A 72,089-nucleotide genomic window follows, 5' to 3' on the forward strand; every position below is an offset into this window, starting at 1 on the left:
ATTTTAACATTGAAACCTGATGTAAGTAAAGGTTGCATTCGAGTTTTCATTAACAAAACGAAGAGAAGAGATAGAAACAAGACAACTTAGTGTTCACAAATGCAGTTGGAGGCATCAAATACACATCACCAACAAAACNCAGTCCAGAAGCAGTTCTCCAGGTGGTGAACAGTTTCGGAGTTTTCAGTTCCCCCTGTCTGCTGCTGCAACTGGTTTCGAGTCTTGATCCTGAAGACGGAACGACATTGTGGCGTTTTCGTACAAGCCTTTCAACACTTCGATGTATCGATATAGTCAATTTGACACCGTTGGAGAAACTGTAGTAGGTACTGCCCAGGTCTCGATCGAAGCTTTCTCATAGTCCACAAACGCCAGGCAAAGTGACTGACTATACTCCTCGGTCTTCTGTATAATCTGCCGTGGCGTATGTATGTGGTGTACTAAAGCCTTTTCGGAAACCGGCTTGTTTGAGAGGCTGGAAGTCATCGAGCTTACGAGCGAGACGATTCGTAATGACTCTCGAAAACAGCTTGTAGACATGGCTCAGAAGTGAGATGGGTCTATAATTCTTCAACAAGGTTTTGTCGCCTTTTTTGAAGAAGAGTATCACCACACTTCTGTGCCATACCGTAGGCGTTTTTCCTTCGAGGATGACGGAATTGAACAGCTTCTGAAGAGCCTTCAGCCCCTCGGTCAAAAACCCAACTGCGTAAAAATGAACAGAAAAAAGATAGAGACAAGACAACTTAGTGTTCATAAGTGTAGTAGGAGTGGGAGGCATTAAATGCATATCACCACCAAAAAAAGTAATTGATATCCTATAAGCATATTAACGTAAGGGCCTAATTATGATAAATCAAAAAGTTTAAAATGAAGTAAGGTTCAATGAGTTCAAAAGTTAAAACCAACAGTTTAGGGTAAGGGCTGAATTGTATTATTAAAAGGAATTTACGTCCTTTAAATCATTTATTTCCCCAAAAGTCGTATTCAGACGACTAAAAATGTTTAAGGTAAGGGACATTTTTTTTAAAGATATCAACATTTCAAGTATACCAATCGATAGAGCCGAAAATTCTGAATCCGTTGGTATATATAACTCATTTTGGCCAAAATGTCCCTTACATTAATTGATACTTCCACCATCGTTATAATCTATTTCCAATTGCATTTCCAACTCTTAAAAACACTTATAAATTGACTAATGTACTAAATGCTAAGTTTGATAATCCTAAAATATCATACATTTTATATTTTACTAGCAGACACGGCGAACTTCATATCACGTGTTCATCAGGTATAATGTAGAAATGTAATAGTGAAACAATTTTTGAAATTGGTCCAGTAGTTTTGGAGCCTTAACAGACAAACAAATCTTTCTTCTTTATAATATTAGTGTAGATGAACAATCTTGTAGTTATAATATTATTAGAGACGTGTATCGTATGACGTTAACATGCAGAACTAATTAAACACTTGGCTTTGAAATAATACGGTTTTGCTGGAGAACGGTTAACGTTAATTGTAGAGTAGCCCGTATGCTTGTGGAAATACGGCCGCTATTTGGTTCAAACTAATATTTAGCTTTATCAAGTCTATCTGAATTGAAAGTAAAGTAAAATTTTGTGATACCAAGATGGAGGCCACGTACCGGAAAGCGCAGCGTAGAACGTCCACAATATTACAATTAAAATTCACCAAACCAAACAAAATTCAGCTGTAAACAAAAGTTTTTTTATCAATTAACGTTTTATTATTTCAATAAATACATAAAACCACCTCAATTTTCCGCCATAATACCGATACTGTAAATATTTCCTTTAACCAGTTCACCAACATTAAGCAATTTAATAATGAAAAGTAAACAAGGAAAGGCACTTTTACGTTGTTTTAATTCAATATTTCAACAAGAAATACCGCGAAGATTAATAATATAATAGATTAATAATAATAATTTCTTTCTTTCTTTCTTTCTTTCTTTCTTTCTATACTTCTACAACCCTGCGTGAAATATTTAGGGTTACCTCTATTTATATTGGGTAGAGGAGTCACCAAATGCAGGTTTGCACTCGTTAAAGTAATCCTGTTTTGTCACAAAAGTATTTTTTTGTGGTTTATTATAATACCTACCATTCGACGAGAATCGCGACTAAAAGATAAATAATTGGGTTGGGTTGGTACCTATAGTATGAATGTGTCAGTTATAAAAACTTTTTATTTGCAATTTATTTGTAGATGTAGGTATTCCCTTTTTTCCGCGTTTTAGCATGATCATTTTTAAATTAGCCCCACCAGAGCTTACTCAATAATGTGGGCCATCAGTTCCGAAACAGATTCCAAGAATATTTAATTGCGCTCGTCGGCAGCCCTGAGTTAAATATTCAACGCTAGGGTTGTCACTATTTATAGACGGATCAATACGTGTGATGTGGGACAAGTTACCTTTAAATTGAAAGCATTTATAGGAAGTTTGTGTGGGACTTGTATGAAACTTTTGGTAAATAGCAACCACTTTACCATAACTAACTTATAAGGCGAAAGTTTTAGGAATTAATGTTTATTGTTACTTCTTGATGGGAAAACTACCTTCAAGGCACAAAAAATTGACATCTTCTGTTCAATATTATCAAGAATCAGCTGACTGCGCAAGGAAAGTTGTGTTTTTTATTGAAAGTATTGCGAGAAGTTGTATGTACAGTCGCGGAATGAAAAGGTTCGTCACCTTAGTGTCGGTTTTCGCTTGCACTAGGTACTGTAAGAGTCAAACCTGCCAACATAACAGAGCAAGAAACAGTGCTGCTAACATTTAAATAAATATGACGTTTGCTAACGAATAAGGTTTTGCTTGTTTATTTTTCTATCCCATCAGTGCAATGCAATGATGCAACCAGGTACAAAGTATTTCCTTGTATGTTAGTCTGCCACTCTTTAGTAAGTCCCGAAATCCCCGCTTCGGCTCCCCTACTAACCATTCTAACCATTGTACACAGATAATATCTTACATGCAGCTTTTCATGTTACTACGTCACATTTTCAAAATCCGCGCGGAAAATCGCTCCTAGCGGAAGAGCGCACTTTGAACTTGAATATTTCAGTCATTTTTAAAGATATCAAAAAAGTAAAAATACAGTATTCATTCTAATTTTTTGTAGTATTTTTTGGCATCTTCAACAAAAATTGTGCGCCATGTCCATTGACAACAGTTTTTTTTTATTTTAATAAAAATAATAATGGCAGGTTGAACCAACAAGAAGGTTTTTAGTTTCTCAATCATAATAATCTTCTTGACAAGATAAATCGTCAAACAACTTTGATCTGAATAATTTTGAACTTTACTGACGAACAGTTAAAGATTATTTTCTCTAACTCGAGATCATTCTGTAACATAGTTTCAAAAGGTAATATGTGCTCGCGATTCGTTGAAGGAATCAATTTGAAAACTGACGAACCTTTTCATTCCGTGACTGTACTAGAGGCGCTCAAAATGATTCCAGTTGTCGTTATCATGATAATAATTTCTCGTGGTTCTTTGACCAAGGCAAATATGCATGCAACATTATTGAGTTCTAACTCAATGTTATGATAAGATAAGATAAGATAAATATATTGAATAAAAACTTAGCCTAAATACAAGAAACTTAAATGCCACTATGAAAGGTCGGTGGCAGCCCTGCGTTAAATATTTAGCGTTAGGGTTGTCTCTATTTATAGCGCGATCGATTGGCGCATCCGCTATGTGTGACAGTTACCGCTTCTTTGAAGGCTTTGAAGAGATTAAAGGCTTCCACTGTATTGTAGAGGAATGTAAAGTTTCTGTTCAAATACATACTGACCTATTGCGTTATAGTGATACATACTCGTAAGCATTATAATAATACCGATGAATTTATGTATGAATTCAAAAGAACAATGATAAACAACATCTACTACTTTACTACTTTGCCTGGCCCATTCCCATTTTATTTGGGGTCGGCCCTCCGCGTCATGCGTCTCCAGGCGGCTCGGTCCTGGGTTGCCTTACTGTTAACTTGGGCTTCTTTAAGGTCGTTATTGATTACGGACATCCATGTAATTCGGGGTCTTCCTCGTCCGCGGGGCTTAGTTTGGATGATAAACAACATCGTTGTTTTTTATTTTCCTTGCATTTTATTTTGGTCTAAAAACTAGACTATTTATACATATGCGTTCTCTTGAATCAAGCATGCAATAGAATAAATCATGTCTTAGGCTTGATTGCACCATCTCACTTTAACTTTGACAAGTGTCAAAAATCTGCCAAACTCCATACAAAAAACACCGGTTATCGTTAAGTTACGGTCAAAGTTAGGTGGTTATACTCCTCAGCGTTTATACTCGTAGGTCGCGCAGCAAAAGTTGAGGTAATCAACGCAAATATGAAACGCTTGTCGTGCTAACATCTTGCGTATTCTGACTGATTTGTGTGTTCTGAATTACTGTTTAACATCACTGAGAGTAGCTGTGTTTGTCTCAAGTTTCGTTGCGTGAACTATACTTATTTTATCAGCCATACCATCACACAAAACCCATTCACCTCTTCCTCCCATGCATCCGTCTCATGAACCGTGTACCTGCGTTAAACGGGGTTATTCTTCATGGCTATAAATTCTGCCCAAAAGGTCCCAGTATCTCTTGTCCGGCCTTCATTCATTCTATTCGCTACCTTTCTTACATTATGTCCCTGTATCGATACCCGACGTCCGTAACAGTGGCCGTCTATTTTGTTACCACAGTAAAAGCAGGCAGGATGTGAAGTGGCATAACACATCGATCTGTATGTAAGATAGTGCAAGTAGCACTGTGTCATAATTTTTAGCTGTAAAAAAATAAGAGAGACTGCAAAAATACTGTATAGTCTGATGTGTTTTTGTCTGTATAAACAGAATGATAATGAGCACATAAGTTGTTTTGTTATTTAGTTTTAACCATTAGTTTAGTTCCTGTGATTATGACGCATTTTTACCCAATTTCAAAGAGGAGGTACTTACTCAATTCGGTTTGTCAAGTCCTTGTTGTCTGAACTACGAATATTTATGTTGAATAACTGTATTTATTTATGGTGATAAAATAAATTCTATGAAATATATCGCTAAGACGAGTACCACGTACTCCTTGACATAAAAACTTATTCTAATATTTGTTTATTTGTTTAATTATCCTTTTAAACCGATGCTAGAAACTTGTTTTCTTTAGTAAAGAAAGAATGACTATTTAATCCCAACTAATATTATAAATGCGAAAGTAACTCTGTCTGTCTGTCTGTCTGTCTGTCTGTCTGTCTGTCTGTCTGTCTGTTACGCTTTCCCGCTTAAACCTCGCAACCGATTTTGATGAAATTTGGCATAGAGATAGTTTGAGTCCCGGGAAAGAACATAGGATAGTTTTTATCCCGGTTTTTGAAACAGGGACGCGCGCGATAAAGTTTTTCTGTGACAGACAAAATTCCACGCGGGCGAAGCCGCGGGCGGAAAGCTAGTTAGTTAATAATGTGTTGGGCATATTACTAAAGTAGGTTTATTGAAACTTACTGCACCTTTCTGCGCTATATCAAAACACCGCAAAAGATCTCAAGATTTAAAGCTCGGAAGTTGGCTGTTCAGTTGTTCCGTTGATTTGTTGTTATGGCTGCGAAGGCCTGCGCAAAGTTTTTTAATAGCTCCTACTTTACTAGCTCCGCAGGGTCATTAGGAAGTGGGTATAATTTACCAAACGCTGCGCTTGTGTGAATATTATCGGGGAAAATCACAAGGAAATTATGTTTTAAGACTTAATATAATACTCTTCATAATAATAAAATTTACACAAACTGGGATAAATCTCACAAAATTATTTTCCAATTTAGTTTGCCCCAGAGCTGCAGAGATAGAATCATACTCTGGACCCCCGGATCGAGAGAGTAAAACTTTAACCACTAGCCTACTGTGTAGCTTTACCATGAGTTAACATTAAACGTCATCTCTAACGAGTGTGTCAAAAAATCTATGATTAGTTATTGAAAGTATCTGCCAACGCTGTATGTTTACTCTGTCATACATTTCTAGCCATTATTTTACGCAGTCGCTAGCGGGCATACCTAATAAACTCTTGGTGAGTACACTGAGGGTAAAATATGACGACGTACATTAACAAAGTTCGATATTGCCAACAACGGCTGGTCGACACTAGCTTGCTCTCATTCTCCGGTTGTACCCGTAAATTGTTATCGCAGCATGTTTGCGAAGGATGGGGTGCTTACAACACAGACATTTGCATAAAGCACTCAGCTGATTTGCATAATTCCCGTTGTACAGGCTTATGTGCTTGTAATAGGTGCGATTTTTCAATAAACATGTAGAGCTTGATGTGCTACCGACTGTGCTCTCGGTCCGGAGTAATGTATGGAGAGACATGGACCCTTTTTGTGTTTAAACCCCAGATAACTTTAAAAAAAAATAAAACCGACTTCAAATGCGTGAACACAAAAAAAAAACTAAAAATTAAAAACATTGCGTATAAAAAAGTTCATCCCCAATTTTCCACCCTTGGGGGTGAAATATTTTCTTCAAATTCGCATGAAACCACCCTTTTGATAATACCTATTCAACAAAACAATAATCGTTCAAATTGATTTATAATCGGCGGAGATATTGCGTATAAAAAAGTTCATCCCCAATTTTCCACACTTGGGGGTTGTTTTTTCTATTATTAAATTTAAATGGGACCACCCTTGAGGTATTACCTATACGCCGAAAAAAGATTTGTTCAAATCGGTTTATAATTGGCGGAGTTATCGCGTAACAAACATAGAAAAAAAAAAACATACGGGTCGAATTGAGAACCTCCTCCTTTTTTGAAGTCGGTTGAAAATGCTTCGAAAGCGCGAAAAGTATTTGGATTGCTATTTTGAACGGCAATTTGGTGTTAGTAAAATTAGTTAGGTATTAGCTATCTGTGTCTGGGATTTCGTACGCGTGAAAATAGCTTGAATAATTTTACCGTTTGCAACATTTTCTATTGATGGTCCTGTAAGTCATAACGTGATGGTATAATAGGTATACTTTTTAAAGCCTTTATTTGTTAAATGAGCTATCCAACACAAAAATAATTTTACAAATCGGACCAGTCGTTTCTGATAATATTAGCGCGTTCAATCAAACAAATCCTTTAGCTTTTTAATATAAAGTAGATAGATGAATCTTTGTTGTCATGAAAAATACTTATTGAATAACTTTTGTTTATTATAGCTACTTACTATAATACTTTCTCTTATAACTTGTCCATCAAGTGATACTTAAGTTCGCGCGAGCAAACTTTACCAATTTCGCAAATAAGATAAAATATATTGAAACAGTCACTGACCTGTCTGAGTGATCTCTAGATTGTTTTGCGATCGTAGTCAAAGATATCAAACTTATATACTTTTAAAGATATTTACATATTTGTTACCTAAAACAATTTTAAGAAACATATAAACAAAATGCAAGCAACTGGATGAGGGCAGCGCAGGACCGGTCCTTGTGAAAATCCTTGAAGGAGGCCTTTGTCCAGCAGTGGACGGCATTTGGCCGAAACAAACGAAACAAAATACGTACGTAAATAATGAACATCAAGCTGTAAGCTAATATACTGAACTGTCCTATCCATGACATTGACAGCGGGGTGCCACCGTATATACCGGATCGCTGGTTCCGAGTTTTGCCATGTTGGAAACCATATAGTTGAACTATGGTAGCGCCCCCCTGTCATTGAGTTTGGTGGGACAGTTAAGCGTGGGTCACCTATACTATTCGTTTGCTAGATTAATAAAGGTAATTTAGGGCATAAGTATGTACTTAATTAACTTTAAAAAAAAATAAAACCGACTTCAAATACGTGAACACAAAAAAAACTAAAAATTGAAAATATTGGGTATAAAAAAGTTCATCCCCAATTTTCCACCCTTGGGGGTGAAATATTTTCTTCAAATTCGCATGAAACCACCCTTTTGATAATACCTATTCAACAAAAAAATAATCGTTCAAATTGATTTATAATCGGCGGAGATATTGCGTATAAAAAAGTTCATCCCCAATTTTCCACNTTTTTTAAAATGTATTTTTTTTTTTTGATAATTTACATTGTAAAAAAATATTTAAAATTAAGAACCAAAGTTAATAAAGAGAATAATAATAAATACACTTTATTGCACACCAAACAAATAACATAACAGAAAGAAAAGGTAACTTATAACAGGAATTTTGTTTTCATAGGGGTCACTTAAAATTAGGGATTGATGGTGAAAACGGGCATGTATCTATCAAAAGTCTGACAAATTCCATACATAAAACACCGGTTATAGTTATAGTCACGGTTAAAATAAGGTGGTGCAACTTAGCCTAAATGTCCAAACTGATATGCATGCGGGCGAAGCGAAGAGAGTTATTATACGAGTAAGCTTTTGGAATATCATTGTCTTAAACGATCTCCATTTATGTCGTTATTTTAATAATTAAAGTATATAGAATTATAGATCGTTAGGATTTCTACTCAAGGCTCCTTTAAACGTTAGTTTTTCCCCACAATGTCAAGTGCTCGCAATAATTAAAGTGCAGCAATGCCACTAACCTAGGGCACGATTGGCGTTCACCAGCCCAACAACAGCCGGCGATTTGAATTATCGACCCGGCGGCGTGGCGACGGCCGTCAGTGTTAGGGTTGACAAAATGGAATCATTATCAGCCGGGCTAGGATGCGCGCCGTGATATACTCTTATCGACACAAAATGCAAAATCGATAAAATGTCGTGATAACTGCTTATCGCGGCGCGCATCCTAGGCCTACAGATTATTATTACTGACGGGATTGCTACCATGTACCTACCTTAATTTTGAGTTTCCGATATTTCGGCACTGTTGCAAGTACAAGTCACGGAGTAACTGAAAAACGTGTGGGTGAGATCATGTCAGTAATAATAATTTTGTTAGTGACCATGAAAGTTTAAAACAATATATCATTATCAGACATTTTTACATTGTTAGAATTTAGAGGTGTCAATAGCTCGATGGTGTCGACATCGGGCTGCTAACTTGAGAGTAGACCGCAATTGATCCCCGTGCTTAACTAAATTTACGAGAGTATTCTTAGCTCTGATTCAATAAAATCTGTTCTGCCGTTTGAAGATCATCTGCTTTACTTTATGTACTTGTTGGCACTTTAGAACTTTTGTAAGCCTTTCAAGCAGCTTATCTATACTAATATTATAAATGCGAAAGTAACTCTCTCTCTGTCTGTCTGTCTGCTTTCACGCCTAAACCACTGAAACAATTTTGATTAAATTTGGCATAGAGAAAGTTTTTCTGTGACAGACAAAATTCCACGCGGGCGAGGCCGCGGGCGGAAAGCTAGTTATAAATAAATGAATGTAGTCTTTCAAGTCCTGCAAATCGAGACAAAAGATAATAATCATCTGTGGAGTCATATTATGAGACCGGTTGGGGATTGATGGGTTATGATCAAAGATACCTGTGAAGATCCGAATATCTAACACTGAAAGTAATACTCTGTGTCAGATCTACTCAACATTGACAAGCCCATTGTTGTCTAAGTGCTAGCCCTATTCTTAGTCAACAAGACGTGTCGCGCCGGAGCGGCGCCGCCAGTCTGCAACCTGCTTGNATGTATGTTTATATCGTACCCTACCAACCGTCAATCTAGAAGTCATTGGAGGAGGCATATGTTCAGCAGTTGAGGTCCTACGGCTAAAATGATGATGATATCGTACCCATAGCATATGCTTTGTTTAGTTTATGACTGGATACCGCAGTATGTAATGTCCAAGGATATTTATCTCGTTTTATGAAGCCCTAGCCACTGCCTTTGGAGTGGCCATGGGGAAAAATTGCGCACGAAACTCGTACACCTTCGTCAGCCTTTATAACAGGAAATACAATTCACAGGATACGTTACTCTCATAAGTGCCAGCTGTAAGCCATAAAGTCCATGTGCTCTTGTCATTTATTTTGTTTATGTAGGTATCCTTTAGTCATAAGGATATTCATGTGCAATCTTATATCTTTTATTATTATTTACGTAAAAGTTACACGCCCGTATTCACAAACATTACTATGAGGTCTCACTGTGCGCGTGGAAGCACAGGGTGACACACGAACCAATCACAGAGCTCTATTTAACGATGTGCGTTCGATTTGCTGCTTCACATATGCAAGGATTGTTTGTTAATACGGGCGACAGTGTTGTGCCACGAATGGTGAGAAGTTTTTGCGACTGTATCGATGCAGCATCGCGATTCCGCGACTTCATGCGTTCGGACGCGGTATCGGAATCGCACGTTTTGGCGACTGCTATCGCTGCGTCGAGCTTCCGAAAAGCGTCTAAAACCACGTTTGGCGTTTTAAATGTGTGGTTCCTGCATTCAGCTTCTAAAAAGCAGCTAAATCGCCGATCGCCGATGATTTAAGTAGCATGTGTGCTGTGGCTCCTAATCATAATTTGAATAGAAATATAAGGTACTGTTTTTATAGAACTTCTTCTATGAAATACCAACATCCATTTTATTTTAAATCAACCCTGTTGGTAGTTTATTGAGTTAGTGGAATCAAATTCACACGCGCGGGTTTTAATATTGCCGTTAATTGAATTACAGTTTTGGGTCAACGTTATTATTCGGCCCGGGATAGTTGCGAAGTTTGGTTTGTTTTCGGTTTTCAGTTTTGATTTGCTTTCAGTTGTCTTTTTGTTCACGTTAAAGAGTATTGCAGGAATAACTCCTGAATTAACTATCGTGCTTGATGTGAATTTGTGATTAATGGTATTATTGTTTATGAATTATACTATAAAACTTTATAGTTTACACTTTTTATTATAAAAGTGCCTAAATTTTAAGTGAGCCATTTGAAAACAAAATTCCTGTTATGTTTTAAGTTTCCACTTCAAAATTAGGGATTGATGGTGAAAACAGGCATGAATCTGTTTCTCTATTACCTAAACATGTTAAAACCACGGAAAAGTAAATTATTAATTTGAGACCTTAACAGCAAAGAGTTATTTTCTCTATGGGACAAGGGGCGTGAAAGTTTATGGGGTCTCTCTCATTTCTCAAGTTTCCGATGTGAAAAGTCATTGTTTTGCTTTTGACAATATTAAGTGTCTGTATCTATCAAAAGTCTATTAAACTCCATACATAAAACGCCGGTTATGGTTATAATCACGGTTGAAATAATGTGGTGCAACTTAGCCTAAGTGAAGAGAGTTATTATACGAGTAAGCTTTTCGAATATCATTGTCTTAAACGATCTCCATTTATGTCGTCATTATAATTAAAGTATTTAGAGCGGTTGGAACTCTACTCAAGGCTCCTTTAAACGTTAGTTTTTCCCCACAATGTCAAGTGCTCGCAATAATTAAAGTGCAGCAATGCCACTAACCTAGGGCACGATTGGCGTTCACCAGTCTAACAACAGCCGGCGATTTGAATTATCGACCCGGCGGCGTGGCGACGGCCGTCAGTGTTAGGGTTGACGACATGGAATCATTATCAGCCGGGCTAGGATGCGCGCCGTGATATACTCTTATCGACACAAAATGCAAAATCGATAAAATGTCGTGATAACTGCTTATCGCGGCGCGCATCCTAGGCCTACAGATTATTATTACTGACGGGATTGCTACCATGTACCTACCTTAATTTTGTGTTTCCGATATTTCGGCACTGTTGCAAGTACAAGTCACGGAGTAACTGAGAAAACGTGTGGGTGAGATCCCGTCAGTAATAATAATTTTGTTAGTGACCATGAAAGTTTAAAATAATATATCATTATCAGATATTTTTACATCGCTAGAATTTAGAGGTGTTAATAGCTCGAAGGTGTCGACATCTGGCTGCTAACTTGAGAGTTGACCGCTAGTTCGATCCCCGTGCTTAGCTTAATTTTGTTTACGAAAGTGTTTTAGCTCTTGATTCAATAAATCTGTTTTGCCGTTTGAAGATCATCCGTTTTACTTTGTACTTACTTGTTGGCGATTTGGAACTTTAGTAAGCCTTCAAGCTGCTTATTATAAGTAAATAATGTAGCCTTTCAAGCACTGCGAATCGAGACACAATAGATAAAATAATATCTGCAGTCATATGCGACCGCTTGGGGGTTGATGGGTTAAGATCAAAGAAACCTCTACATTTTTGTGAAGTTCCGAATATCTAACACTGAAAGCAATACTCTGTGTCAGATCTACTCAACATTGACAAGCCCATTGTTGTCTAAGTGCTAGCCCTATTCTTAGTCAACAAGACGTGTCGCGCCGGAGCGGCGCCGCCAGTCTGCGACCTGCTTGAAGGAGATGAGATGTTTGTATAACTAGTCCATCAAAAAAGTATTAACAAACATTTATAATAACTATTAAGGATCACGACGATGGGCGTCAAGCGACCACGTTCTGTATCTAGCATAAAAAACTTTCGTCTTCGAATCGTTTGCGTATTTGACAAAATTCGATACTCAACCTTCGAATTAAACGATAACGTGACAATTTTAATTCTCAAAATAATTTTCGTGCAACCATTTCTCATACTAAGTTCACTTTACGACACATTCACAAGGGCGCTGTTGTAGTTTTTGTACTAAATCTTTCAATGGCGATTCGAATACGCAAACGATTCGAACTCAAAAGTTTTTCGTGCTAGTCGTACGTAAAGTAAAGTGTTAAAAATGAACGATATTTTACTGACTTGTGTTGGTAAGCTACATAATACGGGCACAAATTGCAAGTAGGTAAGAATCAATGCTATGTTAGATTAAGAGTAATAAATAAATAATTAACTTTTAAAAAAAATAAAACCGACTTCAAATGCGTGAACACAAAAAAAACTAAAAAAATTGAAAATATTGCGTATAAAAAAGTTCATCCCCAATTTTCCACCCTTGGGGGTTGTTTTTTCTATTATTAAATTTAAATGGGACCACCCTTGAGGTATTACCTATACGACGAAAAAAGATTTGTTCAAATCGGTTCATAATTGGCGGAGTTATCGCGTGACAAACATAGAAAAAAAACATACGGGTCGAATTGAGAACCTCCTCCTTTTTTTGAAGTCGGTTGAAAATACACTTTAGTTTGAAGTATTTCTCATTAACTCATTACCGTCATAAAAAAATTTGAAGAAAACAACTTGAACAATGTTTAAAATATTTTTCGTCCCGATATTTTCTTTTAAATTAATTAGTTGTCACGAAATTAAGTGGACAAAAAATAAGTCAGTAACAGGGCCGGGCTCAGCTGTATTAGCGGGACAGAGTAATTAAATCTTCGAGTTTATTACGAACTTGGGTAACTTAATAAGGTCGGCGACTGAACTTGAGATCGCTAGCTAAACAAATCATTATCAGTAACAGGACCGGGCTCAGCTGTATTAGCGGGACAGAGTAATTAAATCTTCGAGTTTATTACGAACTTGGGTTACTTAATAAGGTCGTGGGCTGAACTTGAGATCGCCAGTCTAAACAAATCATTATTTAATTCGTGAGGAGTTTTTACCTAACTGCGCCAAAATATAAGAACTGCTATACCGAACATAATAAAAAACATTCAGGGCAGATACGTACCACCCTAGACTGCATACTCTCACTTAACACCAGGTGCGATTGCGGTCAAATACTTACCTGCCTTGTTCTGCATAAAAAACTATCACAAATTGAATTGAATTGATTTATGCGATAACGTTCACTCTGATATCTCTGCTTCAATAAGCTCCACAATAAATTCTCCAAGCCAGCGACACTTCTACTATACACGTCTTTCATCTCCAGCTCATAAACTGTCAAATAGTCAATAAATCTCGTTACCGACTCTAGCGGAGCACTAAGTCACCTATTGACGTCCTGACACGCTATTACCAGCCATCGCCAGCGAGCGACATATTGCTAATCCGGCCCTGGTTTTGTCGGACGCTCATGCAATTCATTGTGGGCGATTTATTGTATGTGGCAGTCATTTCTGTTGCGTTGAGTTAAGGAGTTAGTAGAGGATTTGTTTGTTAATATGGCACGTCATCTGTCTACCTTGTAGGTGGATAGCAAGTCGTCTGTCCAACTTGTAGGTCGTATGTCTCACGCTGTGATTTTCGGCACGTAGCCTCCACTTCAGAACCTTCGGCAATACAAACTGAAAAGGGCAAAAAGAAAAAAAAAACATCTTTATTGAGAATTTACTGCCAAAGTTTTTGCTGTAGGATATGTACCTACCTATTTTCAATAACAACTGATTTTCGCGTTGATTTCAATAACATTGTTCGTGTTATTGAAAAAGCATTGATTTTGTAATTAAAGCGTTATTGAAATATCACTGCTCTTTCTGGTCATTGTTTCGTAGCACGCTACGAGATTCGTAGCTGTTTTCGTAGCAAGTGCGTGCTACAACTCATATAACTGTCGTAGTCGCACAATAGTCGGCTATCAAATCAATGGATATTAATGAAGTAACTACATAATTATTGTAATCTGCTATTGATATGACTTATCAAGAAAATGGTCAAAGTTAAAAAAATGTTCTATTTATTTAATACTAGCGGCCACCCGCGACTTCGTACGCGTGGATCCTGTTTTACCCCCTTCATCTATCTTACGCGGTTTAGATTTTTTCATACAAATGTTTTTTCCCGATAACTCCCGTTCCCGTGGGAATTTTGCAATATCCTGTTGTAACTAAGCTTTAAGTTTACTAAGGTACCTGCATGCCAAATTTCAAGCGTCTAACTTAAGCGATTTAGATTTTTCATACAAAAGGATTTTCCCGCTAATTCCCGTTTCCGTGAGAATTCCTAAGTAGGTATACTATAACCTGCCTAGGAGTATGAAGAATAAGTGTACCAAGTTTCGTTAAAATCCGTCGAGTAGTTTTTGTTTCTATAAGGAACATACAGACAGACAGACAGACAGATAAAAATTTTACTGATTGCGTTTTTGGCATCAGTATCGATCACTAATCACCCCCTGATAGTTATTTTGAAAATATATTTCATGTACAGAATTGACCTCTCTACAGATTTATTATAAGTATAGATTACTCCAATTTGTTTATTTATTGATGTACGTTTGAATTAAAATGCCCTTAAGTTTGATAATACCATTGTATCTGGGCGTACCTATCTACAATATTACTTAGTGTGAAAATGTTAGCAAGCATTCCTGAAATACTGGATTATTCTTATTTTATCTTTAGCATTTTACTCTAAATTGCGAGTGTAAAAACATAAAAATGAATAGTAAAACCGTACTAAAATTGTAATTACCACTACATTCAACCGTTGAATAAAAATAATCTACATTTTAATGGCCTAAGATAATACTGTAATTCTCGTGTTCAGCTCCAGAACCCCATTTGACGGAGCCCGCATAATTTTGTAGTTGCAACTAATTCTGGAGCCTTAAAACTGGAATTTTTAAAGCAGCTTACAGTAATAAAACGTACAACTTTAATGGTTACTATAGTTATCATTTTAATAATATTTAGGCCATTTATTTTTTACAGATGGGATTCGAACCCACTAACTTTTGCTTATCTTCTACAGCAACTTTTACCCTTGCTTTGAAGACATCAGAGAAATCATTTACTAAGGCTGAGTTGCAGCACTTTTTTGGACTGGAAAATAACGGTAACTATAACGATGTTTTTTGTATGGATTGTACAATGATGATGATTGATCAATGTTAAAGTAAGACAGTGCAACCCAGCCTAAGTCAAAATTTTATGGACTTTTATACAGGTAACATTAAAATGGTAAAGTAATTATTCGCTCCCTAATCCCTCTGCAAATAATTTCACAAACGCCCTTTCAAGTCAAATCTAGCGATTTTAATAACATTTTTCTTTTTGCTTTTTTGTATGCAAATAGTATGAATACATTTTCAACTTTAGTCTTTTTAAAGGGGGCTACTAATTATATAAAAATGCCTCTGTCCAACTGTGTACGAGATTATACTTGTCTCTGTTCACTGATCTAATTACACCAAAGGCGCCAATTAGGCGCGCAGCTGAAGCCTCAAAGGATATGATCAAAGTTCGGCATTGGATTTAGATTGAGTTGAGTTGAGGGTGCATGTCTTGAACATATAGAGTGATTTCAAACGGTAATACTCTTGATGGATATACGAGTATTATAATGAATCTCTGACTAACAATCGTATTTAGGGTTTTCACACAGAAATTGTCACGTGAACATCGTAGAGAATGTGATCAATACGCCATGTGAATGTCACGCTTCCACTCTGATTTATCTAATATCCTTTGAACTCTGTTTTAAAATGATATTTCCATACTAAACATCACTTTAAAACAGGGTTCAACTATGTTTTAACTTTTATTAAAATGGGGATCACAGACATTTGCTGTGGTGAAGACAGTAGCATCTACTTTAGAGCGCTGAGGTGGTAGAAGGAATTTATCATTTGCACTCACCAGGATGGCACCACTGTAGAGTCATGTCAATCGCCAGTGTTGCCAACTCTGAAGTACTATAAAAACGATAGCCATCATTAGACGTACGGGAATTAGCTACTACGTAATAAATGGGAGCAAAATAAAAACTGTCTCTACTTGTAAAAAAATATCATCTTTAACGAAGGTCAAAATTTGATAATACTACAACATATTTTTCTAGTATCTTACTCATTAGTTTTATTATCAAGTATTTTTCGAATGGTTTCCAAGAACAAAATACACGTAATCTACTCAATTAGAATCATTACGGATCGCTGGAGACTTAAAAAGTTATATTATTAAGGCTGGAATTAAAAAAATACGTACAACTACGAAAAAGTGTATCGGCGTTGTAGATTTCCTAGAAAAATACGAATTAACGAAAGGGAACTAAATTATTCTTCAATTGTCTGGCTCACAGTAATAAGTGACGCTCAGACTTTGTAGGTTAATCTTTATGAGCTTCTTTTTTGACGATTGTAGCGTCTTATTAGCTCATCTGGATTGTCGTGAATGAATCTTAAACATTCAATGCTATTTAGGGTAATCTTCATAGATTACCCTCATGGGTTATGAGTTTTGTTATTATTACACACTTCTGTCTTAACTCCCGTGTTCACAAAAGATATACTCGCTTAAGTGATGAAGTAAATCGAATTCACAGCGTTGAATAGAGCTCTGTGATTGGTTCGTGTGTCATCCTGTGCGTCCACGCGCACTGTGAGACCTCATAGCAATGTTTGTGAATACGGGCGTAAAAGTCTCTTCGCTTCTCAAATATGGGAAGTTCTTAACTAACGGGTTTTCCCAGGAAAATCCTGGAGCCGGTATTAACAGTTGAGAGGTTCATGAGAATTTATTACATCGTAAGTATATATTTAGAAATAAGAATATTGAAACTTTATCCTTATTTCCTTACTAGCGGCCGCCCGCGACTTCGTACGCGTGGATCCCGTTTTACCCCCTTCATCTATCTTACGCGGTTTAGATTTTTTCATACAAATGTTTTTTCCCGCTAACTCCCGTTCCCGTGGGAATTTTGCAATATCCTGTTGTAACTAAGCTTTAAGTTTACTAAGGTACCTGCATGCCAAATTTCAAGCGTCTGTCTTACGCGGTTTAGATTTTTTCATACAAATGTTTTTTCCCGCTAACTCCCCTTCCCGTGGGAGTTTTGCAATATCCTGTTGTAACTAAGCTCTAAGTTTACTAAGGTACCTGCATGCCAAATTTCAAGAGTCTTTCTTATGCGGTTTATTTTTTTTCATACAAATGTTTTTTCCCACTTACTCCCGTTCCCGTAGGAATTTTGCAATATCCTGTTGTAACTAAGCTTTAAGTTTACTAAGGTACCTGCATGCCAAATTTCAAGCGTCTAACTTAAGCGGTTTAGATTTTTCATACAAATGATTTTCCCGCTAATTCCCGTTCCCGTGGGAATTCCTAAGTATCCTATAACCTGCCCAGGAGTATGAAGAATAATTGTACCAAGTTTCGTTAAAATCCGTGTAACAAACATAGAAAAAAAAACATACGGGTCGAATTGAGAACCTCCTCCTTGTTTGAAGTCGGTTGAAAATTAAAGATTAAGAAAGTGGAGCGATGGCGTGATGCAGGCCATTACTGCTATCGATGTAGCCTGACCTAGAATTAGTTTTACGTTTTTTACTACAGTTAAACTATAAATCATGATTTGAATATACAAGAAAACATAACCCTCCTTCAAGCGCAGTCGGGTGAAAGGAGCCACACCGGCCGTATATTATTAGACCGTACTTAAATCTATTATATTTTTCGTTTCATACATCAGAACTTACTTAAAGAATTGAATATGGAAAAGTCATGTTTTCTTTACGTAAATCGATTAAGTTAGTAATTCTGATTCGCTCCTATAAAAGTTAATCCCATCAAAAACAACACTTGTCAAAAAACCAAGTCTCGCAACTCAGTTGTTCTACGGTAAAAAGTTGTGAGTTCCATGTAATAACAAGGCCAAGTCAATATATTTATGTAAAACGTTAAAGATTTCCTGGCCTGGACTTGGTATTACATGGATCTCACAACTTTTTACGGTAGAACAACTGAGTTGCGAGACTTGGTTTTTTTGACAAGTATTGTTTTTGATGGGATCTCATTTCTTTTTGTATTTTGTAGACAGCAGTTATGTATCTAGAAAACTGAACCAAAATTGAAAAATTTTACTCGACTTGGCGGTTGCACTACCGTGCCCCCAAATATCATTTCTTTTTGTATTTTGTAGACAGCAGTTATGTATCTAGAAAACTGGACCGAAACTGAAAAATTTTACTCGACTTGGCGGTTGCACTACCGTGCCCCCAAATATTTTAGTTTTTCCTTGATTCATACACCAAACACTACTTATATTCCAAATTTGAAGCTTCTAGGTCTGCTAGAAGTGCCTTAGAGTTTTGATGATCGGTGAGTCAGTGAGTGACAAAATTAAGTAACTTTGAGCCGTTATAATTCTTAAACTACTGGTTCAAATTGAATTGTCTACCTCATTTTCTTTGTGTTGACGTAAATGATTCTGCCATCCTGGCTTTAAAAATCTATTTCCATCATTTATTTTAGAGTGTAGTAATTTATCTATCGCCCTGCGTGATCGAATCAGAAATGAGGAGAACCAAAGTGACCGACATAACTCACAGAATTGATAAAATCAAGTGGCAGTGGGCGGGGCACAAAGCTCGTAGAGACGATGACGGTTGGAGCAGAAAAGTTCTCGAGTGAAACGGGCTGAAAGACGTAGCGTAAGCATGCCTCCTACTAGGTGGACCGACGATCTGGTAAAGGACGCGGGAAGAGCCTGGAAGCGGGCAGCGCAGGACCGTGCATTGTGGAAAACCCTGGAGGAGGCCTTTGTCCAGCAGTGGACGTCAGGCTTAATTTTCATTAGCTATGCAGGCATTGTAAAGACACGGTATATTTAAAATTTCATTCAATTTGAACCAGTAGTTTAAGAATTATAACGGGTCAAAGTTACTTAATTTTGTCACTCACTGACTNCCATCGAGACTTGGCTAGTTTTTTACAGAATGTTTTTGGTGGGATATTACTTAGTGTGAAAATGTTAGCACTAATTCCTGAAATACTGGATTATTGTTATTTTATCTTTAGCGTTTTACTCTAAATTGCGAGTGTGAAACATACAAATGGATAGTGAAACCGTACTAAAATTGTAATTACCACTACATTCAACCGTTGAATAAAAATAATCTACATTTTAATGGCCTAAGATAATACTGTAATTCTCGTGTTCAGCTCCAGAACCCCATTTGACGGAGCCCGCATAATTTTGTAGTTGGAACTAATTCTGGAACCTTACAACTGGAATTTTTAAAGCAGCTTACAGTAATAAAACGTACAACTTTAATGGTTACTCATCATTTTAATAATATTTAGGGCATACTTTTGCTGATGGGATTCGAACCCACTAACTTTTGCTTATCTTCTACAGCAACTTTTACCCTTGCTTTGAAGACATCAGAGAAATCATTTACTAAGGCTGAGTTGCAGCACTTTTTTGGACTGGAAAATAACGGTAACTATAACGATGTTTTTTGTATGGATTGTACAATGATGATGATTGATCAATGTTAAAGTAAGACAGTGCAACCCAGCCTAAGTCAAAATTTTGTGGACTTTTATACAGTTAACATTAAAATGGTAAAGTAATTATTTGCTCCCTAATCCCTCTGCAAATAATTTCATAAACGCCCTTTCAAGTCAAATCTAGCGATTTTAATAACATTTTTCTTTTTGCTTTTTTGTATGCAAATAATATGAATATACCTATTTTCAAATTTTATCTTCTTTTAAAGGGGGAGTACTAATGCTATTAAATGCCTCTGTCCAACTGTGTACGAGATTATACTTGTCTCTGTTCACTGATCTAATTACACCAAAGGCGCCAATTAGGCGCGCAGCTGAAGTCTCAAAGGGTATGATCAAAGTTCGGCATTGGATTTAGATTGAGTTGAGGCGAGGGTGCATGTCTTGAACATATAGAGTGAGTTCAAACGGTAATACTCTTGATGGATTATAATGAATCTCTGGCTAACAATCGTATTTCGGTTGAATTTAACACAGAAGTTGTCACGTTTACATCACGTAGAGAATGTGATCGATACGCCATGTGAATTTCACGCTTCCTCTCTTATTTATCTTATTTATCGTTTTAGCGCTCACCAGCTGGCGTCACTGTAGAGTAAGGTCATATAATTTTTTTTAAAGATTATAAGCAATTTGTATTGCACAAATTACTAATAGTCCCGTTAGCCTCTCGTGTTAAGCTAAATAGGCTTGTGTTACGAGTGGGCTCACTACAATAGTCGAGCGGCGGTGGGATTCAAACCCGCGTTCCTCGGATCTCAAGTCGGCCACTCCGAACCATTCACCGTTCGGCTATATTTGCTAGTGGCGAAGACAGTAGCACCTACTTTAGAACGCTGAAGCGGTAGGAAGATTATCACATTTGCACTTACCAGGATGGCGCCACTGTAGAGAAGGATCTTGTCAACCGCCAATGGTGCCTAAAAATTATAGCCTTTAGACGTACGGGAATCAGCTACTGCGTAAAAAGATGACAAAATAAAAACTGTTCCAATATCAAGCTTGTAAAAAATATCATCTTTAACGAAGGTCAAAATTTGATAATACTACAACATATTTTTCTAGTATCTTACTCATTAGTTTTGTTTTCATGTACTTTTCGAATAGATTCCAAGAACAAAATACACGTAATCTACTCAATTAGAATCATTACGGATCGCTGGAGACTGAAAAAGTTATATTATTAAGGCTGGAGTAAATAAAATTACGTACAACTACGAAAAAGTATATCGGCTTTGTAGATTTCCTGGAAAAATGCGAACTAACGAAAGGGAACTAAATTATTCTTCAATTGTCTGGCTCACAGTAATAAGTGAGGCTCAGACTTTGTAAGTTAATCTTTCTGAGCTACTTTCTTGACGATTTTAACGTCATTATTAGCTCCTCTGGATTGTCGTGAATGATTGTAAACTTTCAATGTTATTAAGGTAATCTAGGAGGGATATGAGTTTTGCTATTATCACACACTTCTATCTTAAGTCTCTTCGCCTCTCAAAGGCAGGTTTTTCTTAAATAACGGGTTTTCCCAGGAAAATCCTGGAGCCGGTATTAGCCAGAGTTCAGAGGTTCATGATAATTTATAATATCATAGGTAAAGATTTAGAATTAAGAATATTGAAACTTTATCCTTATTTCCTTATTATTGCTTGTTCCAGGTATGATGACTGCCGTGTAGCTGCTAGAATTCAAATAACTCTGGTAAAAACCTAAGTAGAACTGTCATTTCAATAATTTTTCGTAAGTTATATCTTTACAAATTGTAGATATTTAACGCTTTTTTCAGACTTTGCAATAACTTTTTACTGAAATATAATATGCAGTCTAAATTTCATATATTTTCTGAGAATGCTTATACACTCGTGGTTCAAAACATGTTAATGCGAAGTTTTGAAATTTTCAAATACTGTTGACATTCTTATAAGCTTTTTCTCTTTAAAATTTTATTGCTATAAAGAGGCTTTACAAGGAAAAAGTAAAGATTAAGAAAGTGGAGCGATGGCGTGATGCAGGCTATTACTGCTATCGATGTAGCCTGACCTAGAATTTGTTGGCCGCATTTGTTTTATGTTTTTTACTGCAGTTAAACTTTAAATCATGATTTTGAATACACAAGAAAACATAACCCTCCTTCTGGCGCAGTCGGGTAAAAGGAGCCACACCGGCTGTATATTATTAGTCCGTACTTAAATCTAATCTAAAAGTAATATATTTTTCGTTTCATACATCAGAACTTACTTAAATAATTAAATATGAAAATAATCAATGTTTTCTTTACGTAAATCGATTAAGTTAGTAATTCTGATTCGCCCCTAAAAAAATTAATACTCATAACAAAATCTCAAAACTCGATCACCATTTTCTACCTCATGTTCTTTGAGTTGACGTAAATAATTCTAACATCTTGGCTATAAAAAATCTATTTCCATCATTTATTTTATAGTGATTATTATTTTATTTCTAATGACATCATAACTATATATTTGACACTAATTGAAATTGAATTAATATGTTTAGACGACCAATACTGCTGGAATTTATTTACTTTTTATTTTTTTATTTATTTTTTGTTTTTAGGTGCGCGTGTAACGCTCGGAACAATATGGTATGAACTAAATTGTCGAATCGCGCGCAATCAATCATTCGATTGCACAAACCGGTTTTGCGGGCGTCGAGACACTCAACAACGCGTAACAATGTCACTCTTTACGAATATTACACATTAACACAATTACTACACACACACCTATACAAACAGTTTTATCTTTTTATTAGTATTCTTTTCATTAGTATTCTTAATAAACGTAGTCATATCATCCTTACCGATTTCCCGCCTTTTGTATTTATCTGTGCACTAATATTACTATTTATGTATGTTTATCTAGACAATTTTGTGCAGCTTTTTTATTTTTTATTTTATTTTACCAATGGTCCGTGACCCTCACTCGGCATGGGGCACACTGAAAACCAGCGCCGTTGCCTTCGTCACCGTGGGTCACGGCATATGCTGAGTGGGGTCCCGTTGCAGTGGGCATCTGGTTGGTGAATGGGTGGCACTGCTCAGTTTACTCTTGTTTTTATTTTTTCTTCTTTTATTATTATGTGCCACTGTCATGTCTATGTAATTGCCTGTATTTGTGTGATGTCGACTGTAATAAATGTATCTTTCTTTCTTTCTTTCTTAGTACTTCATCTATCGCCCTGCGTGATCGAATCAGAAATGAGGAGATCCGCAGGAGAACCAAAGTGATCGACATAGCTCCCAGAATTGCTGAAATCAAGTGGCAGTGGGCGGGGCACATAGCTCGTAGAGACGATGACCGTTGGAGCAGAAAAGTTCTCGAGTGGCGACCACGGGCTGGAAGACGTAGCGTGGGCAGGCCTCCTACTAGGTGGACCGACGATCTGGTAAAGGACGCGGGAAGAGCCTGGAAGCGGGCAGCGCAGGACCGTGCATTGTGGAAAACCTTGGAGGAGGCCTTTGTCCAGCAGTGGACGTCATTTGGCTGAAACGAATGAACGAACTTTATCTATACCCTATAATTAAAGTAACGAGTTAGACCGTCGGCCAGCTCCACCGCGGCCTCTAATTATTAATTATAAATGACGGGACTTTGTAGTCATACCAATAATTTCGCGTCCATTCGGCAAAGACTGCCTCCATTTTGTGGTTTGGTTGTCAAGTTTTGTGGCTCAATTCATTAATTGAGACCAAGTATTTAATTTAACTTTCCTATTTAATTTTGTCTTTGTAATTATTTAAATTAATCGGACATATTTAATAATCGAAGTGGGATAAAACATGTAATAAATAATCAGAAAAAAATACAAGCCTTTGTCCAGCAGTGGACGTCATTTAGCTAAAACGAACAAGAAGTGATAACATAACAGGTACATTGAACTCACCAGAAGCGTTTTCGATTCCCATTTGCATGTTCTGGTGTGCTCTACATAAAATTCGCGGTATTTTATACAGTTGACAGAACAATTACAAACGGCTCGACATAACACAGCACACCTAAAAGGCAAAATGAATAATAAATGCCAGTTTCGCGCCCAGTATGTAAAATAATAAGCCATTTTAAATACAATTCACAATGGTTTCGGGTTTCAACCTATCGAATGGTTTCAAATTACGCGGATTCCTGTGCAGCGTGAATTCAATATAGGAATTTTATTTTTTATACTTGAGCGAGTTCATACGTACATGATAAAAATTGTTTGTGAAACTCGAGCCTCGGAAAAGCAGTTGGAAAATATTTCCCGTTAATTTAAAATGTTTTCTTGGTACGTTCTGTTTGGCTGGAAATAAATTGGATGTTTGCCGAAGAAAAATAGAGTAAAAGTAATATTCAGTAATAAAAAGCGCCGTATGAAGTGGGATATGAAATATGCGTCACTCTTAATTTTTATTACACTTTACCGTGTCAACTTTTCACGCCATCTTTTTACGACGTGTGTTATACATACACACGTGGAATGAACATAATTTTACTTTGAGAACACAAATGATACAAATTTATCTACGAGACTATACTATTGATTGACTTGCGTTTGACCGTGTCAATGTCCGTGTTGACGTTCATGATAATATCTGGAAGAAAAGCCATAGGCACAAGCTAATTTTTTAGTGTCAACTTGTTTGGTGGCTGTTTAAAGCAGATACGCTACTTATGGTGTAGAAAGAAAGAAAGAAAAATATTTATTTATTTCATACAAAGACACAATGGTAGAGTTAACAAACAATTTCTATGTAATTGAACCAAAATGGCAACAACACAACATTTGTCTGACTCTAAACTAAACCCAGTTACTCTAAACTAAAGCTATTGTTCTGTGGACGCCATCGTTAACAGAGCATCGCCAGGTCCATTGCAGGTAACAACAGGCATTCCGTTGGTAACAAATGTTCACGAGCATTTAAACCTGTCATATGGACATAGGTCTGACGTTTCCAACCTGCAATCCTGAAACTGTGAAGTAAAACTACATTAAAGTTTTAATAGAAAACATTGCTGTGGACAGCGTAATACCAGCGTGGATTTTTCTTGTGCTCTGCTACAATATTATTGCAAATTAAACTGGCTGTCAGACATAATTACGTTTGCAACAAGACAGTGAAGGTATAAATAAATAAATAAATATCCTTGGACATTTTACTACATTGCGCCGCTAGCCCCAAACTAAGCAAAGCTTGCACTATGGGTACTAGACAACGGATATTAAACATACTTAAATACTTTTTTTTTGTAAATACATACATATCTATATACAGGGTGTTACTTTGCATTCTTGCCATATTTACAGAGGTTACTATATTACTGATACTGAACACAAATCCGTAAAAAAATAATGCCCGAACAATTTTTTTTTTAATCTTGAGTATTTTATTTTATCGACAATGTGTTAAACACACCACTAATTATCGTAACGCATGCACATCACTTGTTGGCGATGGCGATGGAGACTTTTTTACTTTTTATTGTATTTTTAAATATCTATTGCAATCTATTGTCTTTAAAATGTCTTTTTGACACTTGTAAAAAACTGAGAAATCCATCAAACACAAATCACGTTATAAATAATACAAAAATGACTGAAGTGTATTCAATAACGAATAATTTAATCAAAATGGTGCTTGGAGTGTCTGCAAGACGTCTTAGACGAAATGCTTGATGACGTACCCTTAGCGTTACACCAAATGCTCTAATACCAGCAAGATGGTGCTCCCCCACAATAAGGACGTCAAGTGCGCGAATAATACGTTTGGTGAACAGTGGATTGGACGAGGGGTCCAGTAGCTTGGCCACCACGAAAGTCGTGTTAGTTACTTCGCTTATAACTCAAGAACGGCTGAACCGATTTAGCTGAAAATTGTCAGGGAGGTAGTTTAGAGCCAGGAGAAGGACATAGGATACTTTTTATCCCGTTCGAAATTAAAAAAAAAGTCTGTTTATTTATTGCCATTAAGGCGGAACAAAGTTCGCCGGGTCAGCTAGTTATACATAGAAAACACCCGTATAGCGCAGTAATATTATTACCTAAGTTCATTTTCGCAGACAATGTAGCATTGATATATCTTTCGTTTAATAATTGAAAGTACAAATAAGATTTCATGCAAACATGTATTTAGAAGTGTAAAACCGATCTTTCAAATGCTACTTACAGAAAATAAATGATTTTTTTAGGTACATGTATATCATGATGATTAGTCAATTGTGGTTAGATTACTAAGCAAACATAGATTATAACATAGAGATCTAGAGAGATGCCAAATAATGCGCTGAGTTCGAAACTCAGTGTCGCATAAGAAATTCACACACACAAAGTATTCAAAATAATGTGCTCATTATCCAATGCGATATCAGTACTCAACGTTCGAATAATCTTTAGTACTACTACGCAAGCAATGTAAACTATTAACATTATGACGTCGCTGCTGTCATTATTTCATACACGAGAAATACCTATGTTCTGTTTTTGGGCATAATTACTGCGCCACCGGCCCCGCCCCCTTGGCTCATCTCCCTTTAGTTTCTGTGATCTGTGGATTATAACTTAGCCAGAAACTTAGCTTGTGAAAGTGGATTGATTGTTGGTATGTATCGTATATAAGCATTAATTAAAATGTATTTTTCACAAGTACCTACTTAGTAAAGTTCTATGGACGGTTTTTAAGTGAAAGATCACTGCATATTTTTTATATACAGTGGTTCTAGTTTTTCAACCGACTTCAAAAAAAGGAGGAGGTTCTCAATTCGACCCGTATGTTTTTTTTTTTTTTTTTTTTTTCTATGTTTGTTACGCGATAACTCCGCCAATTATGAACCGATTTGAACAAATCTTTTTTCAGCGTATAGGTAATACCTCAAGGGTGGTCCCATTTAAATTTAATAATAAAAAAAACAACCCCCAAGGGTGGAAAATTGGGGATGAACATTTTTATACGCAATATCTCCGCCGATTATACATGTCACCTTGCATGTCAGTCTATTGTTGTCAAAGTGTAAACAAACTTTATTTTAAATGTTTGCAATTGATTATGTGAATTAAATTGCTAAAATATTTTTATAGTCGTGAAAGAAAAGTGGTTCACGATGTGTTAATGTATTTGTCGAAGAGAAATACTAAGGGTTCGGACAATATTTTCATTGAATAATGTTTCCGACAAAGGTTGTCAAATTGACTGACATGTTTATCGTATAGTACAGTCCACTATGAAAATTAGCTGTAGTCTGTTTCAACTACTTATTTTAATGTTTTTTGTCACTTTCTAAGTTTTGAATTTTATGGAATTGGGAAAGAAGTACCGAGCTTGAAGGGTTCATGAGCAGACATTGCAGTTGAATATTCAAGTTCTGAATTTGATTATTGATGAATAATAAAATAAATCCTACTAGCTCGATTGATGGTTTCATTTAATTTATTTAAACCAGGTTACCTTTAATAATATTTTTCGTTAATTTATGAAAATATCAAATTAGCCCGTAATCCTGAATCCTGATACATAAATTTAGCCTATTAATTTAACACATGTACGACTGTACTCAGTGTTGCACTATCAAATGCTATTGAAGCGCCTCTATGCCAGGGTTTTTATGTTCCTGGTCAGGCTAAACCATGTTTTGCACACACTGAATTTGGTGGCACAAAATTCTATGCAACAGTGTACTGAGCTGCGAAACTTGATAACTAAAGTCAAAGATATTGTGACATGGTTCAAACAGAGCAATATAGCCAGTAACAGAATTACGTAATGCAACCCAGAAAGAAACTAAATTGATACAAGAGGTTCCAACCAGATGGAATAGTACATATTATATGATTTAAAGATTTTTGGACCTTCGCACTATCGTTAATAACATAATCATTCGGCATAAAAATGCACCACCGATGCTTACTGCGTCAGAACTCTCAATTCTTTCTTCGGTTTTACAAGTTCTGCGACCGATCGAAGCTGCAACTAAGGAAGTGTCAGGGGATAAGTATTGCACTAGTAGCAAGGTAATACCACTTATCCATTGCCTTCTTTTGAAAGTTAAAACACTCAGACTCGTAGAATCTCTTGTCAAAGAATTATAGTCATTGGTTCTTAAAGAAATTGACAAGAGAATGGGTGTTATAGAGAGAGTGACTCCTCTCGCCATAGCCACGATATTAGATCCGAGGTTTAAAAAAATGCATTTTACCCACTTGCTTGCTCTTCAGCTGCGGCAAAAGTCAAAGAATTTGTGAAAACTACAATACAAAATGAGGCCGCGGTGGAATCTGATTCTTCAGATCATTCTGACAAACCAGAAGATAACTTTTCTTTATGGGATAATCACCACAAATTGGTACACAAGAGCTGGAAAACGGCGAAGTCTGACGATACTATTTCTGCAGAGCTGTCTATTTACTTGCGTAGTCAAGTAGGAAGACTTAATGAGAACCCATTGGAAATATGGAACGATCTGAAGATTCAACTTCCTAAACTTAATAAAATTTGCATACAAATACTTGACCATGGTGGGAACGTCAGTACCGTCTGAGCGTTTATTTTCTAAAGCAGCTCAAATCGTCACTCAGCAATGAAACAGACTGAAAGGAAAACGTTTAAATAAGCTTTTGTTTTTGCAAAGTTTTCCAAAAGAACATTTTATAAGTCTTATTGTTACACATTGCCATATATTTTTTTTAATAAATGACTACTGCATGAAAAGTATTTCTTTTTTATTTTAGTAACATNTACATCGATGTATTGAAAACATCGATGTTTACAATGCGATACATCGAATGGATCCGATGTTTTGAAAAGCTATTGAAATACTCGATGTATCGATGTTTTCTCATAAAACATCGACTTAATGGAGTCAATAATGGTAACCAGCTGATCATTGTACAAGTACATCTATTACTGTTCAGTAGCTCTGATTTAATCAAATTAAAACGAATCTTTTTTTCTTTTACTGGCACTAGTTGGCTAATTTGGAAATTGCCATGCCAATACTGCGCCAGAGAGAATTAAAAAAAAACTTCGTTTGTTTTTGGTTCTGCGTCAGATTTATTGTGAGACAAAAACGTTAACGTTTTTACTTGTGTCATAGATGTGCATATTTAACAACATAAAATAGAATTGGATTTGGATATAATATACTTATTAGAGTAAATTTTCATCGTTTTCTCATAAGTTCGTTGGACAGGTAAATAAAGTTAGGTTAGGATAACTCACTTATTCTAACTTATGCAAAGCATCCATAAATCTATTGGAATAATTGATATTTTGTTATTTGTATATTTGTGTATTTCAGCGAGATCATTCTTCAAATTGTCCAAATTAAATAAGTTAACAATTTGTCGAATCATTACGCTAAAATTAATACATTCTGATTCAATACTTAATAACATCTGAATTGATCTGAATATCATTCAACATCTTTTCAACATCTAATTATTTTGTGTCATTCTGTTATGTTACTCGTCAGTCTTGCTACTATTGTCACTCACAATTTTTAACTTTTTTATATAGGGAGGATTAGTGATATTATCGATTGATAAATTTATGACTTCTGCTAATTTACCGTATTTTTTTTTAGGTTAAGTTGATGACACATAACGATGGCACCTTCCAAGAAAAGTAGTGTGTGGCAATTTTATGATAAACCTGAAGGAGATAATAACTCTGCAAAATGTAGACTTTGTCAAAAAGTTATCAAATCTTGTGGCAATACAACTAACTTAATTGGTCATATAAAAAATATACATAAGGCTGCTTTTCGGGAGTTCAATATTGGATGTTCGAAAAAATCCAATATTGATAACAAAACTATACAAAAAAAAACACAACCAGTCCCTAAAGATGCTGACATACTACCGTCAACGAGCTCAGCTGGTGTAATAGAATTGACTAAAGACATTGATAAAATATCTGACTGTTCAAAAGACGACGAAGTTCCTGTTCCTCCGGCGCCTAAACGTCAAAAGTCTATTATATCAAGTTTTCAAGAAATTCACGGTTTTTCGGCGGGTGGTGATAAAACTTTAAAAATAAATAATGCCTTAATTTATATGGTATGCAAGGACAATCAACCATTTACAATAGTTGAAAATGAAGGATTTCGCAATTTGATTAAAGTTGTTGCGCCACATTATAAACTTCCCAATAAGACGACGTTGACTCGATGGGTTGATGATAAATACGCAGCATTATCAACAGTCTTCAAAGAAAAATTATCAAATATTGAAAACTTTACTCTTACTACTGACATGTGGTCTGAAACAATGAGCATGAGAAGTTTTTTAGGAATAACAGCACACTTCGGTGTTGGTAATGAACTATTTTCAATAACTCTTGGAGTGTACCAGTCAAATGAACGTCATACTTCAGAACACATCGCTGAAATGTTGCTTCAAACTTGTACCGAATGGGGTATTGACAAAGATAAAGTTTCGGCTGTAGTGACTGACAACGCAGCCAACATGGTAAAGGCCATCGATTTGGCTTTTGGAAAAAAACACATACCATGTTTTGCACACACTCTGAATTTGGTGGCACAAAATTCTATGCAACAGTGTACTGAGCTGAGAAACTTGATAACTAAAGTCAAAGATATTGTGACATGGTTCAAACAGAGCAATATAGCCAGTAACGAATTACGTAATGCAACCCAGAAAGAAACTAAATTGATACAAGAGGTTCCAACCAGATGGAATAGTACATATTATATGATTGAAAGATTTTTGGAGCTTCGCACTATCGTTAATAACATAATCATTCGGCATAAAAATGCACCACCGATGCTTACTGCGTCAGAACTATCAATTCTTTCTTCGGTTTTACAAGTTCTGCGACCGATCGAAGCTGCAACTAAGGAAGTATCAGGGGATAAGTATTGCACTAGTAGCAAGGTAATACCACTTATCCATTGCCTCCTTTTGAAAGTTAAAACACTCAGACTCGAAGAATCTCTTGCAAAAGAATTACAGTCATTGGTCCTTAAAGAAATTGACAAGAGATTGGGTGTTATAGAGAGAGTGACTCTTCTCGCCATAGCCACGATATTAGATCCGAGGTTTAAAAAAATGCATTTTACAAACCAACTTGCTTGCTCTTCAGCTGTGGCAAAAGTCAAAGAATTTGTGAAAACTAAAATACAAAATGAGGCCGCGGTGGAATCTGATTCTTCAGATCATTCTGACAAACCAGAAGATAACTTTTCTTTATGGGATGATCACCACAAATTGGTACACAAGAGCTGGAAAACGGCGAAGTCTGACGATACTATTTCTGCACATGTGTTAGAAAAAGTACTCGATTTTGAGAAAACATCGATGTTTCTAACCGATGTATCGAAAAATATCGATGCACAGCCGCGATGTATTGCATCGAAAAAAAACATCGATGTATTTTAAGCCAGAAACTTAGCTTGTGAAAGTGGATTGATTGTTGGTATGTATCGTATATAAGCATTAATTAAAATGTATTTTTCACAACTACCTACTTAGTAAAGTTCTATGGACGGTTTTTAAGTGAAAGATCACTGCATATTTTTTATATACAGTGGTTCTAGTTTTTTACGTGTACCCTCAGCTCTCAGTATTATATGTTTTGTTGTAAAGTTTTTTAATATCAATCTCTAAAGAAGTTTTTATAACACGAAAAGTTATGGGAGCTGCTGTAAAGTTGTGGGTTACAATTTAAATCAAAAGTGCATGTCTAGGAATAATGCAGACGACAGCATATCAAGCTCAACACAGTGGCATTTTATTCCATTGTAATAGGGGTGAGTTTGCAACAAAATCTATAATAGTCTCATTTATGCTGTCGGCACATTGTGTAATTTTTAAATATTAATAAAATTATTCATTGTCTTCGGGCTTCCAGCACAAGATGCACCCTAAAAATATTTAAATTTCGGGTGCAGTAATCATTTATCATCAAGTTTAACTAGGTCGTTACAAATTTCAATATGAGCGATGACACATACTTACAAAATATGGATTATTTATAACTAGATAATTTTATCGTCATTGAAATAACTGCAAAAATCTGTGACATATTTTTCTACTCATCTTGTCATCATTTTCCATAATCAACATTATCCTTATTGCTACAGCGATCTCAGGATTCGTTTCCGTTCGCTTCCCACGCGTTTAATGTACGATGACGTCACAGGGATATTTATTGTGTTTAGGGGAAATTGTGGGAAATCTCACGGTACTTTTTACTTGCGAATGTATTTTGTGATCCGACGTACGTAACGTATTCACTAACATGTATTACAGTATTTTTGCAGCTTTTGTTTTGCTTTCCCATAAAAATAAATCGTTGAAGGTTGTCTCTATTGCAAGTTAAAATTGCTCTAAAGTTCGAATCTAGTAGTAAAGTCAGACAAAATTAAATGTGTTGTTTACTGAACAATCATCATAATTTCAGCCACAGGACGTCCACTACTGAACATAGGCCTCCCCCAATGATTTCCATGTTGACCGGTTTGTAGTAACCTGCGTCCAGCGCCTTCCTGCTACATTTACGATGTCTTCGGTCCACCTTGTGGACGTCCCACGCTGCGTTTTCCGGTACGCGGCCTCCACTCCAGAACCTCGCTTTCCCATCGACCACAAAATATAATTGACCGTCAGATCTATTATGCGTATTATGTAAACAACATAACGATTGGAAATCGGTAGTTAAATACGATCCGTAGTAGTCTTACCATAAATGGTCATTAAACTGACGACTAATCACTGACTGTGCGATTAAAATGTCAATAAAATGCATCAACAATTAAACCATTTAAGCTGTANTAGTTAAATACGACCCATAAATGGTCATTAACCTGACGACTAATCACTGACTTTGTGCTATTAAAATGTCAATAAAATGCATCAACAATTAAACCATTTGAGCGGTATTCAACGTCTTAGCCTTGCCTTCGTTATTCCGTAAGTTAACCCTAAAACGTTAATGGCTCATTTCCATACAGAGGCTAGTAAGCGACCCACTTGGAAACCGGGTCAGGAGTGTGCNAAGCTGTATTCAACGTCTTAGCCTTGCCTTCGTTATTCCGTAAGTTGAACCTTAAAACGTTAATGACTCATTTCCATATAGAGGCTAGTAAGCGACCCACTTGGAAACCGGGTCAGGAGTGTGCAGTTAACACTCGCAGAAACTACAGTTAACCCTCAAAGACTTGGTCTCAAACGCCCGCTTTAAAAAGCTACAAAGGTTTTAAATGTGAACCCTTTGATTGTAATTACGACTTCGCGTGTGCTGTGACTTAGGTTTTATGAAGTGTGACTGATTACCCGACTGTGCCAGAGGAGGGATATGTTTTTTAGTTTGAGAGATTTAGGTTAAGTTTTTCTGAGTTTAGTAATGACTGGTCATACACGTTACCTGCCCCTGCTTAATTCTCTTTAATACCGACCTTTATCTCAAACTAATTAACGCCCGTATTCACAATCACAAACATTACTATGAGGTCTCACAGTGCGCGTGGACGCACAGGGTGACACACGAACCAATCACAGAGCTCTATTCAACGCTGTGCGTTCGATTTACTGCTTCACTTATGCAAGCTTGCTGAATACGGGCGTTAAACTTGAGTAAAAGTCGAATGTTTTAGGTGGGAATTGAACCGACGACCTATATGCCTGCCTTGTCTTGCATAAAAAAAGTTTAACCTCTCGAGCTAAGCTAAACAAGCTTGTGTTATGAGTGAGCTATCCATGATAGTCCTGCGGTGACGGGCTTAGAACTAATTTAAAAATACCAAATTGAGTAACAATAATGTATAACCCAACTAAAATGAACGACAGCACGTCAAACTAAGCACAGCGGTATTATTCAGTTGTAGTAAGGGTCATCATCATCATCATCATCATTTCAGCCACAGGACGTCCACTGCTGAACATAGGCCTCCCCTAATGCTTTCCATGTTGATCGATTGGTAGCGGCCTGCGTCCAGCGCTTCCTTGCTACCTTTACGATGTCGTCGGTCCACCTTGTAGGTGGACGTCCCACGCTGCGTTTTCCGGTACGCGGCCTCCATTCCAGAACCTTTCTGCCCCATCGGCCGTCAGTTCTGCGTACTGAGGGTAGTAAGGGTGATTTTGTAAAAAAATACAGTATGGTGTGCTATCGTTTGGACTGCAACAATGAGCAAGTCATTGAAGCTCAAAGGCACGCGGATTAGCGCTAATTGCCGCCAAGAAGTGCATTAGCTCATTAGCTCTGCGACTCCAGCGGACTCATAACTAAGTGGAATAAAGTTTTTTCCATTCTTTCTTTGTATTGCGGGGACCTTAATGCAATAAGGGTTTTTTAGCGAGTTTAATAGTCGTCTAGTTAACGTAATCTTGTTGTTAGTGTAAAAAAAGTTGAAAGTGCTCGCAAAGAAATTATTATGATAGCGATTTTTTCAAATCAAGTCACCTCAATAAGTACATGCCATTGCTTTCACAAAGAAAATACAGTCGAATTGAAAATCTCCTCCTTTTCAAGGAACTCGCATAGTATTGANGAAGATAACTTTTCTTTATAGGATGATCACCACAAATTGGTACACAAGAGCTGGAAAACGGCGAAGTCTGACGATACTAAAATCAAAATCAAAATCAAAAGTATTTATTCAGTTTAGACCACAAGTGGCACTTATGAACTATATGATACTATTTCTGAAGAGCTGTCTATTTACTTGCGTAGTCCAGTAGGAAGACTTAATGAGAACCCATTGGAAATATGGAACGATCTGAAGATTCAACTTCCTAAACTTAATAAAATTGCTTACAAATACTTGACCATGGTGGGAACGTCAGTACCGTCTGAGCGTTTATTTTCTAAAGCAGCTCAAATCGTCACTCAGCAATGAAACAGACTGAAAGGAAAACGTTTAAATAAGCTTTTGTTTTTGCAAAGTCTTCCAAAAGAACATTTTATAAGTCTTATTGTTACACATTGCCATTTTTTTTTAATAAATGACTACTGCATGAAAAGTATTTCTTTTTTATTTTAGTAACATAGATTCCTTAAACACACATACAAAAGGCAAAAAGAAAAGTGCTGTTGTAGGAGTAATCTATAATGAAAAATGTGTTCAGAAGGCCGACTACAGCTTGCGATGCAATGTTAAAAAAAGTACTCGATTTTGAGAAAACATCGATGTTTCTAACCGATGTATCGAAAAATATCGATGCACAGCCGCGATGTATTGCATCGAAAAAAAACATCGATGTATTTTTTAAGTGGACACCCCTATTATCATTAAATCATGCTTGAAATCGTCGCCCTTATGGACTTCGATTGAAAATTATATAGAGTATATTATCATGAAATCAAGAATTTGCATAAAAAGCATTAGTTGTTTTTTAATACAATAGTGTCAACTAGGAATGACCTGTCAACGAAATAAAAACCTTGATTATTTAAAAAGTACCTGGCCAGCAAATATACCAATAAAAATCGATTAACACAATCAAATATCGAAGCCGGAGTCCATTGCCCACAGGATTTTTTAAATTCAATAAACCCTTCTGTACTGACTACACCAATATCGGAACACTAATCATACTTTTCAGAAACTTAATAAAAAAAAAAGTGCAGACGTATAGAAAACAGTAAGTATAAATATCAATGTTTGACCGTTGCAAAAAATATTTTAAAAAGGCTGTTAAACGATAATCGATCTTCACAACAAATGAATGGCAAAGTATCATTGTGAAAAATCAACAATATTGGCACTTAAGTGTAACGGGTGTGTTGGTTAGGATTGTCCCAAAAAAGATAAGAAAGGCGAACTTCTTTGACCTGACATTTTATGATGACGTTGTTTTCGACGATGCCTTTTATTACTTCAGAGCGAACATTTGAAAACTATTCTTTTGTAGTGCCGACAGATTTTTTAGCACTTCGCTACTTTTTGAAACACACCTGAGAACTGTGTCTCATTAACTTTCAAAACAGTAAGGCTGGGTTGCACCATCCATACTTTAACTTTGACAAACGTCAAAAGCCTTTCAAACTTCATACAAAAACACCGATTATCGTCATCGTTACGGTTAAAGTTACGTGGTGCAACCCAGCCTAAGCTGATAAGGATTTCAAAAAAGAAGTCACAAGTATCGCCCAGAAGGCTGCCATTTTACTAATGCTTTGGCATATACATACAAAAAGTACCTATATGCATAAGCGACATCAATTATAATAATAATGCTAAAAATTATCACTATTCTGTTTTGTTTATAACGGAGGAAAGAAAATTACTAGGTAGATACATATACGAAAACGGTAAAAAGTATGGCAACGTCTCGTTACGCACTATGAAGAATGGCAACGTCTCGTTGCGCACTGCGAAGAATGGCAACGTATGATACCAATAAATACATTACCTCTCAAAACCAATTACCCATAACCAACTATATTTAACATTACTTTGATATTTACTTTATAATTAACGAAGCATATTTCAATTTGTAATGCTTTTTTGTGTGTGCAATAAAGTAAGAAAAAGAAATACGCTGCTACGAAAATATTCGTAGCATCTGATGCGCTACTACGACGCTACGAAGAGTTTTAACTTAGCAGCAATATTGATCAGTTTACATGTGACTTACTAAGCCTGTGTAATTAAACAAACTGTATTTGAATCCTATGGCCTGCCTGATATGGAAACTTGTAATGTTGAATAAAACAAACGCAAGACTGATATTCTTCAAAATTAAATAAAAATGTCAGCCGAAAGGATTACTTATCTAGTTTCTGTAATTATATCATCAATACTTGCAATAGAGATAACGATACATAGCACCCCGCTCCGCGCACACAATGTTATCTACACGCTAGCCCCGCCCCCTGCGCCGGGCGGGTGACGTCAGCGGTGCAGGAATGCGCGCGCGCCGTCACACAGCCACAAGTCAGGCGTGAAACACATTTTTTACGTTCAAATGATTAGTTAATTTAATGTAGTCATTATAATTATAATAATATATAAATTACAGCCACAAATTTCTCACTTTCACTCAGTATAATAACCATTCCTGTCTTACGTTTCATGTTGGGAAAAACTCGCATTGTTAACTATATGCATAAGCGAAATCAATTATAATAATAATGCTAAAAATCATCACTATTCTGTTTTGTTTATAACAGAGGAAAGAAAATTACTTGGTAGATAAATATACGAATACGGATAAGTATGGCAACGTCTCGTTACGCACTATGAAGAATGGCAACGTCTCGTTACGCACTGCAAAGAATGGCAACGTTTGTTTTCGTAGCTATGTGAGAAGTGCGGCAACGTTTCATTCCAGCCATGCTAGGTAAAGCAAGCAACATTTTTTTTCCACTTTTTTTATTTCAATTACAGACTCACGGAGCGACATGATGAAGATTAAAAATAATCTATGGAAAATATTTATTTCAAAACTCATTCCATCTTCGGAGATATGAACTAGAAATAAAAATAAAAATTCATTAATTTACATATTCATTGAGCGACTTAAGACACTGGATGAACCCGTCGAAATTTTCAAGTGTAATAAATACGCTGTTACGGCCGCGTTTTATTTAATCAATGTTGGGTAGGTACTACCCTTAAACATCCAGCAGAAATATTGTCACATAAATTAGGTACTAAAATCCTATCATCAACTTTACCAAATTCAAGATTATTACCGAATAGCCCTATTACTACTACAGAAGCTAATTTCTTGGTCAATCGAGTACGGATATATAATATGAGAAGTGTGGCAACGTTCCGTTGCACATTGGGAAGAAGAGCAACGTTTGAATTCGTACTGCTGTTANACAGTAAAAACAATTGACAGCTTTTTTTCCTTTTTTTCTTTTTTTTATAAAAAAATATCGAATCAGCCAGTATGCTGAGCATGGAGGTATTAAACAATTACTATGAGGTCTCACAGTGCGCGTGGACGCACAGGGTGACACACGAACCAATCACAGAGCTCTATTCAACGCTGTGCGTTCGATTTACTGCTTCACTTATGCAAGCTTGCTGAATACGGGCGTTAAACTTGAGTAAAAGTCGAGTGTTTTTGGTGGGAATTGAACCGACGACCTTTATTGACCTTCAATTTTGAGATTATACCTGGCCTGTCTTGCATAAAAAAAGTTTAACCTCTCGAGCTAAGCTAAATAAGCTTGTATTATGAGTGAGTTAACCATGATAGTCCTGCGGTGACGGGCTTAGAACTAATTTAAAATACCAAATTGAGTAACAATAATGTACAACCTAACTAAAATGTACAGATGACAGCACGTCAAGCTAAGCACAGCGGTATTATTCAGTTGTAGTAAGGGTCATCATCATCATCATCATCATTTCAGCCACAGGACGTCCACTGCTGAACATAGGCCTCCCCCAATGCTTTCCATGTTGATCGATTGGTAGCGGCCTGCGTCCAGCGCTTCCCTGCTACCTTTACGATGTCGTCGGTCCACCTTGTAGGTGGACGTCCCACGCTGCGTTTTCCGGTACGCGGCCTCCATTCCAGTACCTTTCTGCCCCATCGGCCGTCAGTTCTGCGTACTGAGGGTAGTAAGGGTGATTTTGCAAAAAAATACAGTATGGTGTGCTATCGTTTGGACTGCAACAATGAGCAAGTCATTGAAGCTCAAAGGCACGCGGATTAGCGCTAATTGCCGCCAAGAAGTGCATTAGCCCATTAGCTCTGCGACTCCAGCGGACTCATAACTAAGTGGAATAAAGTTTTTTCCATTCTTTCTTTGTATTGCGGAGACCTTAATGCAATAAGGGTTTTTTAGCGACTTTAAATAGTCGTATAGTTAAAGTAATCTTGTTGTTAGTGTAAAAAAAGTTGAAAGTGCTCGCAAAGAAATTATTATGATAGCGATTTTTTCAAATCAAGTCACCTCAATAAGTACATGCTATTGCTTTCACAAAGAAAATACAGTCGAATTGAAAATCTCCTCCTTTTCAAGGAACTCGCATAGTATTGACAAAGCTGATGAGCATTGCTGAAGCGAAGTTCACTTTCTAGATGTGAGGCAAAATATTAAAGACATTTGGGCACTATAAGTACCTAATTTGACAAGTCTTTTAGATTTATATTTTCTTTGCCCTGAGAAAATGTGAAGAACTTACACTTTTTACACGGTCTTATTCGCAACGTTAAAGATGCAGTCAACAAGAACATTGCAGTCTTGCACATTAGTTGCCAGGTGCATTAGGGATGAAGAAGAGGCATGGGTTATTGGTTAATAACTACGCGCTACATCTGAGCAGGGCTGTCAACGTTTGGGTTTTGAGGGATGAATATTTAATTTAGCCTTTACAGGCTGCTTGAAAGTTCGTGGGTTGAATTTCCATCTGAGGCAGTCGATTTTTTCAAGTTCTTAAAAAGTTTTTTTAACAACAACGTGGAAAATTTTGGCGTGCATTTCACCCAATGAAAATACAAATGACACAAACTTTTGAATTTGATATTACGACTACGTGTCAGCTAGTATGCCTTAACAAGCGCTGGTTAATTTTTAGCGAAGTTAATGTTGCTTTCATATTTAACTTACACATACTCGTTTCTCAGTAAAACATTACAGTACACATTTAAAGATGTTATACTGAACAATATACCGACTGTAAGAAAGATGTTACAACTTTAAACAGCTTTCCAGGAGTCCAACTATTCTCTCAAGAACATTGCAGTGTTGCACGTTAGTTGTCAGGTGCATTAGGATGAAGAGGCCCGCGTTGACGGGTTAATAACTACGCGCTACATCTCAGGGCTCTCTCATCTGGGTTAAGGCAAAATTGGAAGTTTTTGATAATAGTTTGTTGGTGAATGAATGGAAGATTCTGAAATTTTAATGTTTGGGTCTGAAAAGGCCCGAAGAATTTTCTCATTACTCCAATAAAAACTAATTTACCCTAATAATCCGGACAGCATGAGACGTCCAACCAAGCTAGATGCAGGCCGCTATCAAACGGGCACTGTAAGAATCATTGGGGGAGGCCTTTGTTCAGCAGTTGACGTCCTTTGGCTGAAATGATGATGATGATGATGAATATGTGGGACATAATTATGTAACCTGTTTTTTTTACAAAATACTTAAATTGCCAAAATCTAACCTTCGTTGCCTGGCTAAGTAATTAAATTATTTATTCAGACGATGACAACCCTATTGGAGTCACTTCGCCTCAACGCGGAGAAGTATCTGAGTCTGACAACGAGTCAAAATGTTGCATAATTTGCGAATTGCGAAGTGTTAGGACGGAATTAAGTTTCGCAAATTTCTTGAAAGTGTCTCGAGTTATAATGTACAAGTACTCTTAGTTCCCATAGTCTTGATGATGAGTTATGCATTTATTATTTTCAAGATAACATTGTCTTAGTTATTTTCTTGTATTCTATTATTATGTAAACTTAAATAGTGTAAATTTTCCGAAAATGTAAATATTTTATAAAATGCTTTCTAAATGGAACAAGTACCAATAATAAAGTCAATCTGAAAACGACTAGGTACATAAGTTAACTTGTTGTAAGTATATGAATGTTTATTTCTCAAAATAATATCTACAATTCACTTAAATCACAATATTTTCTTGATTGTTTAATTGTGTATTCTTCTTATGTTGTAACAACTCGTACGTCCATTTTGATTTATCCAACAAAAAGTCTATACACAGACAACTTATTATTCATTTCCAATAGAGTTTCTTTACGGAATAAAAACAATACATTCACAGTAATAACCTGGATACAACGTAAAAATATCGGATACTTTACGAGGGGCTATCCCATCGTAAAAAATATTAGATCCGACTGACCTATATCTGGAGTTGATTGGCTCTACGCAGTGCGTGATCAAGAAACAACCAAAATTGTATTACAATACTTTGTAGTACATAATATTGTTTATGAGAAAATGTTGCTAGGATTTTAAGTTATATAAATATTAGAGTTTTATTCATTCTGGGACTACTAATGTAATTTAATTTACTTGAGGGATTTGGGACCAATTAAATAATTGATAATATTTTGTCAACCGACTTCAAAAAAGGAGGAGGTTCTCAATTCGACCCGTATGTTTTTTTTTTCTATGTTTGTTACGCGATAACTCCGCCAATTATGAACCGATTTGAACAAATCTTTTTTCTGCGTATAGGTAATACCTCAAGGGTGGTCCCATTTAAATTTAATAATAGAAAAAACAATCCCCAAGGGTGGAAAATTGGGGATGAACTTTTTTATACGCAATATCTCCGCCGATTATAAATCAATTTGAACGATTATTTTTTTGTTGAATAGGTATTATCAAAAGGGTGGTTTCATGAAAATTTAAAGAAAATATTTCACCCCCAAGGGTGGAAAATTGGGGATGAACTTTTTTATACGCAATATTTTCAATTTTTAGTTTTTTTTTGTGTTCACGCATTTGAAGTCGGATTTATTTTTTTAAAAAGTTAATTATTTTGTTACAGGTAAGATTCAGATAGAGCTCTACGAGTACATTACACGATAAGTATAAAATAAATTGTTGTTAAGCTTCTTAAGCTCTATTATTATGATTGTTATGAAATTTAATGGTTTTCTTGACATATTTTTTTGAAATAAAATTATCTATAACAGTCAATATTAAGTTAAATTAATGTGATCTAGTGTTTTTTTGTCACTAAAAGACACATTTTTATTTCTAACTATTTCTATCTAAAGTCTGGTCCGGGAGCACGTAGAATTTTGTTCGGCGACCAGACTATATCTATCTAAATGTGTAAGGGAATTATAAAGACAATCCCAAAACCTGCTCCATTTCCTAGCTCACCCTATGACGATCCGAAGTCCAAAACAAAGGCATCGACTTCTTTCAGTCCAATGCCTAAACCCTACTTAGTTCAACCCTTCCACTATCGCGTCAGGCAGAATCCCATTGTTCCGTTCAGTAATTAGCCTGCCCACTCATTGTTCCCGCCTTTTGTTGGAGCACAATGCTGAGATTACTCCTGGTGTCATTTGATAAGAACGACCACTTATTGGGAACTGACGGCTGGTATATTTTCTGACGGCTTGTAGGTTTTCTGAAGGTTGTATCATTTCTATTTATCCTAGCCGCAGACTACAGACTTAGTTTCATGTATAGTGGTTCAAAATGGACGACTATGCCAAGAGGTTCCCGGCCGAGCAGAAATTGAAATGATTAATTAATTTCTGTGACGGGTCTGGGTGTTACTATGTATAGTATGAATGTATTTAAAAAGCTTGATTAAGTAATAATCCGTTAAGTTAGCACCCATAACATAAGCATATTAGTTGCTTACTTTGGGGCTAGATGGTGATGTGTGAAATTGTCCAAAGATATTTACTTAATTTCTTAAAAAAACGTTTTCTTTAAGCGCTTTAAGGTACAGAATGCGACGGCTTCTCCCGTTTTGATTGTAAAAGTATCATACCCAATATCACTTGAAGAACCTCTCTATATTAACTTCAGGTATAATTTATACCGACAGTAAAAAATAAACCAATTTCGGGCTTTCGTTCACCCAAACCGACCCAGACGGTAGAGTTGAAACGCATAAACGTTTAAAACTCTTTCATCATGGAAACCCAAATTCCTCTGCATTAAAATTAAATTCTTTCAGCGTTCAGATTTCTGAACTATTCAGCATAGAAATGAGATATTAAATACAGTGGCAACTTGTATACAAGTGATGTTGAGTAAGCTAAAGTATTTTAAGTGGTATGGGTGATTACAAGGGGTACGTAGAGCATATATGGCATTTTATATGTATCTAGAGTCAACTATTTTATAATTTAGCTAATAAATAATCTCTCCTCCTGTGTAGCCAGGATGTGCAGTTTACCCGCAAATGTCACTATTATACCCTAGGACTAAATTTTGGGTTGTCCCAGGGGATAGCTAAGCGTCTTGAAACCCACATTTAATGAAAGGGCATCTCACCTCTTGTTTTCATTCACCTCACAACTGCAACTCCTGTGTAGCCTGGGTCTACAGGTTGTTCAATGTTCATCAATGTTAATTAACGTAAATTCTTTAGACCAGCTTTAATTCTACTTATAAATAAGTAGTATCCTTGGATATTTTACATTGTGATAATATACAGTACCTATGTATTCGTCCGTTGAGTACCAGACAACGGATATTTAAATATATTTTTCAAGAAACTTAAATTATATAGAAAACAGCCTATTATTATTAACCTACTATAATGAAAACACATTAACAGATAAACCACACACATTATATCTACTTCAGTCTTTCCCCTGCATTACAACCCTTCGCACAACTCAAACATAAAAGCCATGGCAACCGCACCGCTTCATACCGCTTCACTTTTGCAATTTGATGCACCGCTGAACTGAAACGTGTGGACTCTGCATGTATTTTATTGTGGGGGAAAGTTTTTTGTTTGCACAGTGGTAGTTAAGACTGTAGTTGTATGGAATCGGATTGATTAATAAAGTTGTGATTAGATTACTGTTTTAGACTCATTATTATACGTGTGAAGCCTCGTCTCAGTCGAAGAAGGTACCCGTAATTGATGTTTACTGTTCGTGGTGACCTTTCTTAAATGTTCTTCTGATTAATTTCGTTGCGGGTCCAATGACAGTTTAATAACTTTCTTCCGAGACAAACTTGACCTTCACTGGTTGGGTTTTATTGGCGGTCAAGCTGTAGATCCAGCATATAGACATTCTAGGCATTACCACAAAGAAGGTAAACACATTTAAACTAGTGTTTCACGTGCGTTTAACTTTTTGTTGTAAGAGTAGTCAGCTCTCTATCTATAATTCTATACTAATCTACACTAATATTATAAAGAGGAAAACTTTGTTTGTTTGTTTGGTTGTAATGAATAGGCTCAAAAACTACTGGACTGTTTTTAAAAATTCTTTCACCATTCGAAAGCTACATTATCCACGAGTAACATAGGCTAAATTTTATTTTGGAAAAAAATAGGGTTCCGTAAAATATGTAGATAATGTAGTCCACGCGCGCGAAGCCGTGGACGGAAAGCTAGTATTTTATAAATGCGAAAGTAACTCTGTCTGTCTGTCTCTCTTTCACGCCTAAACCACTGAACCGATTTTGATGAAATTTGGCATAGAAATAGTTTGAGTCCCGGGAAAGGACATAGGATAGTTTTTATCCTGGTTTTTGAACAGGGACGCGCGCGATAAATTTTTTCTGTGACAGACACAATTCCACACGTTCTTCAAAAACGTACACGCACCTACTTTAACGTTCACAATAAAACAATCTAATTTATTTTAAAATGCGTTCTCCTGAAATTACGGGAGCCCTTGTTCTTTTATAGCCCAGTCTTAATTTGACTTCACACATTCAGCTCGCACCGTAAATGCTCGTAACTTTGGTTGTAAAATGTTATTAAGTACCTTTATCATAATATTAGGGCCAAATCACAAAACTCTGGAGCAACACGGATTAAAACTCAACTCGAAACGCAATGTTTTCATCAACGCCTATACTAATACTAATTATTATAAAGAGAAAAGATTTGATTGTTTGTTTGAATCGAATAGGCTTCAAAACCACTGAACTGATTTGAAAAATTATCTCACTATTAGAGTCCTACATTATGCGTGATGAACATGATATAGAACTTTTATTGGAGGTACGAAGTTCGCCGAGTCAGCTAGTAAGTTTTACTTTTGTCTGTGGTATGTGGTGGTTTTAAGGGAGGGTCATAATATGTGTGTTGCAAGTAGCGGTGTGTTGTCATTTGATGAAATAAATCATATTATTTCCCACTTTGACAGATAGGCACAAAAAAGTCAGTTCAATAATTGACCCAAATTTTGTGTAAACAGTAGTTAAATAAAGCACCAAACGTTTCTTGGTGTGACTCGCCCCTTAAAATGGCCCCAACTTTTTATCTTTCCATTTAAACAGATAAAAACAATACAACGGATGTTTCGCTCGAGTTTCGTTAAATAATAAAACACAGATTAACATAAATTGCGACTTCAAAAACAAACAGCGAGAGGTGAGTTAATAATTTGAATTACAATAAAAGTTTCTCGGAAAGATATTAACGAACAAAATGGAAGTGTAATTAATTTCATAATTAAGCTGTTTGCGTTCGGTCGAATAGGAGAGGCTTTGTTTAGATTACAGTCTTTCTTTTTTAATGGGCGATATTCTTTAAATTATTATTTATTACTGAATGTTCAATAGTTGGAAAACCCCTAACTGAAGAATAAGTTTGGCACAATGACAGTTTCAGTATGGGAACTTGGGAAGTATGTCAAAATGACTATCTTATTCTTCAGTTAAAAGTTAATAAATTATCGAAAAATCAGCCCTTAGTGGATAAAATATACCTGATTGACAATTACCTATTTCTTTTATTTAAGTGTGTTATTCAGGCAGTATCTCTACATAAGTGGCGAGAATGCTTTGGAGGTAATCACCAAAGTTGAGGAACATTGGTCGGTAAACCTTTAATTTTTTAAGTATTTTCACATTTTGTGGACTGAAAAAATTCGGAAAATATACAAAAGATCTCGACAATTTAATCACTCCCACTCATTATATCCCAAAAACAAGCAAATATTTACAGCATTCTAGTTCCAATATCAACGTGCAAAGAGGCGACTCTCCAAGATTTTTCTAGGCTATCACTCAAACTAACAATTGTCCTGTTTCCTCTCTCCTGACGTTCCATTTGTCAACTCCCTTATTACACTACCCGACATAATGGAGAAGGAATCACGATTTTTCTCATCGAATTTTATAGAGTTGGGCTTTGGTTTTGATACTAACAATGTCTGGTATGAATTTTCAAAAGGAGTAGGTACAATTTGGACCATAAAAGTTAAAAATGTCACGTAACTGCATTGCACCATTCATCTGTCTTACATCAAATCAAAACATTGAAATGACGTTGAATCAAATCAAAGGCTTTCAGTGTATTAAAATAACTTTATTTACTCCCTTAATGTCGTTTCTTCTGTAAATTATGTAGGCACTAGTTTTTTCCTGCAAAACAACAATTAGTATTTTCTAACCCCGATAAAAATACAAACACAAGAATACTATTTTGTGCCTCTCTTACTTTGCAGACAAAAGAAATAGTGCTGATTTCTACAATAATTATTGGTTTACAAGTACACCTCTAAAACAAGCGATAACAACCAAACCGTCAGATCGCGCCATTCCCAAAAACATCTGCCGGAAAATATGTCCAAAAAATGTTCTCTTGTTGCTCGGAATGACAATTAGGCTGCTAATTGTTATTCTTTGTGTCGGTGACAGCTCGTGAAAGCCTTTTGGGGGCCCGTGGGGCCTCCGACAAACAACGCGCATCAATGAAATGATGATTGAGATTATTTTTCTTATCATTTACACAGATTACTTTTTTGTCACCTGTCATCCGCTTTGCATTGGAGGGAAGTTGAACCATAACTTCGAACTGCTATGTTCTTCTGATTAATTTCGTTGCGGGTCAAATGACAGTTTAAATTTTCCCCGGGACAAACACATTATTAATCACTTTTGCTTATAAAAAGTTACACACTAGTTTAAAATTAAATGTCACTTGAAACTTGTATTCAACGCGTATGTAACTTTCATTATGATGGAGGTTGGACTGAGAATAGGAGTTTAACTGTAATAAAGGTAACTTTTTATATTCAGAAAAACAAAGTATGATAAATATTATAAGAACACAGAAAAGTCACCGTTTTTATCAGGGACTCCTTAAACAAAGTCAAGTATCAAAGTTGATACTCCGAAAAAGTTTTCTCCCGCGATCCCAGAGTAAATTCAATGCATTTTCAATACCCATTCAAACACCATATATTCAAAATAGACCCTTACTTAAACCTACCTTCCCTCTAACCATTATTAGCTAACTTATGAGTTATCCCAAAAGACATACGAGTAAGACGGTCTAACAATAACAGCGTTAAACAATACTCCATGCCGCAGAGTCTACACGTCCTGCAACTCGGGCCGTAAATTTGGGGCACTTGACACAAAGGCTGGCTGGCTAGTTCCCTACGGACTGTACTCCCGGAGCATCCAGTCGGCTAGTAGTGGTGGGAAATTGTCGATAAAATGTTAAGCACGTTGTTTGAAGCTAAGGGCCACATCAGACATGTTATTTTTAGCATCGGCTATCGGCGATTTGGCGACTGTAGCGATGCAGCATCGCGATTTCGCGACTCCATTCATTTCAGGGTATCGAAATCACACCTTTTAGCGACTGCTCATGCTGCATTGAGCTGCCGAAAAGCGGCTCAATTGCCGCGTTTGGTGTTTTAAAAAGTACGGTATTGAATATATGGTCGCTGCATTGAGCTTCGAATACGCAGCTAAATCGCCGATGCCAGAAGAAGTATGTGTACAGCTTTAAGTCTCGCAACTCGTAACCCATAACTCGGCCCGTGGAGCACTTGACACATTAGGAAGACTGGTTAGTTCCCTGGAGACGGCAAGCTCCCGAGGCATTCAGTCTGCAGTTAGTGGTGGGCAATTTATTGGCGATAGAATGTTCAGCGCATTGTTTGAAGGAAAAAACAAACAAAATGTACCCCAACATCGCTGCAACGTTGCTTCATATCTATTGCACACGTTGAACGCCACGCGGCTCTTCGGTGAGCCTCTAAAAAATGTCTACCGTTTCTAGTGTCTTGACAGTCAAAGATTTAACGCAAATCTCGATAATTCATCGACCATGTCCCAACACTGTCCGAGTTTACGCCAACCAAGGGACATTCTCTTCAGCGACCCGCATACTGCCCTGGGTTTGCGTGCTTGGAGTGCTAATCTACCTAGTGGAATGACGGCTTTGCNATGTTGAGTGTAGTTAAAAACGTCACGTAACACACTGTGTTGCACCATTCATCTGTCTTACATCAAATCAAAACATTGAAATGACGTTGAATCAAATCAAATGCTTTGATTTGATTCACGTCAAACATAGGCAGTAGCTTTTTCCCGCAAATCAACAATTTATTTTCTAACCCCGATAAAAATACAAACATAGGAATACTATTTTCTGCCTCTCTTACTTTGCAGACAAAACAAATAGTACTGATTTCTACAATTATTATTAGTTTAAAAGTACACCTCTAAAACAAGCGATAACAACCATTCCCAAAAACCGTCAGAACGCGCCATTCCCAAAAACATCTGCCGGAAAATATGTCCAAAAAATGTTCTCTTGTTGCTCGGAATGACAATTAGGCTGCTAATTGTTATTCTTTGTGTCGGTGACAGCTCGTGAAAGCCTTTTCGGGACCCGTGGGGACCACCGACAAACAACGCGCATCAATGAAATGATGATTGAGATTATTTTTCTTATCATTTACACAGATTACTTTTTTGTCACCTGTCATCCGCTTTGCATTTGAGGGAAGTTGAACCATAACTTCTAACTGCTATGTTCTTCTGATTAATTTCGTTGCGGGTCCAATGACAGTTTAACTTTTCCCCGGGACAAACACATTATTAATAACTTTTGCTGATAAAAAGTTACACACATTAACACTAGTTTAAAATTAAATGTCACTTGAAACTTGTATTCAACGCGTATGTAAATTTCATTATCATGGAGGTTGAACTGTGAGAATAGAAGTTTAAGGCTGAGTTGCACCACCTAATTTTAACTGTAACTATAACGATGACCGGTGTTTTTTGTATGGAGTTTGACAGATTTTTGACGTTTGTTAAAGTTAAAGAAAGATGGTGCAACCAAGCCTTACTATAAAGGTAACTTTTTATATTCAGAAAAACAAACTATGATAATATAAATATTATAAGGATACAGAAAAGACGCCGTTTTTATCAGGGGCTCCTTGAACAAATTCAAGTATCAAAGTTACTTTGAAAGTTTTCTTTCGTGATCCCAGAGTAAATTCAATGCATTTTCAATACCCATTCAAACACCATGAATTCAAAATAGACCCTTACTTAAACCTACCTTCCCTCTAACCATTATTAGCTAACTTATGAGTTGTCCCAAAAGACATACGAGTAAGACGGTGAAACAATAACAGCATTAAACAATACTCCATGCCGCAGAGTCCAAACGTCCCGCAACTCGGCCCGTAAATTTGGGGCACTTGACACAAAGGCTGGCTGGCTAGTTCCCTACGGACTGTACTCCCGGGGCATCTAGTCGGCTAGTAGTGGCGGGAAATTGTCGATAAAATGTTAGGCACGTTGTTTGAAGCTAAGGGCCACATCAGACATGTTATTTTTAGCATCGGCCATCGGCGATTTGGTGACTGTATCGATGCAGCATCGCGATTTCGCGACTTCATGCGTTCGGAAGAGGTATCGGAATCGGGCGTTTTAGTGACTACTGTCGTTGCATCGAGATTCCGAAAAGCGACTCAATCGCCCCATTTGGCGATTTTAAGTGTGGTGTGGAATGTGTGGTCTCTATATTAAGCTTCTAATAAGCAGCTGCTTAACTATATGCTGAAAGAAGCGTATGCTTTAAGTCCCGCAGCTCGACCTATAACTCGACCCGTGGAGCACTTTACATAAAGTATGACTGGCTAGTTCCCTCGAGACGGCGAGGCATCCAGTCTGCGATTAGTAGTGGGCAATTTATCGATATAATGTCCGAAGCTATTAAGAAACAAAATGTACCCCAATATCGCTACAACGTTGCTCCATGTATAATAAATTCTGCATGTCTATTGCTGATCGCAAATCTCGATAATTCATCGACCATGTCCCAACACTGTCCGAGTTTACGCCAACCAAGGGACATTCTCTTCAGCGACCCGCATACTGCCCTGGGTTTGCGTGCTTGGAGTGCTAATCTACCTAGTGGAATGATGGCTTTGCTTTTGACAACTTTACGGCTTGGCATCCCGATTGTAACAAGTGACTGCCTGAAATAGTGACTGAAACAATGTTTAGTTACTGTAACAATTGCCTTTAAAATTTTTCTGAAAAACTTTTGCCCACGGTTTTTGAATAGAGATTTTCAGGTTGAACATGCTCTTTTCAACCGACTTCAAAAAAGGAGGAGGTTCTCAATTCGACCCGTATGTTTTTTTTTTTTTTTTTTTTTAGTATGTGTACAGCTTTAAGTCTCGCAACTCGTAACCCATAACTCGGCCCGTGGAGCACTTGACACATTAGGAAGACTGGTTAGTTCCCTGGAGACGGCAAGCTCCCGAGGCATTCAGTCTGCAGTTAGTGGTGGGCAATTTATTGGCGATAGAATGTTCAGCGCATTGTTTGAAGGAAAAAACAAACAAAATGTACCCCAACATCGCTGCAACGTTGCTTCATATCTATTGCACACGTTGAACGCCACGCGGCTCTTCGGTGAGCCTCTAAAAAATGTCTACCGTTTCTAGTGTCTTGACAGTCAAAGATTTAACGCAAATCTCGATAATTCATCGACCATGTCCCAACACTGTCCGAGTTTACGCCAACCAAGGGACATTCTCTTCAGCGACCCGCATACTGCCCTGGGTTTGCGTGCTTGGAGTGCTAATCTACCTAGTGGAATGACGGCTTTGCTTTTGACAACTTTACGGCTTGGCATCCCGATTGTAACAAGTGACTGCCTGAAATAGTGACTGAAACAATGTTTAGTTACTGTAACAATTGCCTTTAAAATTTTTCTGAAAAACTTTTGCCCACGGTTTTTGAATAGAGATTTTCAGGTTGAACATGCTCTTTTGCTGCATGTATTTGTATTAATTTTTCATATTCATTTAAGAACTAATTTCTCACATTTGTTTAAGTAGAGGATGAGCATGCTTTAGTTAAAAGGCGTACCTATTACGACAATAATACCAATAATGAACCTTTCTGTATAAAAATAAACTTTAGCTATCTGATCGTAAAATTTTATCTGTAAAGTCAGTCCCAGATAAAAGTATTATACTTTAATACACACGAAAGAGTATAATCAAAGAAAAATAATGTAAGATTAGGCAAGAAAGATTTATCCACTACTCACTCGAGCAAGTGGCCGACCAAGAATCCATTTTTCAACTCTCCGCACTGAACATGACAAGCCCAGCCTCCCCACTTGTTACTATGTAGTTCACCAGGTTTCTTCTTATTTTGTAAGACGTCACAGTACCCAATTCTGTAAGATTTCTGCTAACAAAATGAACGTTATTTTAATATCAGGGTATACAATTACCTTTCATGACTAAAACTTGCATAGTAATATCTTAAAATACCGACCGTGGTGGAACAACGACCTCAATCATATAGGTAGCAGGAAGGCGCTAGATGCAGGCCGCTACCAACCGAGAGGTCAACAGTGGCGGATTTACAGTTTTGCCGCCCGTAGGCTAAGGTGAGGTTGGATCTTTATTTGACTTTTATCTTCTGAAATCGAGTAAGTGTCATCTGAAATCTGCCGCCCCTAGGACTCTGCCGCCCCTAAGCCGCGGCCTATACGGCCTATTGACAGATCCAGGACTGGAGGCCAATGTTCAGCAGTGGCTGTCCTGTGGCTGAAATGATGACGATGATCTTAAAATATAGCAATAATCAAGGCATTACCTGGATGTAGGTTTTCTCTTATTTTACTTATTGCAATATTTTTCCATCGTTCCACCAGTTCTATTCTCTTAGATCCTATATACACTTGCGAGCAAAAGTATGGAATCACTTACATGAAGTTGTTTCCACGCGATCGTGTGTGCAAACCAATTTGTTAATAACAAAAAAAGTAGCACCATTTTAAAGATTAAACTTTTAACTTTAAATTGATACCAAATTCATTTAAATCACACCAGTATTTAAAAAGATATCCCGGCTGATGTAAAGAAGTAAGGAAAAATACATGTATCAACTGTTTGATACGTCGCGAGTTGCGGCCTATTTACCCCCCATAAAAGCAAGTGTTTTCGGATTTTTGCTTTCACACGTTGATCCATACACATCTCCGCTTCTTTTGACACTTTACCTGGGATTCTACACCTTCAGAAGCAGCACAAATCGTTGCACTATTGCAAGAAGGGCTCAGCCAGAAAATTTTATAAAAAAAAATAAAACCGACTCCAAAAAACCTACACTAAAACGTAGAAAATAATTACTAATTACCTACTTATTTATTAGGACGAATTATTAATATTTATGTAGGTATACCATGATTGATACTTTTGGAGTCGGTGAAGACAAACTTTACATGTTTCATAATCTTGGCACCGACTCCAGAAGTATCAATCATGGTATACCTACATAAATATTAATAATTCGTCCTAATAAATAAGTAGGTAATTAGTAATTATTTTCTACGTTTTAGTGTAGGTTTTTTGGAGTCGGTTTTATTTTTTTTTATAAAATTTTGCTGCATGTATTTGTATTAATTTTTCATATTCATTTAAGAACTAATTTCTCACATTTGTTTAAGTAGAGGATGAGCATGCTTTAGTTAAAAGGCGTACCTATTACGACAATAATACCAATAATGAACCTTTCTGTATAAAAATAAACTTAAGCTATCTGATCGTAAAATTTAATCTGTGAAGTTTGTCCCAGATAAATTAAGTATTACTTTATTACACACGAAAGAACATAATCAAAGAAAAATAATGTAAGATTAGGTAAGAAAGATTTATCCACTACTCACTCGAGCAAGTGGCCGACCAAGAATCCATTTTTCAACTCCCCGCGCTGAACATGACAAGCCCAGCCTCCCTACTTGTTACTAGTTCACCAGGTTTCTTCTTATTTTGTAAGACGTCATAGTACCCAATTCTGTAAGATTTCTGCTAACAAAATGTAAGTTATTTTAATATCAGGGTATACAATTACCCTTCATGACTAAAACTTGCCTAGAAGTATCTTAAAATACCCACCGTAGTGGACCAACGACCTCATGTAGCAGAAAGGCGCTAGATGCAGGCCGCTACCAACTGGGAGGCCTATGTTCATCAGTGGCTGTCCTGTGAATGAAATGATGATGATGATGATAATCTTAAAATATAGCAATAACCAAGGCATTACCTGGATGTAGATTTCTCTCTCATTTTACTTAATGTAAGATTTTCCTGCATCATTCTACCAGTTGGTTCTACTCTCTAGATTCCACAGTACTAAATCATAAAATTGAAACAGTAGTTTCTCGCAAATTACCTTACCTTATTGTTACCTTTATAAATTGCCTTATTTATTAGACATTAAGAGAAAAGCTTTTACTTGCGATAGCCACAATCTAAGAATAGCCCCCATTGTTCCTCATAATTCGACGGACTTAATATCACCCGGTCACGTCGCTCGATATATTGCGAGCGCGTGATATCTCCCCTAATCGCTCCATCGATATTTTATTCCGCGACCTGGGAATTGGTCGAAAAATGCGGCGCGTTTCTGAGATGTCATTGAAGGACGGTGGAAAGTCCAGGACTTTGCAGATAATAGACAATACAGGTAGCTTATAGACTTGGCCAGAATATGTCTCATATTGTTCTTTTTCTGAAAAAAATGTAAGGCTATTCAAATTGTGCGCAAACAGTAGTTTGTTTAAATACAACAATAAAAATACCTGTTTCATCAAAATGTGATGCGAATTTCACACAAACAATATGCAATCGCTGGCTACGCGACCGTTTAACGTGTCAAGATTTTGTATCAATTTCAATATTGACTTCACCTTTATGAATTCGTCTACTATTGACGTGAGTGTTTAAATTTATGCAAACTTATTACACGAATTATTTCATTTCACAATACCCAAACCCAGCAACTTGTTACATTTTAGGCTAATAATACAGGATCCCTATTAAGAACTTCATCAATAGTATCATCTGCCAGAATATTGTGTACCCAACAAACAACATTGGCGCCAATAATAACAATTAATGAACTTGGACAAACTTACCGATTAAGGATTTGCCTCTAGTAGAAGCAGCTGTACAATAATTCAATGCCCCTTGATTTACGGACTGAATTCCAATAGCAGTTAGTTTCTAATTACAAAATGTATAGGTTTTATTGAGACTGTTCTATTGAGCTTTTGGTCTCAGTGTTTCGTTAGTTCAGTCTCTGTGGCTTTACGTAATGTTTTGTTACGTTTTGTATGCTATTTTCTTTTTCATACTACATTACCGTATCTTTTGTTCTTCTTCTTTCATTTGTTTTCTTGTATTGTGTGATACAGTAAATTGTGTTTTATCTATCTATTACGCAATATTTACGACTATTAAAATTACTTAGCATAGAGTTTGCAACTTCATTTGTTATGAAAGCATGCACATGATCATCTAAATAACAAAATAATGTAACTTGTCATGTGCATTCCGAATGAAAATTGTTTCTATTTATATTCACAGACGCACGTCTGTACAGCCTTTATATATTCCCAGTCACAAAAATAAGCAAGACAGTCCACAAAGACTATTTCATGAATTTAAATCCGATGTTACGAGGACGCTGGATTTATTTGCGCTGTTAACGCGAATGAGCTTGGCCCCAAGCTGTAGGTACAATATCGGTCGTATGAATTTAAAACAAGTTACTATTTGTTTCTTATTCTAACACGAAAACTTTTTAACACTTCTTGTAAAAAGGTTTTATTTCCTTAGTTTTTGCACAATAACAACCCACTCCTAAATGCTAAACATAGGCTCTAGTATAAAATCAGCCAAAAACTAACAATAGCAAGATACACAAAGATTTAGAATGAGACAATTGGATTGTGGTTGGTGTTATTATTAGAAAAAAGTCCGAATTCTTTTATTGAGTAAAATACGGGTAAAGTAATCTAGTAAAAAATTTCGACATTCAAATAACTTAGAAAAAGCTTAGGTCGTTTTATGCGCAACTATTTTTTCAAATCAGATAAATGGTTACACTTTAGTAGTTAAGAAAAAACTCGCTAAAAAGCCACGATAACCTAAAAACCATCGCCGATCTTAAGCTTACAAAAGCCTTATCGACTCATAAAATTCCCGTTTTGGCGCGTAAATTCCCGCTTCTTACGGTCTTCGGGATGATTCAGGCATTTCCTTCATCCCGCCACTCTGAAGCCCCAGTTCCGCTGTGTCGCCGTGACTTACTGCATTTTTTGTGGTACAGAAAATAAAGGACTTTTGTTCAAAGTAAGAAGTAAAATTTTTCGTCTGCAATCAAAAACTTTAAATTGTTATGCCAGAACAAAAGTTGTCTGTATGCGATTTTTAAATCTAACGTTGTTTCAGTCGTGAAATGTTATAGCCCATATTGTTTCACATAGCCGTTGTTTTCCATAACATTCTTGTAGCAAAATATTTTAAATGAAAAGTGTTTTAAATCGTCGAATAACGTTCCAGCATAAAATAAAACTACACAAAGCGTCCACTTTAGTTTTTGCAACGGATAAAAGCGAGCACCCACTTCAAAACGGTCACATCAAACATAAAGCGAGTAGCAGATCATGTACTTATAAACAATTGAAACCAGGTCAGAGTATTAAGCTACGAAATTAAATTACGTCATTCTGTAAACAGAAACGTTAGGATACTGTTTACATCTCACATCACTTTAAGAAATGCCACACAAAAGGTTCTTTCGTTAGGAAATTTCTCTTTCCTAGTCGGAAAGGAAACCCCTTTTTATTTGGGAAGAAAATAAAATAAATTGTTCGCATTCCATCACGATCCGGCGGCCGACGTGAGAGTAATTGAAAAATAAACCTTCGTACTAAACATAAGCTGAGATTTTCTTAAGATTATTTACTATGTAATTTATACTTCACCAACACTCGAGTTCAACGTAAATCGATACAGGCAATCTATTTGGTGTTAATTTAAAACTTTGTTTTTCGCTATCAGAAATTAGATCGACTCTTAAAAGTCAACTCGAAGTGCTGTCAATTTTGTTATTGAAACTGTTTAACTTGATTCACCTCGTAACTTCTATCAAATCACGGTTGGAACTCGTACACAAAAGACAAAAGTTGTGAGTGAACTGGATCGCTGTATTCTACTTCGGAAGTTGTCCTATGGCTGTTCATGTTGTGACAAGTCTACGTGAATGGAAACTGCAAACTATTGAGATGGTATCAACCGAGTTGAATCTTGTTGTATACCTAGATGACGTGTTGTTCGCGATGAAAGACTAACGATCTAACCTTATCGCGAAATGGAATCAGAACGTTTGGGTAACTTTATTACCCAAATACGCCTGTTAACGAGACGGTTCTATGGAAGTTGTAAATGTGATTAAGTGGTTTAATTATGTTTATCCAATAAAAGCGGTTAACCTCCAAACAAGACTTGTAATCATATTGAAGAGCGAATATATGAATTCAATAGTGCTAATGAATAAATATTATTAATGGAAGATTGTGACACTTGTTATACACAGTTTTAAGTGGTATCTAAACAACTTTGAATAATTTGTTCTTATCTACGTGTAACAGCCTTAACGCGGCGCTTAGGGATTTCCACTCTATTAGTAACATGAGCGCTAAATGAACTTACCTGTCAAAGAAATTCTATGAAATGTAGATTAGGTGCTTTGTGTAGGCGACCTACAAAATTGCTTGTGTATACTTATCTCACGGCTTTTTTCTTCTGTTTACATCTTTTAGTTATTTTCCTGTTGTGTACCAAATTAAATGGGTTATTAGAATGGAGATTTCTTTTTCAGAAATGAACTTGTTTGATTGACTTAGGTATTCAATTTAAATTAAATGTTTAGTAATAACTAACTTAAATCATTTTGGACACAGCTTTTTGTAACTTTAGGTTATGGACAAATTAAAAAATAATATTAGATGGCATATACCTACCTAAGCTTTGTAAACATACCTACTTAAATAAAATTAATTATGAAATGTGTATACTGTCTCCTTTGTATTTGTGATGAGGATGCAATATTATCCATGTCAATTTCTCAGTATCCGTAATTATAATTACTCTGTAAAATATAATTTAAAAACTGTAAACGAATGATGTCCGTTTGTCAGAATTCCGATGAAAGAAGGTCATTAATGTGATTCCAATAATGATAATTTAAAATCAATTTGCAGCGTTAATGTCGCATATTCAAACAATAAATCGCGCATCCAATAAATCGTACCAGGAATTCCAGCTGCCGCTGTTTCAATATGCAAACCGAAATTCACGTGAATATCGATATTAACGTTAAAACACGTATCAAGGATTACTGTTACAGAGAGAAATATTTGTATTACGTATACAGTTTGCAATCAGACGTGTTTGTATACTGACAATTTATCTACATGAAAGCCATTGCAAGTTTTATATTCACTGGACCAATTAAAAGGTATTGGAAATGGAAAATATTTTAACCTTTCGGAAAGCAATATCGGCTGTAAATCAGAATTATGATTGACTGGAAAAGAGCCATTTCAATAAAAACACAGTTTGCACTGGTTACGAGTATTTTTAGTGTCCAATAAAGAACGAACGATGATGAATATTATGGTTCAACTAACAATATAACTACTAGCGGTGGGTACTAAATATTTGCTGTTATGAAACAAAGATAACAAAAGTTCGTTAAGTTTTTAACGTACTGAAGATAGTATTTTTGTTGTAAAACAACTTCTATTATGATCTCATGAAAAATTTTGCAGTTTGTACTGAATGCTGTATTCGCAATCCTCTTTGCCATATTGATTCCCGTTTCGACTCCACGCAAATATGTTCCGCAAACACTGTCAATAAGGTTCTAAATCTATTGGCAGTGGGGAACAAACTGGCAGTGAAAGACGGATTCCATCCGCTCAAATATCCACAAGACCAATGCGTCTGTTTTGCTTTACAGATTTAAGCTCTATATCAGTTGGGGAGCGTTGAAATTTGTGTGAGACGTCTTCCATTATTGGATTCTCAGAGTCGATGCAAATAGAAATGTGCATAGGTTTTTTTTATTTCTTAGTGCTTCTCGTATTGTTTATTTCTCCGCTCCCGAGGTTTTGTTAAACATGTGGTCTGCATTTAAATCTTGCTCGTGTATTTTATGGCTGCTTTGCTTATTAGCCTTATTTGCGGGCGTTTCATCTCCGTTAGTGGAGTTTTTATGATTTATTCATGTATCGTAGAGAGAGATTATAAAGCTATCATTTTTCTAACTTAACTTGTGTTCTCATTTATCATTAATTTTGTTTCTAAGCGGTACAACTATCAGTTTTTATTTATGCTGAAAATGTTATGTAGTAAGTGTGAAGTAGTGTTCCCTTTACCTGGTATAGAGAAAAATATTTTTCATTAGTTTTGTACCTTAGGTTTTCTCAATAAGGTTCAAAATATGGTGGCAACAATTCTACCACTACCAGGTAAAGGTTTAAGCGCTTTTTGAAAGAATTCAGTTGGTCCTTAAACAATTAGACTAAGTTGCACCACCTTACTTTGACAGTAACTATAACAATAACCGGTGTTTTTGTATGGAGTTTGACAGACTTTTGACGTTTGATAATTAAACTTAGATGATGCAACCCAGCCTTAAGTGGTTTAAATTAACGCGAGGGAAACTCAAATAGATTTAATGAAACTTTTATCTGAATGCAGGGGATACCGCGGGGAATCGAACGAAAACCCGCGAAATCTTAAGCTGAGTTCGCTATCACTCCCCGAAGACCTGACCCACTTGCCAACTGGTTACCCAGCCAATTACCAAGGTCTCCTTATGCATAGCTATGAGAGAACCGCAACCCCATTTGTAACCGGAAGTTCCTATGTAACATTTACATATTCCACGTTATTTCCACCCACAAGGTGGACTGACGACCTCGTAAAGGACGCTAGTTGCTAACCGATCATTATGGAAATTATTGGGGGAGGCCTATGTTCAGCAGTGGACGTCCTATGATGACTGATACTACACTGATACGATGATGATGATTAACGTAATTATTATTATTAAAGTTTTTTTGGTATAATCGTTTTTGGCACCAGACTCCAAGGAAAATAAACGGGCAGCTTATACAGAAGTACGAGTACTTTGGTATCAAATTGCAAAACGGCTGACACTCCAAAAATCTGTACAATTAAAAGGCAAATACTGACTGACTGATGACGTAGTAGACGATGAAGTAGTTATTAAAATGGAAAAATAATTTTCATTTTGGTTTATCTGACTGTATTTCTTACCTTAACTAAAATACTTTTTCACTGTGCTTCTAATAAAATTGTGGTCCCTATTCTTCATGACTTTAGGCTACGTACCGATCAACTCCGGCAGTAATAACAAGGTTATTCCACGCCAAGCTCTGGCCGAAATTAGCGAAGTCTGGAAGTTGGCTCCAAGTGACCGCCTCTGAGATTAATGGCTCTAAGTTAGCGGAATATATGATAGTGACTCGGAGACTTTGTAGAGTTGAAGTGTTTTAGCTTGAAACTTTTCGTTGCCGAACTGTACCAGAACCACTAATCTACATAGTAGCTGACATTTTTGGATTCGAACACAATTAAATCTAAGCATATCTAATATAGTGAAATCAAAGAATAACGTATGTCCCAAAATAACTTTGACCTTTTCAATTGTATGGTTTTTAAAATAATGTATACTTAGTTGGACAATACCGAAGTGCACTAGATATGACATGGACAGGAGGACGCTACTATCATAGTATCATACTGGGTTGTATCCGATTTTTGCCACGTTGGACAACACTGAAGTGTCCCTTAAATTATAACATTTACAAGAGGGCGCTACTATCAATGATGGATTATTAATTTCGATTTTTGCCACTTGACGTTTGTGTATATTTCTATTCAATAATGGAACAAGTCATCTGGGGGTCAATTAAAACAGAATATTTCTAAATGAGAAAGAGATGCCCTTGCATTCTTTCTCTATGTTTGGACTCTAACAATCGTTACAACGACCTATTTAAAACCAGTATATAAGCATTAAAATTTTAAACAAGATAGAAACGCGCTGTGCATTAGCCATTTTTTACCAGCTACAAAATTGCAGAGACTCGTTCCGTCAGCGAAATGCTTTTTGCTTTTAGGTGAAACGAGCGTTTTGGACGCGTAGATAAACGCTGAAAAATGATTTTGAAATGTTTGCTGGGAAGGTTTTACGAATATTTCAAATTCGTAAAAACCTTCCCAGCAATACATACATACATACACTCGAAAAACATAACCCTCCTTCTGGTGCAGTCGGGTAATTAACGTAGATGTAAAGTAAGTGACAATTTGCTTTAGTTGGATTAGACTAATGATTGATTGATTAAACTGAGTAGCAAATAACAAAGAACTGAATCATCACTTACCATCAGGTAAAGTACCACAACGAGGAATAGGCCTGTATTGAGATACAGGCCAAGAGCTTCAAGTATATTTTGCAAATAATTTGAAATTTACATATTATAGTGAAAAAGAAATATTGTAGAAAATAGAAAACAGTTCGTAGAGAGCTTATTGAATGCTGGTTCAGTAAGCCTATTACTATTACCTAGTTTGAAATATTTTTTTATACAATTTTCAGTGTGCGCAAAAAAGTTTAGCACTGTTATTTTGACATGAAATACATTAACAATTATAAAGGTGAGTGTTGAAATTTTCCACATAGTTAGAAAAAGCTCAAAGCTTTGTACAGCCCGGCCGGATGTCCCGGAATCCTTTGTAAATACGTTTCAAGCTAAATTCAGTTGAAACGTGAAACGTGGCTGGTAACTAACGACCTGACGTGTACAGTTGCATTTCTGACTATTTTAATTAAGTAGTAAATATAATTCCTAGCAACTATACTTTAACAACAAGGTTTTTCTATTTGGTAAGTGCTGAAATGCAGAAATAAGTACATTTCAGTCCTAAAGTCGTAACTTTCGTTTAAAATTTGCAAACATTATTAAAACTTATTTTAATTTTAATCACACTGGTAGGTACTTAGTACCTTCTAATTTACATTAAAATGAAATAGTACAGTAGCCATATTGTATAGCATAAAGAGCAATAATAAGCTGTAAGTTTAGGTTTGAATTTTACTGTGTATTCCACTAAATTGCTAGGTCACTTGCTGCAAGAATAAATTATAGAAACGTGAAATGTATCAAAATTGTTTGTGCTAACTTTTTCATGTAGAGACCTCTAGCCTCGCCAGTTTTCTTTTTCATTTGAGCAGCTTTTCTATTTCAGTTGAGTTCTAAAGTCACCGCAATATCTTTTGATAAGTCCCGCATCTTGAATATCAGGTTATTCGGCGGCATTGCAGTTTGTAAGTGTCGCCTAAACTCAAAAACTTTTTACTGTGCAATATTTTTTTTTGTAGACTATTCATAATTTGTCATGACAAGGTTTGTATGAAAAGAAAATCCGGAAAATATTCTTGAAAATTTTTAATATCCGGAACGCGAACTCCACGCGGCGTCACATAACGCCTTTAGCGTAGTGTAACTAATAATAATACTACACAGTTACATTCTATACAAATCCTAATAGTGGATAGCTAACAGTCAGTGGCATATCTTTCGTGACACCCAAAGTTCGCGTCACATTTTGATATCACGAACTACATTATTTGACGCTGCTGTATGATAGTTTTAGCTCTTATGTCTACAAATCCTTAGTGCATCCTAACTATCCAAACACTTAATTACCACCTTAGATAGTGCTAGTAAATCAGCCAGATGTATGGCCGAAGCACAATGCGAACGCTATGCAGGACAGGCAGAGCATATGCATGCAACTTGAACACATGCTTTGCGGCTAATTTATGCATGCTATGCTATGAAACAGAGCCGTGTGATTTAGTTAATTGTTGTCTTTGGATCCAATTTAAGTGCATGTGTGTTTGATTTGAATATTCTGCTATTGAATATAATTATTATGCACATAAATAGCAGAGTAAGCAACAACTAGAAGTTGATTACATCTAAATATTCTTATGTGAACGGGGCACATAGTTCGTAGAGCTGATGGCCGTTGGGGCAGAAAGTTCTTAAGTGGCGACCACGAGCCGGGAGACGTAGTGTGAGCAGGTCTCCCACTAGTTGGACTGACGTTCTGGTGAAGATCGTGGGAACTAATTGGATCCGGGCAGCGAAGGACCGGTCGATGTGGAAATCCTTGGGGAGGACTTAGTCCAGCAGTGGACGACAATTGAAATGAACGTACGAACATCCGTATATTTATTTATTTAAAACAAGTTACATAGCATTTCCAAATATTTATATACCTATATAAAAGAAAGTCGTGTTAGTTACTTCGCTTATAACTCAAGAACGGCTGAACCGATTTAGCTGAAAATTGTCAGGGAGGTAGTTTAGAGCCAGGAGAAGGACATAGGATACTTTTTATCCCGTTCGAAATTTAAAAAAAAGTCTGCTTATTTATTGCCATTATGGCGGAACAAAGTTCGCCGGGTCAGCTAGTTAATGATAACTATTGACGGTGTCACAAAAACCAGTTTTGGTTTTACTGTGCACCGCTGATTCGACATCAGACTCAATCATTCAGAGCATAAAGTTAAATATTTTACTGCGCGCGAGTACCACTACGGCCGATCATTATGATGACGCGGTGCTATCGTGTCTTGTTAGCTCACACGGGGTGATTTTTTTGCGTTTTAGTTTCAGTTATTTCTGCTGTGTGAGACAAGGCTAAGAAATAATGCTTAAGTTAATATCGGTAGCTAATTTACAAAACACAATGTTTCTACACAATTCTCTCTCAAAAAACAATGGAATTGTCTCAAAAGAAGAACGATTCAGTGCATGTCTGCCTTCAATCGTGGCCTCTCAACAATATTGAATCTGGCAGTGCAGAGCACATTCCAAGTGCATTGAAATATGCACTCTTTCCCCTTCCGACACGTTTTACATTTCTTCAACAATTCCTTTCGGCACACTTTCGTGCAAATGCAAACTTTGTTCCCTGAAGATACGGTGCCTTTTTGTGTAGAGAAGTTTCCCGATTTCTCGAGAGCTATCCCTCAGGTTTTTTGTTTGGAAATTGGTTGATCTTTCTAGAGATTAAACTGGAGGCCTGAAGAGGCGTAATTTGCATTCATTTTTGTAGCAAATTGTATTGAGGGTACAATCTGTAATCTAAGGATGGGAATGGTTTATTTTTCTTGACATTGCTCCTTGCAAAAATAATTTGATGAAGTTTTGTACTTACATAAATCTGTCGTAGATTGTTATCATACACCCTGGGATTTCATAAACACTTTTCCATAAGAAACAATTATTCCCTACCCCATAACATGAATTTAAATCCATACCTGTTTTGAAATTATGGGTTTGCACACAAATCGTAATACCTTAATTAACCCTTTTCAAGTTTTGTTGCAAATAAATATTTAACCAGGACCAAATTCAGCTCTACAGAATTATTGTTACATTTCTATGTTATGATTACATTTTAATATACATTTGTTATTAAATGCACATACTAATATTCCATGTATTTTGTTTCCAGGTACGTCGGCTTCACAGAAACCCACAACACAATTAGGTAAAATTAAATTAGCTAGCGAACCGAGTTCTGTTGACACTTAATATGATATTAATTACGAGGCAAGTTATTATTATTGACAAAGTTTCGTGGTGCTACCAAAGTACTCGTAATAGAAGTTAAGACAGAAGGTTCTTCTCTATTAAGACCTGGTGGTATGAGAGTTGTGCTTTTCCAACTCTGATATTCTTGATTAAGTTCCCTCCCACTTGGGAAAACACTATGGCGTAAAATAATTTTAAACAATATAAAATTTTGTATGTTGTACTGAAGGAAATGTAGTTAGAAAGTTTCGTTTTGAAAATTTAAAAACTCAGTACTACCTACTTGAATAAAATAAACAATAACCCTCCTCCTGGCGCAGCCGGGTAAAAACAATGTAGAAAGTGTGAATTATAGCCACGATAGCCGAACGGTGAAGGGGTCGGAGAGGCCGACTCGAGATCCGAGGAACGCGGGTTCGAATCCCACCGCCGCTCGACTATTGTGGTGAGCCCACTCGTAACACAAGCTTATTTAGCTTAACACGAGGGGCTAACGGGACTATTAGTAATTTGAGCAAAACAAATTGCTAATAATCTTTAAAAAAAAATTAAGTACATGGCCTGAAAAAAGCTGTGTCAAGAACTTATTCAGATCCAATGAAGTTTGATTCTGTAGCAATTTTAAAAACAATCACTGCAACAATGATACTTGTTTCAAAAAATTTTTTAAGTATCGCTTTCCATTACGTTAAACTGATATTGATGTCACTGGCAATTGATAAGTTCTAATGTAACTAAGCTCACTGCGTTTAGCTTTATTGTGGGCTACACAGAGCAAGTTTAAACCATGTCAGATTAGTTAATTGTTTTGAATACAAACTAAGTTTATCAAGCTCATCTTGAGATTTATCGGGCTGATTTTGGGATTTATCGAGCGCTGAGATGATTGTTTAGAGAGTTACGCCTTACGCGCCATGCAGTTAACAAGTTTGAGCGAACTACAGCTATGCCACGTAATCATGTTTTTAATTAACATCATGTAAACTTTTACATCGTTCGTTCCTTTCAGCCGAAAGACGTCCACTGCTGGACAAAGGCCTCTCCCAAGGATTTCCACAAAGACCGGTCCTGCGCCGCTCGCATCCAGGCACCTCCCGCGACCTTCACCACTCGGAGTTTCCCTGCGTGATCGAATCAGAAATGAGGAGATCCGTAGGAGAACCAAACCAAACTTTTACATGTCCCACTATAAATTTAAACTCTACAAAAGTATTTAATATTTTGCTTGTTGAAGCAGCACATAATATTCGTAACTAGACTTGATATGAGAACAGTTAAGAAAGAAGACTTACGCCCGTATACACAAACGATGCTTGCTTTAGTGAAGCAGCAAATCGAACGCATAGCGTTGAATAGAGCTCTGTGATTGATTCTTGTGTCACCCTGTGCGTCTACGCGCACTGTGAGACCTCATAGTAATTTTTGTGAATACGGGCGATACAGATTTATCAGAACCTACATACGTTAGATTAGGTTGATTTATCACGTGGAGCACCACAGATCACAGAAACTAAAGGGAGATGTGACAAGGGGGCGGGGCCGGTGTCGCAGCAATATGCCCAAAAACAGAACACATTGCTGCAGACGTCATAATGTAAACAGTTTACATTGCTTGCGCAGTACGAAAGATTATTCGAATGTTGAGTACTGATACCTACATATTTTGATTACTTTGTGTGTGTCGATTTCTAATGTGACACTAAGTTTTGAACACGCATTAGTTGGCATCTCTCTATATCTCTATGTGGAGGACTAAGCTACGAGCGGTCCGAATTTCGCTCAAACTGTACGGGATTAGCGCATGGAGCCTTTTAGCCGCTCGTTAGACCTGCACGCCACTTATTGGCGCCTGGTAATCCGGGTGATTTTGTTAGGTCGATGTTGAGGGATAAAAAATCTATGTGGAAGTTATACACAGTTTAGTGTTTAGTTTTATTCCATGAGAACAATATTATGTAGTCACATTTGTAGCAACAGATAAGTAGTCTAACTACACTAATATTGTAAAGAGGAAAGATTTGATTGTTTGTTTGTATTGAATAGGCTCTGAAACTACTGGACTGATTTGAAAAATTCTTGTCCCTAATTTTTTTCTGATGATCATAAGCACATAAATTATATCCATTTAATTAATATCTTTATAAATTTTTGTTCAATCTACCCGTGCAAAGTCGGAGCGGGCCGCTATTTAAATACATAAATGGTCAAATTCCAGATCAATTAATTTTTTTTTTATGTGACAGGAGGCTTTATTGTCAAAAAAATGTGTCTTTATTTTTTTTGCGATTTATTAAAGCCCCAATTTGTCGGTCTAAAAATACAGTTATTTTTCGGCGTCAGGTTATCAGGCGTGTGGTATGTACAAAGCTGTGCGAAAAGTTCGACCGAAAGCTCTCTGAATCTGTTTTTAATTGAGTGAAGCGACTGTCTGTCGTGATCCTTCAAATCGGGACTCGACCGCAGATGTCCCTCTCTGTCATTACATGGGATTTAGTTACCCAATCAGTCCTTTGGTTCGAAAGATTACAAAGATAATTGTGGAATGTCTGTGATTTTTGTAATACAGTACTGGAAAGATTTATTTTATTTTTAAAGCTTTTTTGAATGATTCACATTCTTTAACAGAGGCATTTGAATCAAATTCACATTAAAATTTTCAGACGTCACCTACTGATTTATGTAAAAATTAAATCGGAATTAAAACTTAGTTTTCACTGTGCCAGGTGCTTTATTGAATCTGTAAATAATTTACAAAACAAATAAATGCAGGAAAAAACCCATTCGCAATATCGTCTTTAGAACGCATTTATTTGTGTTATTATGGTAATTATTAAAATGTACCACATCACCCCCACTAGCATGAAATATAACTCATTTGTTATAGCGAATAATATTTGATTTTACACCACAAATGTATCCTATCGTTTTTTAACAATGTCCCAAATAAAATTAGTAAACTCTTTTTATCGATAATCGCCCAAAGCGCCAAACTTTACAACGGGCAATAAATCTGACAAAACAAAGCACAAGGCATATCTCCAATCAGCCGTGTATCGCGATTTAGGGACAGACCCCACAGTGCAACTTGGATCAGCATCTTCAAGTACAATTTATATAATTACTAGCTTTCCGCCAGCGGCTTCCCCCACGTGGAATTTCGTTTGTTAAATTTTCCTGAATTTTCTTTGCTATAAACCTCACGGAGCCCGAGACCTTTCCAACTAATGCAAAACCGTGGAAATCGGTTCGTGCGTTCTGGAGTTATAGCGTCAGGAAGGAAAACCCGACTTATTTTTATATAGTAGATATTCTATCCATAATAGTAATTAGAAAAGCGCAAAACTAAACAGAGCTTGTTTAGTTTTGCAGAGTAGAGTTAATAAATAATTAAAAACAACTACTCGAAAACATTATTTTGGCTGAAATAAACGAAACAACCGGCTTTTGCCTGCGACTTCGCTCGCGTAAATTTTTAACCGACATCAACAAAAGGAGGAGGTTCTCAATAAGGTTGGTGTGTTTTTTTTTACTTTTCACAAAAATTCTGTATTGCACTGGTGTTCTTTTATCAAAAACAGGGATAAAAACTATGCTTTGTTTTCTCCTGAGTCTTAAACTATCTCTACTCTACCAAATGCCTAAATTGGTTCAGTAGACAACCAGCCAAAACAACAGACAAAGAGTTAATTTTACACTTAAAATAAATATTTGTACGGATTGTGTAATGATAACTCATCATCATCGATTCAGCCGCAGGACGTCCACTGCTGAACATAGGCCTCCCCCAATGACTGCCACATCGCCCGGTTGGTAGCGGCCTACATCCAGCGCCTTCCTGCTACCTTTATCAGGTCGTTGGTCTACCTTGTGGGTGGATGTCTCAAGCTGCGTTTTCCGGTACGTGGCCTCCACTCCAGAACCTTGCTGCCCCATCGGCCGNTTTGTGCGCGAGCCCGACTCGTTTTCTGATATTTTTTTAATTTTATATATTTTTAAATTTTTGTTCAATACCTATATCTACCCGTGCGAAGTCGGAGCGGGCCGCTGTTTAAAATACATAAAGGTCAATTCTAGATCAATTAAAATGTGTCTTTATTTTATTTTTTGCGATTTATCAAATCTCAATTGGGTCAAAAAATACAGTATTTTTCTGTGATAAATCCGAATGGCATGTGGTATGTACAAAGCTGTGCGAAAAGTTCGACCGAAAGCTCTCCGAATCTGTTTTTAATTGAGTGAAGCGACTGTCTGTCGTGAATTCGTGATCCTTCAAATCTCGACTCGACCGCAGATGTCCCTCTCTGTCATTACATGGGATTTAGTTACCCAATCAGTCCTTTGGTTCGAAAGATTACAAAGATAATTGTGGAATGTCTGTGTTTTTTTATACTACAATATAAGTTTTATTTTCAAAGCGTTTTTGAATTATTCACATTCTTTAACAGAGGCATTTGAATCAAATCTAATTAACCTAATTTACATTAAAATTAACTTAGTTAATTTTGCTGCATTTATTTGTGTTATTATGGTAATTATTAAAATGTACCACATCACCCCCACTAGCATGAAATATAATTCATTTGTTATAGCGAATAATATTTGATTTTACACCACAAATGTATCCTATCGTTTTTTAACAATGTCCCAAATAAAATTAGTAAACTCTTTTTATCGATAATCGCCCAAACCGCCAAACTTTACAACGGGCAATAAATCTGACAAAACAAAGCACAAGGCATATCTCCAATCAGCCGTGTATCGCGATTTAGGGACAGATCCCACAATGCAGGTAGGATCAGCATCTTCAAGTACAATTTATATAATTAACTAGCGGCCGCCCGCGACTTCGTACGCGTGGATCTCGTTTTACCCAGATATCATGTTGATAGATGGCGCTTCACGGCTTCCCCCATATGAATATTTAGAGTAGGCGCAGACAATTGATTTTTAGTTGGCCGATTAGTTGTGCCCGATTTTAAATTGTATGAAGAATCGGCCAAATCGAATCAGCGTAATGTGCGCACTTCCATACATGCCTATAGGTACTGATCAATTGCCCGACTAAACTATCGGCCGACGAAAAATCGATGGTCTACACCTAGGCTTACGAACGTCAAAAACAGTAGTTTGTCCAGCGCTGTAGATGATTTTAACCAATGACGATAGATGGCGCTTTTTAGACACGTCTTATTTACTTATTGAAATTTATTTGTCATATATCGCCATAAATATAACCTATATGTTAATCTGGGTTATGAACAATAATAATATAAAGTTTCAACAAAATCCGTTTAGTAGTTTTTGCGTGAAAGAGTAACAAACATCCAGACATCATGACATCATGTACAAAAGCGCAAAATTAAACAGAGCTTGAACAAACAACAGCTCGAAAACCTTGAGGGAGGTCATTGTTTAGCAGTGGACGTCATTTAGCTGAAATGAACGAAGCAACCTGCTTTTGTATGCGACTTCGCCCGCGTAAATTTATACTTTTCACAAAAATACTGTATCGCACGTCGCACGGGTGTCCTCTTATCAAAAACAGGGATAAAAACTATTCTTTGTTTTCTCCTGAGTCTTAAACTATCTCTACCAAACGCCTAAATTAGTTCAGTAGACATCCAGCCAGAACGATAGACAGAGAGTTAATTTTGCATTTAAAATAAATATTTGTACAGAGTGTGTAAACATAACTCATCATCATCATCAGTTCAGCCGCAGGACGTCCACTGCTGAACATAGGCCTCCCCCAATGACTTCCACATCGCACAGTCGGTAGCGGCTTGCATCCAGCGCCTTCCTGCTACCTTTATCAGGTCGTCGGTTGACGTCTTGTAGGTGGACGTCTCATGCTGCTGTTTTCAGGTACGTGGCCTCCACTCCAGAACCTTGCTGCCCCATCGGCCGTCAGATAACTCATAGCATCTTAATTATTAGGTACAGTGACGGTCATGTGTATTTACAAAAGAGAGAGCTCACTGCATTTCATCTCAACTACGCAGCTATTGACCGCTGCGTCGGAAAAGGGGAGGCAATTAATCTTGGAGAGGGGAGGGCTGTCGGTAGCACGCGGCGATTACTGTGTGTGCTCCGGTGTTTAGGACTCGCTTTAAAAATTGCTCGGTTTGCCGAATATGGACCATGTGTTTCGATTCATCAGGTACCTTTTATTTCAGGAATAATATTTTCGTTTGATTGTATACTAATCTCATTGGGGGATCATTGCCGATACTCGCCATGCTTGGCAGGCGGGTTGGCGCTACCATTCGATCAATATGGAAAGCATTGTGGGTGCCTATGTTCAGCAGTGGACGTCCTGTGGCTGAAATGATGATGATGAAGATGTACATATACTGATCATATACATAGTTACAGTGGCTTTTTATGGACAGGACTTGATCGGAGCGTTACGGCACACCTGTAGTATTATCATAAACGCAAAAGTTTGTGAGCACTGATGGAACTTAACTTATTTAATTAACTGAGAAAAAATACTGGTCATAATTTGATAATTATTTTTTTTATTCTACATCAGTAGAGCACATTATTGTAATTAGAAAGCCACTTTTTATCGAAACCTACGCGGATGAAGTCGCGGACTACAGGTAGTCTTCTCATAATCTCATTCTTTCAATTTTAGCTAGGCCACACACAAAAATTACTATTCTCATATAAACTGGGCAGAGTTGTGACATCAGTTAGTAATTCATGGAATATTATTTTACTTGTGACTTCACCAGTTCTTGTGAAAACTCATAATAATATCATTAATCTGAATCATAATTACCTCAGAGTAAAGTATTTAATTGCTGTACCGTTTAAATAAATCTGAATAAACTTGAAAACACAGAACACAGCTTTGTCGTATTATGCTGAAAATGTCTCAGAAATCATTATTATTCACTTTTGTATGGAACTCGAGAGAAAATCTTGCAAAGGGAAATTCTTTTATCCAAATAATGACATGTTATTTTACTAACAAGATGAATAATATAAAATGACGTTAAATTTATTGTTTTCGGTCTATTGAAGGCAAAAATGTTTTGGGTTGAAGAGTCGTTGTTACATAATGTGTTTTAAATCACTATTTTCTACTAATAAATACTATATGTATGTTGTTATTATTTAAAAAGTGCATATTGCTTGTGATTACTATAAATAAGCTTGAAGGAAGTTAACCATATTTCATTATTTGTACTCTTCAATGAAACTTCATATTATTTCTAAATTGATATTTTTTTTCATTTTCATTAGTATTTCATTTATTTTATCAGATAGAACATTACATTTATTTAAGTAATTAAAATGTAGAATTTATCCTGAGCACAGTCACATTTAATAAGCTGGAAAACGGTCCGCACAATATTTACAATTCTGTGAAATATTCCTGTAAAGTAATAGATCTTATTTTCGTAAAAATTCGTACTCAGGGTTCTTTGGAAACTAATTAAATTTTTTCCACCATTAATATCATTAAGCCACAAGTCCGTCGTGATCAAATTATACCGGTTTTTAATCGAAAGAGTCTAGATCCTCCGCCAAGTTTCAGAGTTGCCAGCAATTAAAATTAATGGCCCTCATAGACACGAACGTAGCGAAAAAAGAACAGCCAGGAAAGGACGCTGAACTAAAATTACATTTCGTGTACCGTCAGCATCAAATTAATAAGTCGTGACACCCAAATTGGTCAATTATTATTGTTGACAACACAACCTTATTTCAGTGAAACAAAGACGTGTTGCGAACTTGTTGGCTACTTTGCGTGTCACGAACTATGGACCCCGACTGTACCTAGAAGGTTTACAACAACAGAGAATCGAAGTAGGCTATAGTTTTGTTGTAATTCTCAGTTCATATAGCTCGACAAACATAAATCTAGCTACAAAAGATGTCGTATTTAGATTAGACGTTTTGAAATTTGAAATTGTTAACAGCGTTGTTAAGAAAAAAATGTAGTTTCAAATAACTTCTTCAATGTTGTATTAATCAACTTTCCTGTTCTATTTGGTCTATGAAACTTCAACGCAAAAATATTAATTTCACGGTAATTTTTCACGTCAAATCGGAATTAGTTGAGTATTTTTTGCGCTCGATATTTACCAGCTTTGAGTTTTTGAAATATGGCGCTTGTTGTTCAATGAAACATGTGCTTTATTTCCTGCTTCAGTCGGAAAATCTAAATAATATACGATAGACATACGAGACTAAAGAAGATTTTTGATTTATAATGTGTGTTATAAATTAGTACGTTCATTCGTTACATTAAATCGCTACGGTATTTTGCGTGATTAAGTTAAACTAGTGTTTTGAGTAAATTATAAATAACTTGAAAAATGGAACGGCCCAAGGTGGGAATCAAACCCACGACTATGACTACTTAACATTTTTGTTTGAGATTTTTTGATATAAAGACTTGCACTAATTACTTTAAACAAAACGGAATGTTGTTACCCTGTCTAATATTTATTTAAAGTGTAACGAACATACGTTTCTGACAAAATCGTGATAGAAAAATATATCTATAAATATCTACAAAGCTCAAACATAGATATTGAGACAGAAAAAATCTGGATGTTAATAACTACATTAATATTCATGCGTGTT

At 36.4% G+C, this 72,089-nt stretch overlaps 1 protein-coding gene and 1 pseudogene across 2 annotated transcripts; both read left to right on the forward strand.

The window, feature by feature from the left end:
- The first annotated feature begins 27,689 nt into the window (after positions 1-27,689).
- On the forward strand, positions 27,690-28,779 carry LOC114363679 (zinc finger BED domain-containing protein 4-like; annotated as a pseudogene).
- A 382-nt stretch (positions 28,780-29,161) lies between these two features.
- On the forward strand, positions 29,162-35,455 carry LOC114363680 (zinc finger BED domain-containing protein 1-like). 2 transcript variants are annotated; one of them, XM_028319478.1, is made up of 3 exons: positions 29,162-29,273; positions 29,667-31,365; positions 34,758-35,455. In XM_028319478.1, the coding sequence occupies exons 2-3, from the start codon at positions 29,689-29,691 to the stop codon at positions 34,941-34,943; spliced, it is 1,863 nt and encodes a 620-aa protein (XP_028175279.1). In that variant the 5' UTR covers positions 29,162-29,273; positions 29,667-29,688; the 3' UTR covers positions 34,944-35,455. The 2 variants fall into 2 exon arrangements, with proteins under 2 accessions (XP_028175279.1, XP_028175280.1); XM_028319479.1 differs by lacking the exon at positions 29,162-29,273 and having other exon boundaries at positions 29,619-31,365.
- The last annotated feature ends 36,634 nt before the right edge of the window (positions 35,456-72,089 follow it).

This window comes from Ostrinia furnacalis, unplaced genomic scaffold (assembly GCF_004193835.3).
Source record: "Ostrinia furnacalis isolate ACB-3 unplaced genomic scaffold, ASM419383v2 OfSCF7194, whole genome shotgun sequence".
NCBI classification, from domain to species: Eukaryota; Metazoa; Arthropoda; class Insecta; order Lepidoptera; family Crambidae; genus Ostrinia; species Ostrinia furnacalis.

Bases quoted from the DNA above. Each gene is read 5' to 3' on its own strand.
- LOC114363680 (XM_028319478.1), top strand. From the start codon at position 29,689: ATGGCACCTTCCAAGAAAAGTAGTGTGTGGCAATTTTATGATAAACCT. The intron at 31,366-34,757 runs GTGTTAGAAAAA...ATTTCTGAAGAG, and splicing joins ACGATACTATTTCTGCACAT to CTGTCTATTTACTTGCGTAG.